This window comes from Lygodium microphyllum, chromosome 16, assembly GCF_053477565.2.
Source record: "Lygodium microphyllum isolate KBCC chromosome 16, Lygodium_microphyllum_v1.1.10, whole genome shotgun sequence".
NCBI classification, from domain to species: domain Eukaryota; kingdom Viridiplantae; phylum Streptophyta; class Polypodiopsida; order Schizaeales; family Lygodiaceae; genus Lygodium; species Lygodium microphyllum.
In genome coordinates this window covers 115995400-116067488 of record NC_141150.1, presented here as the reverse complement: position 1 = coordinate 116067488, position 72089 = coordinate 115995400, and positions in this window count along the sequence as shown.

Genomic DNA, 72089 nt, shown 5'->3' with positions numbered 1-72089 from the left:
CACACTTTTCCGCGATGCTACACAATTTGTCAGGCATTGTGACCAATGCCAACGGACAAAAGTCCCGATTCGTAAAGATCAGATGGAGTTAACCCCTATTATTGCTCACCAACCCTTCGAAAAATGGAGGATTGACTTCATAGGGCCCATTAGCCCTGCGGCGCAATACTCACAAGCCAAGTACATCGTGTGGCCACGGATTACCTCACCAAATGGGCGGAGGCGAGAGCCACGCGGAGAAACGATGCTAGGACGACTGCCAAGTTCTTATGGGAGCAAGTAATCTCGCGCTTTGGTTGCCCCATCGAACTGGTTAGCAACTAGGGAACACACTTCATCAACGAAGTGATAGCCCATCTCCTATCCGCCTTTCTCATCATCCATCGCAAATCCTCACCATACTACCCTCAGGCTAATGGCTAGGCGGAATCAACCAACAAAATTCTCATCAATGTCCTGACTAAAGTGGTCTTAGCCTCACGAAGCGATTGGGATAATAAGTTGATGGCAGCCTTGTGGGCCTACCGAACAGCTTATAAAACGAATGTCGATCAAATGCCTTTTAGGCTGACCTATGGGACGGAAGCCATTCTCCCATTAGAATTCTTCGTCCCTAGCCTGAGGATAGCGCTCCAAGAATGGTGGGAAGGGAAGGAAGCATGGACGCAACGCTTGGTTGAGCTGGAACGTGTCTTCTAGCCACCCACGCACTTATCTGCGAGAAAGCCTGACGCAAAAGCTGGTTTGACAAACATGTCAAAAGCAACGGGAGTTTGAGCAGGGTGACCTAGTGCTCCTCTACTCAGTTAAAGGACATAAGCAAAAGATGAAATTCAGAGGTCTCGGACCCTTCAAGGTCCGGGCAATTAGCCGAACTGGTAATGTCGAGCTGGAGACACTGGATGGTGAAGGAATGGGCTTCTTCAATGGGAGCCGGGTCAAGAAGTACTACCCGCCCACTCATCCTTTGCATGAGCCACCAATGGTAGAACCACCTGTCAAAATATGAGTAGCCACAATTACGGAAATCTACGAGAATGAGGAGGAGCCTGTAGAACCCGCCTACCTCCGTGTCACGGTCACTGCCAAGCAAACATGCTCCTTCGACGCCCTGATTGATGAGGGGGCGGATTTTAAGGTTTTAACACACAAGCATTGGATCCAGCTTGGCACGCCAATACTTCATCCCACAAAAGCCAAATTAAGCCCATACGGGGCTCAATCCTACCCGCTTCTCGGCACATGCCGAGTCGCCATTTCTATCGAGTCTGAAACTATCCCCATGCTGTTTTACGTGTTGCCAAATACCGTGGATGCAAGCACAGAGTCATTGCTCGGGCGAACCTTTAAAAAGCAGACCCACTGCAATGTTGATTATGAGTCGCAACGCATCCACTTAACGATCGGCAACGTGCGTATTGTCATGACTTTCAGCAAGGGCCTCATAACCCTATCACCGCTCACAGGGCCACCGATAGAAACAACCGTAGCTAGGACTAAGGAGGAGGGCTATGCATATCTACCGCACCCAGATCCCCATAAACCGCAGCCCGCAGCACCCAAAGCAAAACCCCAATAGCCTCACTTGCAATGGGTACCTAAGCAGCCTCGAGAACCGCCTAGAACTAGACGCGCACGTCTGCAGAAGACCTACAAATCTAAACTTAGGAAACCAAGACGCCATCACTGCAAGTGCTGCGTGACTAAACAAATATGGGTCCCTAAAATCCTCCTGCGGGCACAAGGCTACTATGAGGGGAATGCCTCGCTGTGGATCCCTAAAATCCCAACTGCCAAACGCACTAGTTCTACATTGACCTCAAGTCTAATCAGTCCTTGTCCCCCGCCGCCTCAAGACCATGAATCGCAGGGCTCACCCCACTCATCCGACCCCTCTACGTGTCAACCCAAGAGAGTCGCACACGCCTATCGGCCCAAACAACGGTCATCACCACAAGTGGCATCATCCAACCAACTCAACCCGTTGCTCCGCAACCTAGCTGGCTGCAACAGCATAGCTCCTGAGATCAAACCCGACCCATCCATCTTGCCAACACCTAGGTTGCCAACTCAAACGGACCCCCAGTTGCAACTCTGTACTGTCAGAACCTCCAGCTCCAGCAAACCTCAACCACCCGCCGGCCTTAAGCCCTCCTATGAACGGAAGTCATTTCGAACGCTAGCCGCTGACCTTGCAGAGGACACTGGAGATGATGTGGTGGACTGCATCAAACAGCTCGATGCCACCTTTGTTGCACTGGCCCTCAACTATGATCACCTAGACTTGGGACTATTAGCAGAACCCTTTGCAACAGACGTGCGCAATATGCCTTGCTCTTGGGAGACTTTTGAATTTGCCTTTGCACAGGCTTCTCGCTCTGCCCGCCGATGAGTTGCTTGCTAGCGAGGTCTCCAAAGAGCAAGCCATTAAGCAACGCCTCATCACATCATTTGACCCACGGACAACGTTGGCCATCACTGACCAAGAGAGTGCAAGGTTATCCCACCTGGCAGATACGGATCATCCTTCTTGAAGCAGTGGTACGCTCTTAGGTTGAAATGGGAAGTCGACGGATGCCGCATAATGACTAACGCCGAACAACACCGAGCCATCAAAACGGCCGAGTATGATCCCACCTACGTTGCGCCTACCTCGTATAGAGTGTTAACCACTCTTCGGGGTCGGCGGTCATATCTCAGGGCACCCCTATCTCGACCGCCTCTTAACAGAGGAAGAGCTCCACATCGCAAGTCAGGTCGACTCTAGTGATTTGCTCACAGGTGTCCTCACGTACATCACACATGTAGGCATTCGACCCTGTGACCTAGACTGCGTTGCACAACTGGAATATAACCCCAACTTCTATGTTTGGCTCCTACACAAATAAACATGAACTCCTTGGCCCCACAACCTCCAATCATGGGACGGATTCTTCTTTTCCAAAAGGGGGAAGGGGCAGTAAGGGGATGAACGAAGTAAAATCTAAAAAGTAAACCAAGTGTGAAATGCTCAAAATTGAAATGCCATATAAAAGGAGGTGATAGAAGTCTGAAAGGAAAAGTTAGGGCTATGGGCAATAAAATTTGCTATGCTTTTGGTCGTCCAGCAAATTAGTTGCCAAAAAATACTAAAAAGGGAAATGGCTAAATGTGCAGGTGGTGACCATGGCAAGCCAAGACAAAGTAGGCAAGCTCCCCTTCTTGGAGGAAGAACAAGCAAAGTACAGCCTCACGGTGGAAATAAGAGCATTCAACCAGCTAAAGTTCCGCCACATCTTCAACCTAGAAGACGTAGTCATCGAAGAACTGGCGGTATGTCAAATTATAGAGCAATGCCACCTACAAAAGTACCTGGACGCAGTGGGCCGGAGGATAAACTACACCCTGTGCGCTGAGTTCTTGTGTACCTTCAACAGAAACAGGGGCACCGTCACGGTGTGGGACAGGGAAGCTACCAGACAAGTGCAGATCGAGCTAACCCCCGAGCTGGTGGAAAGGGCACTAGGGCTGCCAAACAAGGTGAAAAGGAAGCCAAAAAGAGACGTCTATGCCATGTTGGGGATGGATAAAGTGAAGGTTCACACCAACGACAGAATCAGCCTGGCGGACATCCCCAACCAAGAAATTCAGCTGCAGGCAAAGATGATGCACGCCCTGTTCTCGAGCCAGCGGTACAACATCATTATGACGAGAATCAATGTACCTCTGCTCGACAGCATCGCAGCGCAATCATTGGATGAGGTGAACCTCAATGGGTTCGTAAGAAAGACAATTGAGGCTTCGGCAAAGGCCCTGGCGACAGGAGGAAGAGCTGTGGCAGGAGAATCCCCTTCATCCCGATCGACCCGCAAAGCCTCATCCTCCAAGGCCTCCACCATAGGGTTTGGAGGTGTTCTTACCGCAATCATTCAAGAATCGATAGGACAGGGACAAGCAGGAGAAGACAAACAGGGAGGTGACGAGAAAAGTGGCGAATCACCGTCACAGTCCCAGCCTCACACGGAAGAGCAGTCTGATGAAACGAAAACGGACACCGATGAGGAGGGAGAACCCCAGGCTACACCACAAAGGAAGGCGGAACAATGAACTAAGGCCCTATATGGAAAAAGAGAGGAGGAGCGAAAGAAGAAAGAGAAGGAAGATCTCGAATGGGCCCAAAGGGAGTCGGTGAGGGATGAGGAGGAAAGAAAAAAGAAGGCCGAGGAGGAGCTAAGAAGGAAGGAAGAGGAAGATTTGGAGCTGGAAACCCATCGCTCCATCGAGGAACAACAAAGAAGAGACGAGGAAGGAGCAGGGGGTCCGCACCAACCTGCGGCACCCGGTCCCAGTAGTGGTGTGTCGGAAATTGCGCCCCCGCCCCCTGGAGAAGGAAAAGGAAAGGACCTAATCAGGCCGGCTTCCCCACTCCTCATGCCACCCATGCAAGCCACCCCCATCATGATGACACCCCCGGCCACCGCCACTCGGGGGCACACCCCAAAAGTCAACGAGAGCAACGTGGTCACTTGGCTGCAGTTTCTGGTGGAAAGGGAGCTGGCAAGGGAAGCGGCCGTGGCCACCCCAGCTTCAGGAGCCAAAAGGGCAGCCACGGCCGAACTGGAGCCAAGGTCGGAATTGAAAAGACAAAAATTAGAAGAGGTTGCCACCACTACAACCATGCCCCACCCCCCACCTCCAGCAGGCCAATACGACGAGTACGTGAAGGAGCTGCTCGCACAGTTGCAAAGAGCCAGACAAGAAAGGAGGATAGCCGTGGAGGAGCTGGCAGCGGAACGAGAATCACAAGCCGCCCTCTAGCTGGACAGAGTAAAGCAGATAACAGAATATCAAAGGGAAATCGTTGTGCTCAGGGAGGAAGCCAACACTAAGGAGGCAGAGGAACTAAGAGCCCTGAAGGAACGCGACGCTGCCTGGGAGGGAAGAAGGAAAATCTTGATGGAGCGTCTCAACGGGGAGAGGGAAACGAATGCCCACCTTCGGCGCAAGAATGATTAGTTATCTGCAGCCAACCTGGAAGCGCAAAGCCAGCTTGACAAAATCAGATAGGAGGCTGCAGAGCTGGATCAATTAAGGGCAGAACAGGTGCAAAGGATGCAGGTGAAGCTGGACCAGCTCAATGCGCAAATCGCAGAGGAACGCCAGGAGCAGTCCCACCTGCAACGTGAGCTCGAGGCCCAGCAGCAACAACTCATGGCAATGACCCTCCATCAGGGGGAGAGCCTGGAAGATATGGAAAGAAGGGCAAAATAATGGTCCGATCATAACGAGCATAGAGTACGGGACTTAGCATGCCGGCTAGCCAAGGCCGAAGGAGACAGGGTGCTGGCTGAGAATCAGGCAGAAGCAGCCCAGCTCTCCATGATAGCCTAGCAGCACACCTTTCTCAATACGCTGCTCCACGCCACCAGACCAGAAGGAGATGAAGCCAATGATCAGCTGTAAAGGAAACTAACCATTGCGCGCAGAGCTCTCACAATAGGCCTGCACGTGCCGTTGCAGCTAGGAGGCCCACCGGAGAGCCGAGAAGAGCAGAGAAGATGTCTTGCACAGGTAGGCCTGACGGCGCAGGAGATAGATGACCTCGGTTTCATAGAGGAAAAAACACAAGAAGACGAGCAAGTAGAAGGGGGTGAACCGGAGCTCGATCTGGGACCTCAGGAGGAGGAATACATCCCACCACCCCCTCAACCACAACAAGCCGAAGTACAGTCCCCTGATACATCTGCCAAGAGAAGAGCGGCCCAAACCAACCGTAGGAAAGAGATGGTGGAGAAGGCAAGAAGAAAGCTGAATGCCAGACCTGTCCAGCCTGCCCCTCTCCTACTGCTCACCCAAGACTCCCCTGCCGAATTTCGTGCTGAATTAATTATTTGGGAACAGCAGGAGTATAACCGCGACCCCTTCGACTTGCGCTTTGAGTTTCCCACTGCCTTGAATAGGGTACTGCCCATTCAACTGGTGGAGGATGTCATTGCCATGGGGGCAAGGCTCAAAGCCAAATGGTTAGCGGAGCGTGAGGCTCACCCAACTGCTTGGGGAGCCGAGGACCGCGAGTTTTGGCAAGATAAAGTCCTCCAAGTGCCTAGATCAGTGGAAGGCTATAATTGCCAACCCATCTGGAGGAGACGCATTTTTGACGTCAACTTGGAAGCGTGGATGGAATTTTGCAACACCCTCCCTTCAGAGAGAAACGACCCCACTTTTATGCTGTATCCTCGAAGGGTAGGAGTGGACTTCAATCCGTCCATCCATGGCAGGTTCGATTTCCCCATCATCTATAATACCAATAGCACCTCCCATAGAAACGCCCTCCTTTTCACCCTCCCCGACTTATATAGCTCTATAGATAAATTTCTTAGCGAATTCACCTCTTGCCCCGACCCCGCATTCATCACCAGTTGTAATTATCTTAGGTTAATTAGGATCCTAGTCCACCAAGAGCCCGCACCCTAAGAACGCCACCTCCCACCCCTCTATTTTGACCCCAACGCCATAGACAGCAACACCATGACTCGCCTCATGATGCATGCTTCTCTTTTGCCATCTTTCTGTGGTGCACTACTCGAAGATATGAACGACAGCAAATTCACCCAGTGCAACCACCCCTTTCTTTCTACCACCACCCTCAAAACCCGCCTCCACATCAAAGGCTACTTGTTGAGTCGAAAATTCCTTAACAAGGGCCCCCGCCCTCCACCAACCCCTACCCACTATTCAAATGATGAGGAGTAAACTCCTATCATGCCCTTGTACCATTGCCTCCATGTATACGCCTCCTCATGCTATTATATTAAAAAAAAAACACACACACACGATCACAGCACCGCACCTAGAGGTCCTCAAATTAGGTATGTCTAGCGACCTTGGTCGGCTGGCTCCGTCCCTAATCCCCTAGCCCTTTCATACATCCCCCACAATTGTTGAGGGCACATTAAGGGCAGGACATACCTAGGGAGCTCGCCTCGCCCATGATATTCTTTTGCACTCATCTCAATGCCATTACAACCCACCGTGGTAAGCAAGGCTTGAAAGACAATGGAAAGACCATAATGACATCTCCAGCAATCTTCAAGTGTACTCCCCGTCTTCATTGACACATTTTTCCATCAACTTAGCCCCTTGCTTCATCGACCCCTTGCTATACAAGGAACCAGGCCGACAGTCTTCTAACTAAGTAATATCTAAGTATGCACAAGCACACACATAATGCCTGCACTGAAGTATATTCACAGTTTAGGTCCTCAAGTGCAGGACAATACTCTCAACTTGCTTAGAGTTCGACCTGGCTCCCAAACTAATCAAATATGTCTTGTGCACAATAGAGAAGACTAGCACTACCCTTAGGGAGAGACCACCTGAGAGGTTTTCAATTGCAGGTGTTGAAGACCACAACGGAAGTGTCATTCATTCTTCATCAACACCCAACTCTGACTGCTTACCCCTCACCATCCGACAAGCTCGGAAAGAATAGTCCTGTGCAAAATCCCCAACAAACCAACACGCATGCCGGCCACCAATGCAAACCCCACGAAAACCACAAGAGTCCTTGTCACTCACGTCTTCGGTGCATGCTACCACCTGCTACCTACGACAATGAGTGCCGTGGGACTGGCACTCGTCTAGGAGGGGGGTAATGTTAACCCCAACACGAAGAAAGCAAAAGGAAGTGGAAAAGACACAGGGCAAAGGCGGAAAAAAGGTAGCCCGACTGAAGAAAGAAAAGGAGAAAAGGCCAAATGCGCAAGGGCAACCTTAAAAGTCCAAGGCAAATACAAAAGGGGAAAGGCACATTTTTAAATAAAAAGGCGCACCCTGAAATCTTGTAAAAGAGCGCCGGGCTCTCACCCGTGCAATTTGTAAATGTAGATGGGCGGTGGAAAAGGAAGCTAGGAAGATAGAAGGACAATGGGAAAAAGGGCCTAGGCTATGGCCGGCCATGTAAAAAGGGGAAAAGGGTATGACCGCCCAAAAGTTATTTAGGGTTTTGTATATAAAGTTGAAAAGTGAATGAGAAGCTCATTCTTGTGTGTGGCAAAAAGTAGCTCTCCTCTTCTTCTTCTTCTTCTTGTTCTTGCTTGCTTGAGCTTGTGCTTGAGAGAGGGAGTGTGAGAGTGTGAGGGAGTGAGTGTGTGAGGGTGACGGACCGAGGAGGAGAAGCTCTCCATCTTCTCCTCTCTTCTTCTCTTCTCTTCTCTTCTCTTCTCTTGCTCACAGCAATGGAGCTTGGAGCTTGGAGCGGGAGGATGGAGCTTTCTTGAAGCTTGCACTTGGATCGTAGAGCTACCAGAGTGCGCGGGAGAGGAGGTAACTCGAGCGGCACGGAGGTAAGCTCACTACACCCGTAGGTATGGATGGCGCGTTGGTTATGTGAGAGGTAGCCATTAGTGCTTGGCTTGGAACGCTTGAAACAATAAGCGGTCTGAGGGTCTCGGCGGTTGAGCGAAAGCTCCCACACCTAAGCTACTTAACATAATCTAAAAATAAGTCATTAGGAAAACCATTCCAATCAAGACTTTTCCTAAGTGGCAAATGGGACAACACTTCTTGAACACTTGCCTATGTAATATCAACCTCCATAAAATGAGCCCATTTAGGCATCACCTAATCATGCACCATGTCTAAAATAAAATGATAGTTAGTATGAATTGCATTGATGATTAATTGTGGACCCAACAAATATTTATAATACTCTAAACACATCTAAATGATAGTTTGAGGTTCAATAGTTTTGAGCATAGTGCCCTGTGCATCCAACAAGTGCACAATATTCTCATATTCATATTTTTTATAATGCTGAGAAAAACAATGATGAGTCTAACGTTTGTCATCATGAAAATCATTCAAACAAGTCAAAGTTTTTATTTTCCATATTTCTCATCTTAAAAAGCTTGGACTCTACATTTCAACCACTTTAAATAAGTGGCCAATGCATAAGATGTATCGTTGGTCTATTACAAGGCCATAAAATGCTCCAACAAAGATTGCAAATGTATCAATTCAACCTTAAAAGTATATGCATGTTGAATCCCATATTCATGAGAGAAAGTAAGTGCATTTTCTTGAATAATTTACCAAGCATCCATACCCCTAGATAGGGCTTGTTTGCCAAACAAAGCAATCATTTTCTCCATAAACCCTAAAAATTGATCATGAAACAAAAAAGATTGATTGAATAATAAGGACAAACAAGTGAGCATGGCCTTAAAGACGTCCACTAGTTGATGAATCACTTCCATGACCAAAGGATAATGATTTAAAAGGACATTCTATCTTTCCAGCCACAAAAATCATCTACAACCAAAGGGTAATGATTCGAAAGGACATGCTATCTTTCACCCACATTTTAAGAACTATTGTTGGGAAAAAACCACTCCAACAAACATATAACTTGTCTAATTGAGCCCAATTATCAAAGTGCTAATGCCAAGGACAGGTAAATCTGGGCTTGGAGGGATGAAGCCAATACTACATATCTTGTTTAGTGACAAGGCTACCAAAGCATCATGTGCCTGGCACTTAAGTCTCCCATCATTGAATGAGGTGAAGTTGCCCACTTTGCATGCTCATGAGTCTCAAGTTCTCCCAAAGTTGATGTTAATCACGAGTTGTGTTGAGTGTGTATTCCCCCATCAACATAAAGCCTCAAGCTCATATATAATCTCCACAATCATCCATTTTCTTTCCACATTTTATACTATTTAGAACTAGATGAAACATCCCTTGACATTCCATAATAGTATTCTCATGATAAACATGCAAAAGAGAACTACTATTGCTGTGCTTTTCCCTTGGCATTTAGATTTACCTACTTGAAACCTCTCCATCTCACTATGAATTACATCCACAAAATCAACGCTCTACAAACCTGAGAAGGATACTTGTGTTGCCAATTACAAAAAGCATCCCTTGAAGGAAGAAATATTCCCCAAGCATTAAATCGCAAGGAAAAATCAAAATCACTTTTATCCACCACACTTGTTGATGCATATGAGATTATTAGAGCCTAGAATAAAAATCTTTGCCCCTTTGTTGAAAAGTTTGAGCAACATTAGTTGAGAGTGGATACACAAGAGCCAAATGAAATTCTTGCTAAGCATGATGCTTAGGCATAGTAACCCAAGGAGCTTCCTTTTAAGCTTGTTCCTAATAAGTAGGGATGAGCTCAAGCTTGCCATAGTGCAAATCTAAAAAAGGAAATGCATATTGTTGTTGAGACAAAGCTTGAGACTCATGCACTTGCATATGTATCTTAACCTCAAGATCCACACGATGTTGCAATACCTTTGGATGGTTATTACATTCAAAGGTAAAGTGATCTGGCTTGCCACATTTAAAGTATTGTTGCTTAACAAACATCCCCCATTTTAATTCATAAACCAAGGCATAAAAACTACAAGATTCAAAACATATCGTAGTGAGTTGAGGTTTGCTTGTATCCCACAACACATAGATCTATTTCTATTATAGGATGCTAAACAAGGCTCCACCAACACTTGACTAAGAAAATGCAAGATGAAAGGAAGGAGCTGCTAGAGATCTAAAGGGAAGTTTACAACTTCCACCTTGATGGGAAACATTTGCCTTGGGACATCTTGAAATTTCTTCATTGTTCCCACCATGGGACAATAGAGAGACTAACTATCTATATAAAAACAAAGGAGTTTTTGCATTATTTGAGCACAACATTTTGAGGTGCGAAAGAGAATCTTAAAGAACCCTTGTGGTCCATCATAAATCTCTTCAACTTGAGGAGTTTGTTCTTGTCTATTTTCAACTATCTTACTACACAAAGCATGATGTACTAACAATGCCTCAAGCCACACCCATATTTAGCTAATGAGGGGAGTTCATCCAATAAAGTAGATGGCAACTTGCTCATGAAAGGATGCTACTTGTTGCAATATAATATATGTTCCCAAAACTACCACTACATGCTCACCCATCTAGTAAAGAGGATGCCTTCCCTTCATTTGCAAGAATATACTCACTCATCATGGTGTTAGCTTGACTAGCATATATTGGAATCTGTCACCTTTCTCTTGTAGAGGATGATGTAAACTCATTGCCAAAGTGTGTGAGACAATGGATTAGTTTCCAACTTTTGGAACTTGCCTAACTCATCTCCTTTTGCATCCTTGTGAATGTGCTTAGCCCGAGATTCCACTTTGAACCCACATCTTTTTCGACCCCCCAAGGAAATCCATTTTGATGTCATAAGAAGTCAGATTTTTTTGCTTTTGTTGATCTACAACACTCCTTGTGCAAGTCACCATAGCATAGGATAGTGGAACTCCCTACACCTTCATAATTTCCCACACAGGTTTGCATGTCTTCTTGAGGCACACTATAGCTTACCAACTATATGGCACTTTCTCTCTTTTGTGCATCTGTTTGTAGGCGCTTTCTCTCTCTCCCTCTCTCTAACTAGGTACATGATAACATAATACATCATCTCACATGCTCTCATGCTCTCTCTATGACCTAATCTCTCAAACCATTCTCTTTGTGTGTGGGTATGGGTCTACATGCACATGCATGCATGAGCAATCAATATGACCTTGAAAGTGAAAGTGGGTTATACAATTTCTTCAAGTTGTTGGAGAAGGAGGCCACATGCATGTTAGCTACAAATCTTGCACACACAAGCAACAAAGGTAAGAGCAACGAACATGCACAATATATAAGGAGTCTCAACTCGAAGGGCAAACCTATTATCCATTCATGCATGTAATCGTGAAACATAGACCTTGATTTGAGATGTTGAATTGAGAATATGCTAGAATAGTTTTGAATTGATGAGATGGTTACAAATCAGAAAGTTGTTTGCATAATCATAAACCTTCTCAACAAATTGATCAAATAGTAATGGCACAGGAACAAGGGCGAGGTGGCTTCATATTGAACTCTTCCATAGCCTTCTATGTGTGTGTGCATGTGCACAAATCCACATGTATGCAAGTGAATGGCAACCAATGTGAAAGTGAAAATGGATTATATAATTTCCTCAAAATCTTTGACGAATGAGGCCACATGCCTATTGTCAACAAGTCTTGCATACATGCATAGATGTGGAAAGGATGTGTTGGTAAACAACAATAAAATAAAAAGAGCAAGAAACATGCGCAAGATGCACTTGTAGCATGCCTTTAAAGGAGGAGCAAGAGTAGAAGAAAATTTAATTATTATGATTTGCAAATAGGATCCTAGATCACAAGAGGATAAGCTAGCTTAAATGTCATTGAAAGGAGGCATAGAATGAAGAGGCCACTTTGCTGAGGATCTTGGATCACTTGTTAAATGGCATTTCAATGGTGGTCTTACTCTTGAGATTAACCATAATATCAACATTGTCCCTCATGCTCTCATGCTATCTCTATGGCCTAATATCATGGGAATATCACAAACCATTCTCTATGTGTGTGGGTGTGGGTCTATGTGTGTACATGCATGCCTGAGTAATTAATATGAAAGTGAAAGTGAAAGAGGGTAATACGATTTCTTCAAATTGTTGGGAAAGGAGGCCACATGCATGTTAGCTACAAATCTTGCACACTCAAAAATAGGAGGAAAGATGATGCAAGGAGATGTTGGTAAAGAATGGCAAAAGTAAGAGCAAGGAATATGCCAAGATGCATCGGTAGCATGCCTTTATAGGAGGAACAAAGGAGAAGAAGTAATGCTTAATGTAATTTGCAAATAACACTTTAGGTCAAAAGAGGAGGAGCTAGATTGAACATCGTTGAAAGGAGGCATATCAATGAAGAGGCCACTTTCCCAAAGATTTTGGACCACTTGTCAAAGATGTTTCTGCAACAACTATGACATTTCAATGATGACAGTGGTGCTATTGAGATTTGCTATAGTAAGTTGTCGTCCCCATGAATATGAGAGAGCGTGTGAGAGTTTTGACCAACACGTGGTGGAATGTACTATATAACTCTAGCAAGTCCACAAATTACCCAATTGTGTAGGTCTATGAAATTAGTTATAGTTGTGAAAAATAGGGGAGTTGTAATTCATTATGCAATCCATTTGTAAAACATGTTGATTGCGTGCAAGTCAACTTGACATGACATGTGTGAAAGGTTAATTAGTTTATATCTTCAAGTTCATTTTTACCTCCAAATTCAAGGATAAGTCCACATTTGAGTGGCACAAAAACCTTCAAAAGTCCTAGCCCATTGGTTAATTAAGCAGTCAAACTAATTGGGAAAGAGGACAAGAGACTTTGCTAATTGTTTACAATAGCAATGTATTGTGACCTTATCTTCATCATGTCATAATGTTAACGGTGTTTGCTAAATCTCAATATGCAACTCCACAACCACACCAGACCTTGAGAAATGAAGGGATTGCAACATATTAAGTGGCTCTAAGGCTTCTACTTTTGATGTATGTCTCTTGGCATTCCTTTAAGGGGAGGTACGGATTAAAACCTCTTTATTTCTAATATTCCTCTTCAAATCATATACCTTCTCACTAAAACTAGATGATCAATTCCTTTTTGGAACATATGTAGAGTAGGTAGTAGTGTTTGGAGAGTGTAATTGATAGTGATGACAAAACTTGTGAAACTTAGTGGTAGCACTTGAAAGATATGAATGGTAATGTAATGAACTTAAGGGCAACCTTTAGATTACATTTGTGTGAACACACACTACTAGTATACAATAAATTTTAACAAACAACAAAATCTAATGTGGCATAATGGTCTTATTCATCACATCTCCATTAGTAAGAGAAGCACATTCCCAGTGTAAACATCTCATGTGAACTAGAATAGGAAAGTGGAAGGAAACTCAACGGAACATATATTGATGCCCTTCCCAAACTTGGGCATTCTTGGAAACACTAGCTGCTTCTTTTCAAATAGCATATGGTCAATTGTAAAATTTCCCCATTGTCATCTATAAAAAATAGGAGAAGCTGTACAAGATGAAATTCCAAAGTCTTATTTTGAAATGGAGCCATGAGATTACATGGGCAACCTCATATGTTGAAGCTTCATAAAGTTACTACAAAATGATGATTTCTAGACTCAAATACTTCATAATGTGGGCCCCACTCTTATAAGCTATTGTTAAGATGCAAAAGCATTGGAATATTGCTTCCATGCATTACAATTAAACATGTTTTTGCCATATACTCTGAAAAATATGGTTGTGATTTATCATTATGTGTGATGTCAATACTACATGGTTTATTATTTTATAACTACTTTTACAAAAAAAATGGCATCCACAAGCATCTTTCTATGCAATAAATGTCTCCATCGATAAGTTTTAATATCCCTTAGGATGATTTGGATTTGGGTTGCATGAGAAGAGCCCCAACATCTCACAAATTACTAGTGAATCAAAAAGAGTAGAACCTAAAGATTCATTATTCATACTCCAAGTTGATGTAATAAAATGGGTGATCCAACCAAGTCAAGGGTTTTTAGAGTAGAAATGATTATTTCTCATCACTACTTTGTAAGTGGTAGTACCCAAAAGGGGAGAGAACTTATGAAGACAAAAGGTTGAGTTGTATGAGGTAAGAAACTCTCAAGTCATGTTCAAAAGGATGGTTGAAGCTACTAAGTAGTTGTTAATGTCATCAAGAGATTTAGAGATTTAGTCCCATTAGGACTCTTGCTACAATAGATGAAGTGAATACAAGGTTGCATCCCCTTAATTAGGGAGTAAGGTCATTTTTAGTTGCTCCTTGAGGGTATAAATAACATTATTCATTGCCTATTTAATGGTTCCCTCATTAATGCAAAGTTGTGTTGCTTTGATCACTTACTCTCTCATTTCATTATAGCACCCTTCCATGTGGCTTTTGATTAAAATTTTCACATCATATGAGAACTAATTCGTTTCTAGTATCTCTTTTAGCACAGCTGCTCCTAAGCCACACTTTACTATCCCAAATAGACTACTAGACATACCCTCTTGCATACATCTTGCATAATCTCTCTCACCTTGCATCCAATATCTAAGCTCCCTATATCAGCTTGAAGCCCACTTAAATTAGTAGACTACAACAATGCTAGGTTTTCCCAGTTAGAATGGCATCATCCACATCCACCAAAACTAGTCATATTCGTTGGTAGCCATATTCAAAAGTCACCAAAGTCAAGGTGCTTTTTGCCCCAAAGGTGGCCTATAGAGTCAATGAGTGGTTGTATGGTGCAAATGGGTGTTGCATCAACAATGTCTTGCCTCCATCACCTCTACCAAAGTACATGGAGAAAAACAACCAGAATCTTTGCAATCACAAAGATTCACTCTATGAGCTAGGAGAAAGCCTTCAATTAGGCCAAATTAATCTTTGAGCTTGTTTATGTTCAAACATATGTTTGTTTCCTTTTCTTTCCCTTTTGGGCTTTTGTTACCTTGCCTTTTATTTTCTTTGTTTATTACATCAAAGATTTCGGCAATATAAAGCTAAAAGGGTCATTTCTTGCACTATCCTATATCAAAAGATATATGTAAATGTTTTGTTACTATTAGATTATTACATAAAAAATAAAAAACAAATCAAGAATGCAAATAAGTCTACAAAAACATTTCAAAAATAGCTTTTTCTAATACGGTTAGTCCCCTTTTATTAGCTTTTTCTAGTATGGTTAGTCCTCTTATTAGTTTTTTTCTAGTTGGAAAACTCATAAATTTTTACCACATTCATGGCATTATTGTCTTTACTTTGAGATGATATGCATGTGCTGATCAGCTAGCTGACCTTAAAACGTGCCAAAAAACACTATTTTCCATTTTTTATTTCTAAATGAGTGATAGTTCTTCTATCCCTATTCAGGGACAAAGTCACATGCATCTTATTCTAGATGGGCAAGGTGGTGCCCATACATTTGAGGTGCTTTATGTGCCAGCCTTGGGGTACCATCTACTTTCAATGCATAAGATTTGTGCCCTCGGCCTCTTTATATTGATAGATGATAGTTTACGATGAGATGACAATCAAACGGTGGCTTTGATATAGTCTCTCAAGCTATAATGTTGAAGACATAAAAAAATTGTTAACAAGAGAGCAACATTGAATTCACAAGTATTATTGTTCATAGTTCCTAGTGATCAAACAAACTAATAGGCAATCGTTTGGAGTCATTGGAAAAATTGGTTGTAAAGCTCATGTTGACTTTGTCTCGTAGGCTCTACTCTTTGCACACAATTACATCTACCTCCCTTATGGAAACCGGAAATTTTATCAATTTAGTTTATCACTTGGATAAGTGTAGCTAAATATATAGATGAGTGATTAATTACACACACACACACACACACACACACACACACACACACACACACACACACACACACACACACACACACACACACACACACACACACACACACACACACACACACACACACACACACACACACACACACACACACACACACACACACACACACACACACACACACACACACACACACACACACACACACACACAATGTCTCCTTGAAAGTGTCTTGCACAATTATACTTTAAGATTTGAATATTTGGCTTAGTCTTCTAGTTGAATACAAACTTGCACCCTTGGATTGTCATGTCGATTGCACTTGCACGCAATTTTAAAATTGCATAAGATGAGCTAAGTGATCATGATAAAGAAACAATGCTTGCTAGTAAAGAATAGACTATGCTCTAGGGTTGTACGTATTTTTACTTTAGTCTAACAATCAACAAGCTTTTTATGTGCATACTTTTGTAGATCTAAGGAAAAGAACACATAGTTTGTTAGAACAAGTAAAAGTAGTATGTACTAATGTATAAATGTGGGGCCCTCATCCAATAGACTTTAGCGTTGGTAAGCTTGAACTTCTTTTAAGAAGTATAGTTAGAGACAAGTAACAAAAATCAATAAATACCAACATAGAGATGGGTCCCTAATCCCTAGCAATTATCATTGTTATGCCTTTGGGCTTCTAAGAAGTGTAGAACTATGGGGAGTTGTTCACATGAGGGTCTTTAGAAAAACCCCAAAACCCCCCAAGGTCACATGGGGGGGGGGGAGGGGGGTTGGTTTTCTAGTTTTTTAGAAAACCCCCCTTCGCATTGAGAAACCCCCCCACAAGGGTTTCTCCAAAGGAAACCTTTTCCCATTTTTAGGAGAAGGCTTCATGGCCCACCTTCACCATCCCAAATTTGGGAAAAAGCAGTCTATTTTAATATTATTTAATATTATCTTTGGAGTGGGGGGGGGGGGGGGGGGGGAGAGGGGGAGGGTTTCAAAAGCTCCATATGTGTCCTCAATTTGCTTTTGGAAATGTCAAACTCTCTAGGAAATAGTTTCTTATTGGAAACCCACATGTGAATAACTCCTAGAACTATCTAGAGTTTGTAATGCAAAAGTGAAACATACAAAAGGAAAATGTGCAATGGGGGTGTATATGACAGTTAGGGCATTTGAGAGAGAGAGAGAGAGAGAGAGAGAGAGAGAGAGAGAGAGAGTTGAGTGGTTGATCTAGAAGGATCTTGACTTTGAAAGCTAAAAGTTCATAATGGAAGTGCATCATAAGTACGACTTTAGTTTTGGAAGTACATCATAAGTACGATTTTAGTTTTATAATATAGACATAGTGACGCATTCAAACAAACATCATGGATGACGTACTTTGGGGTCTCTACCATTAAATTTATTGAAATCTACATATGACATATTTTGTATACTAACTTTGTAACGTGCTCTCAAGTAGCTTTTATATCATTCAAAGATTCCCATATTTTGAATGCGAGTGCATGTGCAATATGCCAAGGTACATTTGAGAGAGAGAGAGAGAGAGAGAGAGAGAGAGAGAGAGAGAGTGTGTGTGTGTGTGTGTGCAAGTTAATAATCTTAATTGAAAAATCAAAACATTGAGCATTATTAAATTATCTACATGCTTATCAATCTTCTATTCATATTTTTAGGAATGAGCTTGAGGTGGCTAAGATACGTAATATCTATGCAAATGTATAGATTTCTTAGTAACCCTTGCAAATAATAAAGTAAGCAAGAACAAAACATTGAAATACAAAAAAGAATTTGTCGCAATACAATAAGAAAGAGAGTTTGTAGGCTTCAAATATGTATGTGCATGGATGGCAAGTAATTGATACTAGTGTTTTGTGTGCAAAGTGCACGTGGAACACGAATGCTAGGCCATTTCGCAGCCCCAAATCAATAAGCGAAATAGCATGCTATCACGTGACAACTTCGCTCAACAATCTATTTCTCCTCTTTCTCTCTCCTCTTTTCCCTCTCCGTTTCTAAATTTTTTCTCCTCCTCCTCTCTCTCTCCCCCCAATTTCTTATGTTTAATTTTTTCTCTCTCTCTCTCTCTGCCTTCTATTTTAGTTTATTATTTCTCCTCTCTTGGTTCTCTCTCTTTCTCCCCCCTCCCCTCTCTTTTCCTTCTCTCTCCCTCTCCTCTTTTTTCCATTTTCTTCTTCTCTCTCTTTATTCTCTTTTTAAAAAAATTATTTCCTCTCTCTCACTCTCACTCTCTTTTAAATTTTATATTTCCTCTCTCTATTATTCTCTATCTGTTTATATCCTCTCTTCTTCTTCTTCTCTCTCTCCCCCTCTCTCTCCCCTCACTTTTCCTTCTCTCTCTTCTTCATTTTTTCTTCTCTCTCTCTCTCTCTTCTTCTTTTTCTTTATTTCTCCCCCTCACTCTCTCTTAAAGTATGTAAATTTTATCTTAAGTATGTAAATTTTATCTTTCTCCTATATATAATTCTCTCTCTTTATGTTCATATTTTCTCTCTCCACCCCCTTTTCTTCTCCTCCTCTTTCTTCTAAATTTTTTTCTCAACCTCTCTTCCTCCCCTCTCCTTCTTCTTCTTTCTCTCTTTCCCCTCTCTCAAAAAATGTTTAAATTTAAAAAAGACTTTTCTCTTTCCTCTTTCCTCTTTCCCCTATCTCTCTTCCTCTTTTCCTCTTTCTTCTTCTTCTTCTTCTCTCTCTCTCTCCTCTCTCCTCTCTCCTCTCTTTTACTTCTCTCTCCCTCTCCTCTTTTTCTCTTTTTAAATTATTCTCTCTCTCTTCATTGTCTCTTTAAATTTTGTTCTTTTCTCTCTATATACTTCTCTCTCTTTGTGTTCACATTCTCTCTTTTTCTTCTTTTTTTACCTCACTCTCTTTTTCTTCTCTTCCCACTTTACTTCTCTCTGTCTCTCTCCCCCCTTTTCTTCTCCCCCTTCTCCCCTCCCTTTTCCTTTTTTCTTTTCCTATCTCTCTCTCTCTCTTAAATTTTATAATTCTTTTATAATTTTCTTGTCTCTGTTCCCCTTCTCTATCCTCTTCATTCTTTTTTGCTCTCTTTGTATCTTTCTCTCCATTTCTCTCTCCCCCTTTATTTTCTTTTCCTCTCTCTTTCTCTTTCAAGTTTTTTTCTCACACTTTCTTTTCTCTCTATTTTTCTCTTTCCTCTCTTCCCCTATTTTTTCTCTTTCAAATTATATATTTACCCTCTATCTCTCTCTCTCTCTCTAAGTCAAAAACTATATAAAAAAGGTTTAATTTAAAAATCAATATTCCCTTTCCTCTTTTCCCCCTCTCTGTCTTTTTCTCTTTCTTCTTCTTCTTCTTCTTCTTCTTCTTCTTCTTCTTCTTCTTCTCTCTCTCTCTCATTAAACTTTTTAATTTAAACTTTCCTGCTTTTTTAAATTTAAAGTTGGAAATTTTAAATTAAAAAGTTTAATGAGAGAGAGAGAGAGAGAGAGTCTAGGCCCTACAATGAGAGAGAGAAGGGGGGTTTTAATTGGAAATGGGAGGGGGAAGAGAAAAGGAGAGATTACTCGTGAGAGAGAGGGGAAGGGAGAGGGTTTTAATTAAAAAAAGGGAGGTTTGGAAAAGGGGTAGGTTCGGGAAGCCCTCTACATGTTCGAGGCTTCCCGAACTTACAACTAAAAGACTATTCTCTTTCCTCTTTCATCTCTCTCTTCCTCTTTTTCTCTTTCTTCTTCTTCTTCTTCTTCTCCCTCCTTCCCTCTCTCCTTCTTCTTCTTCTATCTCCCTCTCAAAGTGTGTGAAAAACTATGTCAAAAAAACTTTAAATTTTATAAAATTTTAAAAAAATATTTAATTAAAAGAAAAGTTTAAATTTAAAAGTATAATCTAGCACACACACACACATACACACAAAAGAACTTTTGATTTAAAAAGAATTTTAATTGAATTAAAGGAGAGAGAGAGAGAGAGAGAGAGAGAGAGAGAGAGAGAGAGCCTAGGCCCTACACATGAGAGAGAGAGAGGGGGAGGGGGGAGGAATTTAATTAAAAAGGGGAGGGGTAAACGAAAGGGAGAGATTATATGTGTGAGAGAGGGAAGGGGGTTTAATTGATAAAACGAGAGAGAGAGAGAGAGAGAGAGAGAGAGAGAGAGAGAGAGAGAGAGAGAGAGAGAGAGAGAGCCTAGGCCCTACACATGAGAGAGAGAGGGGGAGGGGAGAGGAATTTAATTAAAAAGGGGAGGGTTAAGAGAAAGGGAGAGATTATATGTGTGAGAGAGGGAAGGGGGGTTTAATTGATAAAACGAGAGAGAGAGAGAGAGAGAGAGAGAGAGAGAGAGAGAGAGACTAAGCCCTAAAATGAGAGAGAGAGAAGGGAGGGAGGCTTTAATTAAAAATGAGAGGGGGAAGAGAAAAGAAGAGATTACTCGTGAGAGCGAGGGGAAGGGAGGGGGTTTTAATTTTAAAAAAAGGGAGGTTCAAAAAAGGGGATAGGTTCGGGAAGCCCTTTGGAGGTTTGAGGCTTCTTGAACCTACAACCAAAGTAATATATCTCACGAGGGGAAGGGAGGGGGTTTTAATTTTAAAAAAAGGGAGGTTCAAAAAAGGGGATAGGTTCGGGAAGCCCTTTGGAGGTTTGAGGCTTCTTGAACCTACAACCAAAGTAATATAGTAGTAATATGCCCATTGTTTACCTCTACATCTACCTCTTCCTCATGCCCTATTTCCTTATGTCCTTCCTCTTTTTGCTATCACGCAAGGAAATGTTTAAAGAAGTAACATTTGTGTAAGGTTCTCCTCTTTCACATGAAGCACAATGATTAATAGCAAGATTGCCATTAATCTAGAGTATATCTAGAGTTATGGTGGATAGAAGGTGATAAAGCAAGATAAATATTGGCAAGATATAAGATCTCTTTGGAGTTTGCTTTTGAGGTATGGACAAACCCTTCATTACATCCAAGCTAGGTATCACATTTTTAAAGGAGAAGCAACAAAAAACAACTTCTCGCTCCTCTTAGTTTTTTAGTTTTTATTCTTATTTGTTTCTTCCCAATTGTTACGAAGCGGATGAAGTGATTGAGAGAGACATGCCCTATTGTTGACATAAAAAAGTAATGGTGATAGTTTGTCTAGATACATAGAGAGATTTTGGCATAGCAAGATGATGAGAAGCCTATCCACGTACATAGATAGTGATAGTTTGTCCATATACATAGAAAGATTTTGGCATAGCAAGATGATGGGAAGCCTTCAATAGTTGCATGTAGTTATGAAGGCTAGATTTGAGTTAGTTTTTGAAGATTTTGATAAAAGCATTAGAGGATGCGACCAAATGTCAAGGGTGCAATAGGTAGGGGGTCTCTAGATTCTCGACATTATCATCTTATATCTCAGAAAAATTACCTTCTATGCTTTTATTGATCATAAGAAGCAAACCATGTGTAGTCATTGTTATCAATAATGTCTCTTCACCTTGTCGGTTGCTCTTCATATATATCCTTTTGCTTCAATGCATGTTTGGCTTTCTAAGCCTTAAGGTCCTCACAAGGCTAGGCAAAAGCTTCTTTGTCCACTTAATCTAATCATCTCTCAGTACTAAATCTACCTATATCATTGAGGTGGTTGATAGTGGTGATTGATAGCTCCCTTTTGAGTTTTTGAGAGATTACAAGGTCAAAATGTGATAGGAATGTTAGGTTTAACTCGTGTAGACTTGAATTCCTCAGTGGTCTGATCAAAATTTTTGTTCTACTTTGTCACCAACACATCAAATAGAATTTCTAGCACATTCTAGTAGAAGACCTGCACATTTTGATAAGTTTGTTGACTTGCTCAATGTTTGACTATGAAGTGATTTGTTATTCCTTTGGTAGATTGGGGTCTTTGTTAGTGGGTATTTTAGGGTCCACATGGGCTTAGTGGCAATGTGAACACTATCTTCCTAATCTCTTAGTTACTATAGCTCACACGCTTATGTGTTTGGATCAAGTCTTCCTTTTCACAATCATATGCAAGTCTTGGAAGTGTAATGCCAAAGTTGTAGTTGAGAGTAGCATGTGGAGTGGATAGCTTCCCTTGTAGGCTCTCAATCTCTTTCTTCCCACTATTTCAATGGAAATATTTATGGTGTTAAAATACATATGCTATTGATTGATTATGAGGTGGCTTGTCACCCCCTTTTGCTCCTTCAATAGGCCTCTTTCAAGCATGCTTGTGCAAGTGTCATTTGCTACACTTACTCCACCTCATCCTTCATTGCCTTGGTTCTCTAGAGTAAGGAATCCCTCTTCATTTATTGAAGTGCCTCAAAGGCCATTTTTAAATTAATCTCGTGATTGCAATGCAATTTGGAGTTTTGAATTCAATTGACCAATCTTTTCTTATTCCTGAGCTACAAGCACCTAGAACTTTGTAGATTCCTTACTAAGTATGCCTTGAGCTTCCAAGGTCTCTATTAGGCTTGCTACCTCTAAGATTTCTTTGGTTGTCTTCTTCTTGTTAGCTTGGTGTTGAGTCTTTTTGCCATCAAGCACTTAGTGGACCCCCTAACACTAGCTTATTGCCTTAAGTTCTTGTGGTACCTTGCAAAGGCCTTTTAGTATGGTAGTACTTTCTTGCATGTGGTCCACTTTGGAGGGGAAACTTTGTATCTCAAATTTAGGGGTAGCTATCTTTTTGCCTAAGGGTCAGTTGATGCTATAGTGGCTTCCTTAGTTGTTTACTTCTCTAGCTTTTCCACTTTCTTAGTCAATTTATTTATTCTAATGCTTTGCCTTGGATGAGTTCAAGGAGCATAGGCAGATAACTAAAGACAGAAGACATAGTTTCATAAGGTATCTTTTCTTTTCCTTTTTCTGAGCTTCACGCTCACTGTAAGCTTTTACCAAAGTCCTAATGCATGGTTGCTCTTCCTTTTTGCATTGTTGTTCATAGGATATCTTATTGTCCTTTTATAGTCTTCTTGCTCCTTAACTCTTTGCTTTAGTGTAGCCTCCTACTCTCTCCTTGACCATTCCAAGTTTGCCCAAAGTTTGCTCTCTTCCTAAGAATGAGATCTCTAAGCTTGCCTTTTATATCCCTTCAACTTTTAAGGACTTTTCCTCTTTTACTTCCCTCCTTTTTTAAAAACCTTGCTTCTTTGTTGTGTTGGGGGTAAATGCGCATGTGCCTAACTGCCCATGTATTCATTACACTGACAACACCTACACACTTGTACACTATAGGTGGTAGGTGTGGGAGCTTTCACTCAACTGCCAAGACCCACGGACCGCTTATTGTTTCAAGCGTTCCAAGCCGAGCACTAATGGCTACCTCTCACATAACCGACGCGCCATCCATATCTACGGGTGTAGTGAGCTTACCTCCGTGCCGTTTGAGTTACCTCCTCTCCCGTGCACTCCGGTAGCTCCATGATCCAAGTGCAAGCTTCAAGCAAGCTCCATCCTCAAGCTCCACGCTCCAAGCTCCATTGCCGCGAGCAAGACAAGAGAAGAGAAGAGAAGAAAAGAAGAGAGGAGAAGATGGAGAGCTTCTCCTCCTCGGTCCCTCACCCTCACACACTCACTCCCTCACACTCTCGCACTCCCTCTCTCAAGCACAAGCTCAAGCAAGCAAGAAGAAGAAGAGGAGAGCTACTTTTTGCCACACACAAGAATGAGCTTCTCATTCACTTTTCAACTTTATATACAAAACCCTAAATCCCTTTTGGGTGGTCATTCCCTTTTCCCCTTTTTACATGGCCGGCCATAGCCTAGGCCATTTTTCCCATTGTCCTTCTATCTTCCTAGCTTCCTATCCACCACTCGTCTACATTTACAAATTGCACGGGTGAGAGCCCGGCGCTCTTTTACAAGATTTCAGGGTGCGCCTTTTTATTTTAAAATGCGCCTTTCCCCTTTTGCCTTTGCCTTGGGCTTTTAAGGTTGCCCTTGCGCTTTTGGCCTTTTCTCCTTTTCTTTCTTCAGTAGGGCTACCTTTTTTCCGCCTTTGCCCTGCGTCTTTTCCACTTCCTTTTGCTTTCTTCGTGTTGGGGTTAACATTACCCCCTCCTAGACGAGTGCCAGTCCCATGGCACTCATCGTCGTAGGTAGCAGGCTGTAGCATGCACCGAAGACGTGTGTGACAAGGAAGCCTGTGGTTTTCGTGGAGGAGTGTTGGTGGTGGTGTGGCAGAAGGTCCCTGGGCCTGTTGGTGGCCAAGGTGGCTGGTGGAAGGTTGTTGGAGTTGGTGGTAGGGCTATGCTGTGTTGGGGATTGCATTGATGGCCAGCACAAGTGTTGGTTTGTTGGGGATTCTGCACATGACGATTCTTTGCGGGCTTGTTGGATGGTAAGGGACAAGCATTCAAAGTTGAGTGTTGAGGAAGAGCGAACAATACCTTATACCTGCAATTGGAAAACCTCACATGTGGTCTCTCCTTAAGGGGTAGTGCTAGGCTTCTCATCGTGCACAAGACATATTTTGATTAGTTTGGGAGACAGGTCGAACTCTAAGCAAGCCTAGAGTATTGTCCTGCACTTGAGGACCCAAACTGTGGATATACTTCGGTGCAAATATTATGTGAGTGCTTGTGCACACTTAGATATTACATAGTTAGAAGACCGTGGGCTAGTTTCTCATAACAATGCGTGGATGAAGCAAAGTTGTCCATGTGGAGAAGGAGTACACGTGAAGGTATATGAGACATCCTTTGCATTGTGACTGCACGATGTAGCATAATTGAATACAAGGACACCGCACTTTCAGTAGCTGGAAACTATTGGACTTGCTTGATGAGTACGGTGTACTTTTCATGGCCAATAGTACGGTGCTTATCACCACTGATTGTAATGGTACTAAGGCAGAGTGCAAAAGAAAATTGTGCAAGTGGGTCAGGATGACAGGTCTAACACTAGGCGAGACAAGCTCCCCAGGTATGTTCGGCCCTTGATGTGCCCTGAACAATTGTGGGTGATTGTAAGGGGCTAGGGGACTAGGGACGAAGCCGGTCGACCAAGGTCACCAGACGTACCTAATTTGAGGACCCCTAGGTGCTGTGCTGTGATCGTGGGTGCTTCTTATCTTTCCATTCATTTCTTTTTCTTTTCTTTTCTTTTTTCTTTTCTTTTCGTTTCTCTTCTTCTTCTTCTTCTTCTTCTTCTCTCTCTCTCTCTCTCTTTTTTTTTTTTGCTTGAGTACAACCATTACAATATGTTGAGGCTATCAGCCTTTCAATGGGTTGAAAAATGTCAAGCTTCGAAGGCTCAGAAAATGGATAGTACAATGATGATTGTGCCCTAGCCTCGTTGTTAGAGAAGTAGTTGGCGAGAGGGGGAGATACACTTGAGATATTGCAACCCTCCTTGCGGCACATGCGATGTGGGTACAATTGAGGTAACAACTGCCGTGAGCCAACTATAGAGCTTGTCCCAGAAAGGGGGCGTGGCCTAGGAATGTGTTTTGGGCCATGCAATGTGGGCGGTTGGCAAGGGTGATTCGTGATTTCGGTAGGGTGGCTTTGCCGCGGCTCCTTGGGGGGTCGATGGTCTTGCGGTGATCGAGCATTGAACACTTTCGCCCAAAGATCTGTCCCATACTGTATCCACTTGTCGCTTCATGAGAGTACAAGCATGGCATATGCTGCAACTATAATAAGCCAGTGCAATGCAAGGAGACATCACTGATCTGAATTCTATGGTGTTGACTTAGACATTTATCACCTGTGCTTGATTAGCTTTTTCTTTTGCTAAAGGCGTAAAATATATTAAATGCAGATATGAAAAGTTCATACAAGTCGGGAACATGTCAACACTTAACAAGTCGAAAACACTTAAACATTTAAAAACAAAAAGTTATGGCCAGTTATCATTTGATAAGCCCTTTATGCATCATGGGCTACTCGATCTGTATGAGGCGGGGCGAGTCTGGGTGGCTGGGTGATTGGGGCTCTGCTGGTGTGGGGCTCCCGTGGGGGTGAGCAGGGAACATGTCGGCCGGGACATGAATGGTGTAATCCCGCCCTGCTACCGTCTCCAGAATTTCTTTAAATAATTCATTAAATTCTTCTCTTTCCCGAGCTGCCCTTTCTGCCTTTGAGCATCTGGGGCCCGAGCGGGAGCTGGGAGTTCGTGCCACTAGTGCTGCCACCTGTTGCGCATTTCGAGTCTCGACTTTCTTGACTCGAGGATTCTTCGGCCTTCGCCCCGGGCAGTGTCGCTTAGGGCCTCGCTTCTTGGCATACCTCTTGATGGTGGGCACATAGCACTCCGGTGGAGGGGCACATGCCACATGCTCCCGCCTTCTGCGAAGAGCGTCTTTGCATGCTAGATCTCCATGATTCTCCATGCGTTCTGCCGCAAAAGGAAACCTGCAAAACGCAATCCAAGGGTTAGACCTGGATATAGGATACAACTGTTTGCATGGAAGGGATTTTAGTGTGGTTCATGAAGCGCATATGACAAGGAGGGAAGGGGTGAGGCATGTGGTGTTTGTTGTAGAGGAATGGCCCCCGTGCTGATGTTCGCGTTGCCCCTAGTCATTAGCGGATATTAGTTTATGCTAAGTCACGTGGACTGGTTGTCATGGAGTGGGATAGGGCACATCCTCGGAAGGGTAGACCAAAACGGGAAGAAGGTGTATAGAAAGGGACTGCACCCTGTCTACAACATCAGTGTTGTTGGTCAAGGCCTCCTATGGCGATAATGTGGGTTGCACGCCCTTCACTTAGGGGTGGGAATGGTCACACAGCTTTTAAATGTGTGATGGGAAGAGGACTTGAGGAGCTTAGCCTGTCAGACCCAACTCTTCTGCCTGCGCTTGACTATCATTGCTTGCGTGTGTTGATATTGTTTATACAAGGTGACACAAGAATCAATGTTTATTTATATACATATTCATGAATCCATGTCACTTCACGAGGATAAGAACCAAGTGTAGAACTCGGGGTTGTACCGGAGCGTGGCACACGCATCTAGTATTCATGGCAGCTGACTTAATACTGATAGATATTTTGCCACGTCGAGTAGCATGGAACCTTGACCGAGTCTACTGGCAATATGTAACTCCTCCTCAGTGAGAACCTTATCAATCAAAGGGCCCTGTAGCCTAGTCCCAGCTAAGCCCGTACCCCGAATGTCAGTGAGCACTCGAAGGGAAGTTGGTGCCACGTAGATTGGCTCTCTTTGAGACCGCCATTTGGCCAATCGCTCTTCTGAGACCGTCATGATCTGAGCCCATAGTTCGGCCATTACAACGCGGCTTTCGCACCAACGCTGCTCAAATTGACTCTGGCCTGCTGACAGTCGCTTTAGTAGCTCTATGTCTACGAGATTCGGTCGACAGAGCACTTCATTGAATGTGACGGTTAAGCGCAGTTCGTCAGTCTCCTCGTCAGGGATGTTTTGCATATGTTCATGCAGGAGCATATCGTAGTGCCCGTTAAGATGTTCTTATTCTTCCCATGATAGAGGAAAGGTCAAGTAATCTCCAAGCTGCTCCTTGGGGATTGTGCCCAGGTCCGCAAGGAGTAGACACACGCGACCACTTTGAGCTTAGCCTCCAACTCAGTTAAGCATTCTGCGACACTTCTATGTTCAACGAGGGCTTGCTCGGTTGCTATCTCATGCAAAGTTCTAAGAGTTTCCTTAGGCTTTAGCATGGCTGGGGGCTCAGGCCTAGATGAGCAAGATTGGTCAACGCTAGGTTTTCTTATGCTCTTGGGGTTCTCACGTTTCTCCTGAGGTTTTGCTATTATTTCGTCATGGTTCTTCTCGGATGTGACTGGTATAAATTTGTCACCCTGTTGTGACAGTGTTGTATCCACTCTTGATTGATCAATGTGAGTTCTATTGTCAGTGGATACAGTGTTCTTTTCGGAGAGTCTAGCTTTGGTTTGTCAAAGCACACAGATGTGTCTGAGGTTTCATTGCTATTAGGAGAGGCATCAGTGGGTTCATTGGTGGATGGACTCGATGCTTTATTTATCAGCTCTCCAGCGCCCTTCGTCTCAATGTTCTTTGGGTCCACAACCACCTGCATCTGTTGCTGTTTTCTCTGCTTTCTCCTCTTTTTCTTGGTCAATGAAGGTGCCTCTCTCAACGACTCAGGACCCTGGGCTATATCGACCGTTGATGTGCTTGGTCAGGCCTCAGCATTTCCCTTCTCTAGTGTGTCCTTATGGGACATAGCCGTGGTTTGCTGAATAGCCTTGCCCGGTTGTGAGGGCACAACTGCCGCTCTTTTCGGAGAGTCTAGCTTTTCAACCAACTCCCCTGCGTTTAACTCCCCCGTCCTAGACTTAGGCACTTTGAGAGTGCTGGAGTTGTTGAGGGATTTGGTTGCGACACCTCCTCCACAGGTAAACTATTAAGGACACGTTCCACAAGGGGCATTGTCACAGCCAAGGGCTGTGACTGCTGTGATCCCTGATTGGAAGTAGTAGCAACTAGTTCAGTGGGCTGGCTTCCCTTGGTGGGTTGCGGTGTCAAGTCCCTAGGGCGATCAGAAGTGGTTGTGTCTTTCGTTGGCCTTTGAGCACTCATTTGTGTAGATCGAACGTGAGCTGATCTAGTCGCATTAGGTGGCTTAGGCACATCCTTGGGTCGAGAGCTATAGATGGCATCATGTCCCACCTCTTTGACGGTTGGAAGCTTAGATGGAGATAGAGATTGGAATTGAGCAGTCGCCCTTGACAACTGCTGTAGTGCTTCCTGTGTCTGTTTGGGAGAAGAAGGCGTAGGAGATCTAGGATTTTTAGGTGGACTTGGCACTCGCTGAATGATTTGCTCGAGGTTACTAGATGATTGTGCCATTTTCTTTGTTGAGCGATCAGCCTTGCCTTGAGCAATATTGTGCCTATGATGCTTGTTCTCCTCTTGGGGAATCAAAGGCTCCTTGGGCGCTAACGATTTTTGTGCCTGCTCAATGGCTACGTATGACATCTATCTATTTAGCATGCTAGGCTGGGGCTCTTTCCTTCGAACAGTCCTGTCTGGTTTCTTGCCTTGAGACCTAGAGTTTCTCTTAGATTTCCTCCTGTGCCATGCTTTTGAGGCACTCTGGCCTTCAGCTGATAGAGGCGGTTTAGCAGGGGATTTTGGTACCCAAATCCATTGGTTACCTGCGTAGTATCCCTACGATATTTGTAAGTCCAAAGCCCGTCCTTGGCATTGTCTCTTGACCTTCTTGTTTCAGGCCTGGCCTCACTCACTGGTTCTCGTTGTTCGACCTGTGCTTGTATTAACTCTTCCAACAAGTCCTTGCTCTCGTTAGTAGGCTCGACCATTACGTCAGCAGCTTCCTTGCCTTTCCCTTGAGGTTTGATGAGGTCACCCTTGCTAAAGGTTGTGACTATCCTCACACCTGGTAGTGTCAGGTGTATCCTCTGTGCTACATAGTCGGCCTCACACTTGGTCTCCCTTTTAAAGGGTCTTCCTAGGAGGGTTTCTTTCCCACAGCTAGCACTATTTGAAGGAACATGAAATAGGATGGGCAAGCTTTCTGTTTCAATTCTCGCAAGGATTTTGCACTTTCCTATGAGTGCTTGTGGATGTTCCCCATAAGGGCTAAGGGTTGCACTAGTCGGTGTGAGCTCTGGTTGTCCTAGTAGGGTCCATGATTCATAGGTCAAGATATTAAAATCTGCTCCTTCATCAATTAGCGCATCGATAATATGCTCTCTTTTCGCGGTGAGTTTGACCCTAAGATAAGCAGGTGATACTATGTCTTCATCTTCCGACTCTTGGCTTGTAAATTTAAGCCTTCTGACAGATGCCTTTGAGTTCTCGACTGCACGACCAGGTGTGGATTCTCCACTGCTGTCTTGGATCGTCAGTGCAATGCTATTCAAGGTACATCTCTCGTCAAGAGTGTCATGTCTAGTCATCTTCGCATTTGTAGCTTGCTGAAGTTGCATTTTGCTCTGACTAGACACAGTTTGAACACAATGTCTTTGTGTTCTCGTGGTGTGGCCTTTTTGCCCTGGATGGCTAGATTGTCCCATTGAGGTTCTAGGGTCTCTGTTTCTCTCTGTCCGAGTATGGGCTTTTGGTTGCTCTTTTGCAAGTGAGAATCCATGCTCGTGTAGAGCCATTACTACACTAGGGCCCAATTTGGAGGACTTGTCACGGCGCGCGTTTTCTCTCCAACCTACTTGGGGGAGATGCGGAGGAGGCAGAGCCCCCTCTGCGGGGGTCCGGGGGGGCAGTCCCCCCCGACCCGCAGGGCCGTTACGGTAAAATCCATACACAATTTGGAGGACCGTTTATAGCCAAATTTTAAACTACGTGCTCTAAATTTTAGCCCCGTGATGGATCTGTGAAGTGCCTTTAGCACTACATGGTCTTGGGTCGACTTTGGGGTTTAGATGTGTCAGAATTTGTGTTCAAGATACCTGTCCGATTTTGACAGTTGTTGGTCCGATTCTAAGATGTCCGATTTTCAGGAGTTCGATTATCAGAATCGGACGTCTGATTTTGGGTTGGTCCGATCGGCCTAGTGGTCCGATTTTGGTCACGTCTGATTCTGGGAATCGGATCGGACAGGGTGGTCCGATTCTGAGTTGGTCCGATTCTAGGACTCGAATGGCCTGGTCTGATTCTGAGTGGTCCGATTGTGGATTGGTCCGAGTGTCTGAGTGTCCGAGTCGGACAGGTTGGTCCGAGCGTCCGATTCTCAAAATCGGACGGGTTGGTCCGAGTCTGAGTGGTCCGAGTGCCATGTGGCACATCCGATCGGACTAGACTGGTCCGACTCACTCTCAGTCAGGATGTCCAATTCTGGGACTCGGACGGGGTCCGACTCCTGAACTCGGGTGGTCCGATTTTGGGAATCGGACCACTGCGAGTTGGTCCGAGTGCATTGGCGACGGGCGCGATTCCCGCGTGTTTGACCCCTCCTTACTGTTTGCTGCACGCAATCACCACAGACTTTCTAGATCTGATTAGAGCACTTGTTGGAAAACACCAGTCTCACCTGGAGCAGCACGAATCGCCGGCGCCTAGAGATCGGGGTAGCGCTTCCTCGTCCTGTGAACCAGAAGTTCTCTCTCTCTCTCTCACACAAGGCAAACCAAGGAACTGAGGTCTGTCCTAGCCTCCCAGGCCTCTTAAGGTCCTTTTCCAGCACTGCAGGACCTCACAGCTAGTTCCCTGTCCCTGTCTCACCTAGAACTTGAATCTGGTCCCCTGTTTCCGTGTTTTAGCCTGTTATACAGCAACAGAAAACCCTACTGTTTGTTTCTTTTTCTTTGTTTTATCCTATCCTAAATGCATCCAAAACACAAAGTAAATACCTACACTACTCCATCTCAATCATAAATCTCAAGAAAGCAAAACACCTACTTGCCAAGGAGATCGAATACCCTCTTCAACCCCCTCGCTTCCTACCTATCTACCTCAAGCACTGGTTCGGGGAAAACCCTACTCCAATGCTCGATTCGAAGCGCGCAAGCGCTCAAGGCTTGAATCCGTTGGTCCTGGCAATGGAACCAAAATGTGGGAGCTTTCACTCAACCGCCAAGACCCACGAACCGCTTATTGTTTCAAGCGTTCCAAGCCGAGCACTAATGGCTACCTCTCACATAACCGATGCGCCATCCATATCTACGGGTGTAGTGAGCTTACCTCTGTGCCGTTCGAGTTACCTCCTCTCTTGCGCACTCCGGTAGCTCCACGATCCAAGTGCAAGCTTCAAGCAAGCTCCATCCTCAAGCTCCACGCTCCAAGCTCCATTGCTGCGAGCAAGACAAGAGAAGAGAAGAGAAGAGAAGAAGAGAGGAGAAGATGGAGAGCTTCTCCTCCTCGGTCCCTCACCCTCACACACTCACTCCCTCACACTCTCACACTCCCTCTCTCAAGTACAAGCTCAAGCAAGCAAGAACAAGAAGAAGAAGAAGAAGAAGAAGAGGAGAGCTACTTTTTGCCACACACAAGAATGAACTTCTCATTCACTTTTCAACTTTATATACAAAACCCTAAATCCCTTTTGGGTGGTCATCCCCTTTTCCCCTTTTTACATGGCCGGCCATAGCCTAAACCCTTTTTCCCATTGTCCTTCTATCTTCCTAGCTTCCTGTCCCCACCGCCCGTCTACATTTACAAATTGCACGGGTGAGAGCCCGGCGCTCTTTTACAAGATTTCAGGGTGCGCCTTTCCCCTTTTGCCTTTGCCTTGGACTTTTAAGGTTTCCCTTGCGCTTTTGGCCTTTTCTCATTTTCTTTCTTCAGTCGGGCTACCTTTTTTCTGCCTTTGCTCTGCATCTTTTCCACTTCCTTTTGCTTTCTTCGTGTTGGGGTTAATAGTAGGTGCCCATCATTGTCACTTCATTCTTTATTCTTTCAATGTCATTTGAATAAGGGAAGATCAGTGACACATTGTGACTATTGGAGGTCCCACATCTTATGACTCTTGGTCTTGTTCTCTTGGTTCTTCCACCATAGCTCTTGCTTCCGCTCATGGGCTTCATTCCACTTAGGGCTTCCTCCCTTCAACTAGTATCAGAGCATTGGTTCGAGGAGCTTCTTCTTTTTACTTCAACCCAAATTCAAAAGCTTTAGCTCTTCATCAAAGGTAGCCACAACTTCAACTAGAAGAGGTAAACATCGATGCTCCCTTTCTTCTCAGGCTACTTGGCCTTGTATTAGAGATTCATTGGGCTTGCTTGAGTATTTCAAAGTGCCTCTAGAGCTCCATTACTTTCAACATTTGTAGCATCCACAAGGGCAACAATCAACGTGTTTGTGCTTGCAACCCTATCCCTGTTTCTGATCCGTCCCACATCATCTCCCACTTGTGGCACTTACTTTCGGCTTGGGCGATCACTTAGCATAGTACCCAACACCTTTGGCATGAGTTTGGGTATCATTTGGAGCTCCTTGGATAAACCATTATCTCATTGCTTATGACAAGTTTGCTACATTACCTCTCGGATAGCCTATTTCTCAAAGTTTTGGCACTCTTATTGATGTCTCTTGGTGCTCATTTGATGTTGAACTTTTAGTACATCATTCAAACATGTCTTGAGATGCTTTATGGAATGTATTGACATTGCATTGGCTTAGTTTTAGTAGAGATTTCATATTGTAATATAGTGAATAGCAAGATTTTATCAGGGAAAACTAAATGCCTATTACTCTTGGATGTCATTTAGGTGCTTCATATCAATGTATTGATGCTTAGCATTGGTTTATGCACTTGAATATGCCTTTGAGCTTGGTGACATTTAGCTTGGCTGTGGCTATGTGTCTTTGTTACTTCAGTGGCTTATGCAAATACGGGCTTGAAGAATCGATTGGGCTTTATGCTCCCATGGCTTATGTTTCATATACCTTGGATGCTTGGATGTCATGTACTTGATGTTTTGAGCTTGCATTGCCCATTTGGCATTCAATTTTTAATTCAAGTGGGAGTTACTTGTGCTATTTGGGTACTTTGCATTCGAGTGGAACTTTGGGTTTATGCAGTTGAGCTTACTTTAGTGAAACCATGGGACTCAATTGAGTTATAGGCTCTTGGAATGCTATTTGGATGTAGTTGTTGCCTAGTGGGCTGATTTCATTCATACTTTGAGCTAGAACCTATATCTGTCAGATTGTTGTCATTGACATATCCATCCCACTTGGCTATGTATTGAGCTTCTCTACACTTGCTCAATCAGTTGTGTATTTGGCAGTTCTCTTCTACTATCTCTAAGAACTACTATATACATGACAGTTATGCCTATTCAATGTATCTCTCTTTGACACATTGAGTTTGACAGTTCTTAGTACTGGTTACATGCTTAATGATTGTTAGTGGTTTGTACATATCCCACTTCTTCCAATATATACTTGGTAGTTGTAGATTGGATTTTATCGATTGATTGCTCACACTTAGCTTTGGGTTTTATTGCTATCATTATTCTTAGCTTGCTATAATTGTAGGTTTATGCATCCTTTTTGAGGGCAAATGATTTGACTTGACTATCCTTTATTGGCAGTTAGTGAACAACCCTACTCTTTGCTATTTTTCCTTTGTTAGACATTGTATTGGCTTTGATTTTTGACAATTTTACTATCATTTACAGTAGCCTATGTGTCTTGGACTTTGCTTTCATTTCTCACATAATGGTTGGTGGGTCGAATGACAGTGCTATCTTTCAAATTGAGAAGTTGGATGTCACAAATTATAGCTATTGGAAGGCACAAATCTAGCAAGTTCTAGTGCAAAAATGATAGACTAAGCCATTGAGACATGAGGATGTAAAGCACTAATGCTTTGATATAGAGGTTTGGGATGAATCGACTGAGTTATGTAAATCTACAATCACTTTATTACTCTATAAACAAGTCTTTTATAATGTTGTCTTTAACGGGAAGACTGTTTGGTAGTTATGGGATAAGATTCATAATATCTATGATAAGTAGAGCCCTGTCTCTCAGATGTATTGGTTGAAGCAACTCATGGACCTTCGTATGAAGGAGGGGACTTCCATGCCTACTTATTTAAATGAGTTTCATTCTATTTTCAACCACTTGTCTTCACATGGAATTGAATTTAAGGACAATCTTCCTGCCCTATTCTTGAGGGTTACATTGCGTGGGTCATGGGACACATTTGGTATTGCTATGTATGCAAATATGCCTTCTAGTGGGCTGAAGTTGTAGGATGTAGAGGGCACATTCTTGAATGAAGAGGTTAACAAAAAGAATATAGATGCTTCTCGCACCTCTCATGTTTTGGCAGTCAAAGGCAGTAATGGTAGGAGCGGTAATGAAAACCATGGGAGAGACTCTTAGAAGTCTTTTTCACGTGGACAATCTTATAGTAAGTCTCGTGGTCGTAAGTCCCCATTGACTTGTCACAATTGTGGGAAGCAAGGTCATATTCGGTCATAATGCCATAAAATGTGTGATGAAAAGCACAAGGAAAAGGGAAAGGATAAAGTGCAAGAAAAAATTAATAATGATTGTAGCATTGTCCTTAGCAAGTCCATTGTTAAGATTGAAGAGATTAATGTCATGAAGATTGATGTTGATGATGACTACATACTTGTAGCTTCTTCTCTTGATGTTTCCCAGTTGATTGATGCCTCATCTACCTATACTTAGTGTTGGTTGCTTGATTCATGGGCTTCATTTCATGTCACCCCTCATCGAGAGTGGTTCCACTCCTATTACAGTATGACAAGGTTTGTCAGATTGGATAATGACCCAACATTGGATATTGTTGGTATTGGAGATGTCCAGTTGTAATTTCCTTCAGGCAGTATATTTACTTTGCATGATGTATGCCATGTTCAGCCTTTGGCCCATAAGAGAAAGAGAGAGAGGGGGGAGGAGAGGGGGAGGAAGAGATTGTGAGAGATAGAGAATGATTAAGGATAGCGAGGGAGAGAGATTGAGAAGGATAGAGATGTGTTGGGCACTATGCGCTCAACATATTTGGGATGTTTTGACACACTCCTATTATTTCACGAGTTTCAACCACTTAGTAGTTGGTGATTGCCTCTTACACTCTAATCCATCCCATGATCCAAGGTGCACTCTTTAAGCTCCCGCACCCTCTATAGCCTTCATCATGCGCAAGAGGAAAGCATGGATAAGGTACGAGAGAGTACACGAGAAGAGGAGGTTTTCCATTTGTCTCTCACTACACAATCTCACTCTCTTTCCCTCAATCTCAACTTCTCTCCCTCACTCTGTCTCCCAGAGGACAGAAGCAAGAAAGAAAGAGCCAAAAGTTAACACACACAAGAATGGCTTGTTCCATTCTTTTTCATCCTTTTTATACAAATTTTTAGGGTTAGGGTTTCCCCATCCCCCTTGAGCATTCCATCCCCCTTTTTGGCTAGTTGCTCTTCCTTGCATGCAACTAGAGCTATTGATTTACATGCTTTTGACTCAAGTGCTATACATATGTCCATATACTTTGCATGGGAGGGATCCCATGGCTCTCTTTACATCCTTTAAAATAATGATAAAACTCAAAAAATTCAAAAAAGGTTGTGGTCCTTCTAAGCTCTTTCTTTCTTCATGTCTTCACATTGTTAACATTTACCCCCTCCTACTCAAGGCCTAATCCTATGACACTCATGTCATTGGAACACAATATAGATAGCGGGGATTCCTAGGGCTATTGATGAAGAGATCTTGGTGGAAATGGGTTCTTTGATGATGCCAGAGAGAGGTGGGGTTGGTGGTGTTCTAGTAGTTGTGATAAAGAAGGGAATGGTTGGCACCAAAGGTGCAAGAGATTGTAGGAAGTAGCAGATGCTAGCCATCAATCCTGATGGAATTAGATGTGCTTAATGTACATACCATGTAGTTATGCTCTCCCTAAGGGATGCTACTACTTGTCTTTTGCGGTGTGGGGTGTATTTGTTGTGCAATTGGGAGCTAGATCGAGTTTCAAGTATACTTGGAATATTGTCCCACAGTTGAGGGTCCTATTGGGTGTGATGCTATGCCTAGGGTGACATGTCTATCAAGCATACTCAAGTTGTCCTTCCACTAATGTGCCTTGAGGTTGTCGTGTGGGGGCATGGGCTAGAGGATGGATCCTTAGGTGTAGTGAGTGTGTCATTATACTTTGCACTTTTTCTTTTCTTTTTCTTTTTCTCTTATCTTTTTTTTGAATAAATTTGAAAGGTAGTTCTACTACTCAAGGATTGACCTAAATGCATGTTGGAGGCATCCTTTAAGCATATGCCATTTTAATGACTTGCATAGCAATAGACATAACTTTAAAAAGAAGGGATGGGTGCAAAGTGCGAATCTACTATCCACCATATCTTGTAAAATCTCATGTAGTAAGGGGAAAGAAGGAGTACCTTGAGGTGTAATGATTTCCACTTCGTCTATACTTGCATTTACATAAAAGAATAGTGGTGGTAGCCTCTCCTCATATGGTGTGGTGGGTTGTTAAGGCAATGTGATGAGGAGGAAAAGGTAGTTACATGTGTTTATGAAGGAAGGATTTGGGCAGTTTGTAAATTGCCTCACAAAATGAATGAAGGATGGAATGAGGTCAAATTGCTAGAATAGGTAGAGACTTTTCTTCTCAATAGCTTTGACATTTGGAATTTATAAAAAGTTCTATCTACCATGTCCTTCTTCCTTGTATTTCTTGCTGTTAACCGGTAGATGAACAAGGTGGAAAATCTGGAAAAGCTAAAGCAGAAGACAAAGACCAAGGCAAAGTGAAACGGAAGACAAAGGTGCACAAGGAAAAGCGCAAGTCAATACTTTTGTAAAAGAGCGCAAGCGCATCATGATTAAATTTAAGGAGCGCCGGGCTATCACCCATGCAATTTGTAAATGTAGACGGGCGGTGGAAAGGAAGCTAGAAAGATAGAAGGACAATGGGAAAAAGGGCCTAGGCCGGCCATGTAAAAAAGGAGATAAGGGGATGTCCGCCCAAAAGGGATTTAGGGTTTTGTATATAAAGTTGAAAAGTGAATGAAAAGCTCATTCTTGTGTGTGGCCAAAAGTGGCTCTCCTCTTCTTCTTTTTCTTCTTGTTCTTGCTTGCTTGAGCTTGTGCTCGAGAGAGGGAGTGTGAGAGTGTGAGGGAGTGAGTGTGTGAGGGTGAGGAGTTGGGGAGGAGAAGCTCTCCATCTTCTCCTCTCTTCTTCTCTTCTCTTCTCTTCTCTTGTCTTGCTCGCGGCAATGGAGCTTGAAACGTGGAGCTTGCTTGAAGCTTGCACTTGGATCGTGGAGCTACCTAAGTGCATGAGAGAGGAGGTAACTCGATCGGCATGGAGGTAAGCTCACTACACTCGTAGATATGGATGGCGCGTCGGCTATGTGAGAGGTAGCCATTAGTGCTTGGCTTGGAATGCTTGAAACAATAAGCGGTTCTTGGGTCTTGGTGGTTGAGTGAAAGCTCCCACATTTTGGTTCCATTGCCCGGACCAACTGATTCAAGCCTTGAGCGCTTGTGCGCTTCGAATCGAGCATTGGATTAGGGTTTTCCCCGAACCAGTGCTTGAGGTAGATAGGTAGGAAGCGAGGGAGTTTGAAGAGGTATTTGATCTCCTTAGCAAGTAGGTTTTTGTTGTTTTGGACTTGGGAAAGTATGATGGAGTAGTGTAGGTATTTTTCTTATGATTTCTTCTTGCATTTAGGCAGGATAGGAGCAAAACATTGGAGCAAACAGTAGGGTTTTCTGTTGTTGTATAACAGGTTGAAACAGGGAAAAGAAGGGCTAAAAATGAAAATTTGGATTAAATATTAGTAAGGGTTTTAGGAGAGTAGGAGAGAGGGAGAAAGCTTCGCCACGTAGATCCGCTTTGATTTGGCCATCCCACTACAAGATATAGACCTTATACTGACGTTTAAAGCAATGAAAATACAAACAACAAAATTTGCCCCCATCGTCGCAAAAAGCGTCGTAATTGACGATGCCATAGAAACGCCGCTATTGGCGTCGCTATTGGCATCGCTATATGTGTCGCATTAACGACGCCAATAGCGACGCTATCAGTAAATTTGCAACGCACATAGCGACGCCAATAGCGACCCGAGCAGTAAATTTGCGATGCAAATAGCGACGGTAACAGGGAAATTTTTTTTAATGGCAGGGCAGCAAGCTGCCCTGCCACATATAGCACTGTGTGCTGTATGAGAGTCATACAAAATAGTTTCTGCACTACTGTATACAAAGCGCTTGCAAACAAAAAGAATGTATACTGAAATCATAAAACTGATACATGAAATAAATACATGATCGCATAAAAAGCGATTGGTACAATCATGACAGGATATCACTAATACATAGAAAATGTCTACATAGATTAGGCAACTAAAAAATAAAGGTGTGTGAGCTCCAAGGATCCAAGGGCGAGCTAGAAATCCTCGTCCCCCAAAAGCTCGTCCTGTTGCAAAGGAGCATCGAACGGATTTTGCAGAAAAAGAAACAATATAGGAATCCACCATACAATAATGCATTCAAATATCTCATGGTAACTATGGACAAGAAAGATGAGTGACTTACAAGGCCGCCGCGTCTATACAATCGGTCGATCAATGCATTGAGACCGTGCCTCTCTGCATATCGAGTCTCAAGGCCTTGCGGCTCGCGATTTGTAATGGAGTGCTGCAAAGAAAACAAAATGCTAATTGTTAGAAACATGATTGTCAGTACAAAGAATATTTCAAAAAAACAAACAAGCAAAACAAAAGAGAAACTTACAAAGTTCTCCAAATATGTCCTGTGGCCGCCACTCCCAAGATGATGGACCACTCCGGCCTCGAGTCGTGCCCTCGCCGCCTCGCGCTGCTGACTCCAACGTCCTGGCGAACCTGTAGCCTCCTCCCTTAGTCGGTGCCAGTCGTCTGCATCTAACCACTCGGGCTTTGCAGCCCCACTCTTAATTGCCTTGCGTGCATTGGATCGTCTATGTGACATGTATGCACGCATGCAATCCATTATCTAGCCCGTAGAGAATCTATCTATTGCGGCTGGCATCGAAAACTCCTCGTGCAAGGATGCTACTATGTAGTCCTTGCTCCCCTCCGGTATGTTCTTCCAATGATCCAGGACGTTGTGCCGAAAAACTTGTTGACACAACTCTCTCATGCGAGCCATCACCCTCCTCCCCTCATCATTCATGATGATGGCTCTTGACCTACTATCAACCAAATATCCATAATCCCTAGGAGTCTGCCTAAGATGGGTCCTCTCCCATCTCCGTCCATGCTCCTGGGCATATCCAGGAGATCCCTCGACATCCGATGTATCGACAGGGGTAACCTCTCTCGGAGTGGCCCCTAAAGGGGTGCCACCTCTGCTGACAGCTGTGCAAAAGCCGAAGTAACTGGAGTAGACATTCCCACAGGTGTGACAAATCCTGGAGGTGATGCAGCTCCAGCTGAACGACGAGATGGAGACACCACATCCCTGTTTCCACAACAGCATCCCCCTGATCCCGATGCAGTCCCTCCCTCTGGCCCAAGTCGTGAGCGTCAAGATCGTCTGCTCGAAGCTGAAGCATCTGATCGCACTGAAGCAGATCTAGCAGAGCGCCCTGACGAAGAACGAGACAGCTCCTGGTCTGCCATCTCTCTGAATCTCGCGAGCTGGTCTGGAGACATGCGTGCGAAGATGTCCCGAAACTCCTCATCGCTCATCTCTCGACTCATCCTAAAAATGTCACCTACACAGATAAAAAATGGTGTTAGAATAATCAATTTAAATTATACAAAGCACAGTAATATAAATCATTTTTAAAAAATCTCTCTTAAAATACATATCTTATGTACCTTTATAAGAGATCTAAACAACAAATTAAGTAAGTGGATGCTCCAAGAATGAAGTATCCTGTGGTCCCATGTTAATCTCCTGACACAACTTCACATACATTGGAAGGTCGATAGACATGTCACCACAAAAGAATGAGTCTGCCTCGTTCTCAAAAAATTCTTGGACTCATGTATTTCCATCATTGTTAGCCGATGTGGGCTCCAAGCTTGCGGTGGCCTCCACCCCTTGTAATATCGACCCCTCTATTTGCATATTATCTTCATCTATGCCCAGAACATCGCTTTGATCATATACTCTTGCACTTCGGGGAGTTGAAGGTATAACATACCACCATCGAGGTTGTCGGGGGTTTGGATAGAAGATTACCTGTTCACAAACACATACAAAGCGAGTTCAAACCATTGTGACATAAACCATGTCGTATTACAATTAGCAAGCAAATGACTCTATGCACCTGTTCACAATGGGCTAGCAACACAAAGGTGTCGCGCAAATCCGTCCATTTTTTTTCGGAATCTATTTTGAGAAATCCAGATGGACCTCGTCGAATTGTTGCTCCAGCTCCTCCAAGTACCACTTTGAACCACTGCACATTGAATAGTATCATGGAGAAGCTACGGTAATCCACCGTAATAATACTTTGCAAGTTCCCAAAATACTCCATCTCATCCACAACCGTGTTAGGATCCGTTGCTCGTCGCCGACTCTCTTGCTCAAACCTTGCCATGACACCACAGTCCATTGTGGAGTGCATTTTGTCAATACGCTCCACGCGAAAATGCCGTCCGCGTGACCACGTTGCACTATATATTTTGTACTGTACATTGAAACACTCAAATTAGATGTCGCATATAAAATTGTTGATATAAACGGCGGCATCTCCTCCATGCCTTCGGGATATCGAATCGGTCGATGACGCATACTACATCGGAATTCAGCTCGTGCTTCCTCTCGATCTTGCCTTGCAATCTGGTACTTGGTGAGCCACGTCTCCATGGAGACATGATGCAACATACAAAAGCGATTCACATTCTCTTCCATTGAGGCATCCATTCTTTTTTCTACCCCATTTCCAACCACCACATCTCCAGTCAGTCTATCATCGTCCTTTAGCGTCCATAGCATTTCATTGTCTGGTTCCACCATTGGTAGCCATTGTGAGATATGCACTAACGCCTCTGACACCGACCAACCTTCGGCCATGCTACCTTCTGGGGTGGCCGAGCTCGTTGTCGCACAAAGCCTTTCAGGGTTTTCATGAAGCGCTCGAGGAAGAACATCCATCGCGTATGGACAGGTCCAGCAATCTCCACTTCATCCACAAGATGCACAAGAAGGTGGACTTGTATTGTGAGCATGCTAGTGGGCAGGTATTTCTCAAAGAGACAGACCGTCTCCACTGCTCCCCGCCTCGCGGATTCAATAGAGGACGTCTTAATCTCTTTCTGTGAGATCCATTGCACCAAAGTCGATAACTTGTAAATGGCCCCGCGAATTTTTGGAGTAAGGCATCATGCGATCGCGATCGGTAGGACAAACTGCCACAAATGAGAAAGCATTATGAATAATGGCCACTTTTCAAATTGCAAAATGCCCATGCTAATTACAATCCATTCTGTTCACAAACCTGACATATCTTATGCCAATCATGGGATTTTAGCCCTGACAATTGGTCATCTTTAGAAAATGCAAACCTGAGAGAACGCATCATACCTGTCGGAGTGCGGATAGACTTGATTACTTGCTTCACAATGCACTTTTCTTTAGTGGACAAAACCCAAGGAGCGCGAGGAAGCTACACTCCACCACATCAGCACTCGATTACGGCCAAAGCGCCTCCATCTTACCTACCTCCTTCAAATCCATTCGTACCCCTATAGTGTCTCTCTTTCCTGTGATGTGGTCCCATAGCAAGCTGCCCACATTCTTGAAAATATGCATGGGATCCAACAAGTGGTTGACCTGTAAGTGGGTCCAATATGGAAACTCGTAGAAAACTGAGAACCGTCGCATTCCATTTGGATGTGATTTTGGGTTTACCATTTTTAGCTCGTACCAGCTTGCGGCATTCATACGTGTTGGAGGTCGTCCAAGGAAACCTTCCCTGAGTTCATGATCCTCCGGCAAGAAAGCGGCGTGCCCTTGATATACCATCTTCTTCATGGTTTGTGACCTTCGGGAGTCTAACTGTGGCCCACACAATGGATATGCATGATAACCTGAGGTAACTAGACATGTAAGGCGAGCCACGACCTAGTGAATACTTGATTGAATGAGATAAAATATAGATATTACCAGTGAGAATGGAGGTCTGCTCACTTGAGCACTCTCCCAATCCCGGAAAGTCATGCATTGTCCACATGAGAATGGCTCAATGTTGGCTGACCGTCGCCGACCATCGTGCCTCTCATAGTTGCCCATGTGTGGTTTTGCAGATTTTGTAGCTATGCTCGCGAGGACGCTTCACAATTAAGTGCGGGAGAGTATATTTTTTCTTGAAGTTGCGTAGCAGTGTTCGTGATGTTGAATGTTCGTGATGAAGATGTGCTCGTGAGGACACTTCGCAATTAAGTGGGGGAGAAATGACAACACCTAGAAATAATGCCTAGCATTACAAAACTTTTTAGCAATATTCTATACAATTGACACATTGTTACCAAATTTTCACATTAATTTAATGCAGATGCGATCGTAATTTCGTCTTTGGAGGACGTGTCTCTGTAGTCCGACAAGTGGAAAATCCTAGTTCAAAGGATTTTTGTGCTAGAGGGTGGACTTAGGAAAATACCAAATAGAATTCGATAGTTTTATCTAATCAGAAGGGATTATTTTTGATTAGTGGAACCATGAGTATTTGAGTTAATATGAGCAAGGAGGGGAAACATTTTGATAATGGCAACCTGATAGGCAAAAATGCAAGAGAGGTTAGTCGTATAATGAAGGTGGAAAAGGAGCTAACATTTTAACTTAACAAAAAAATATTATGTAAGAGAGGATGCTAGTTGAAAGAGAAGGGGGGGTGTTCTTCTATGTGCTATGGTTCTAAAGGTTAGGAAATGAGTTTAAAAAAAAACCATAACTAAAAGAAAAAATGTTGCATGTGGATTTGAAGAGGTTATGACCAAGGAGAGGGCACCCTCATCCTAGGGGGCACATCATAGTGGGAGATGAAGAGAGGGAGAATGGGAAAAGACTAACTGGAAGAGGAAGAGGAAAGGGAGAGGAAGTCCAAAAGCCAATTGGAGAAGAGGAAGGGGAGGAGTTAGTGGAAGTTGAAGAGTCATGAGAAAGAGAGGAGGGGGTACCATCCTATAAAGAGGGAGAGAGAGCAAACTAAAGAGAGAAGGGCGCCATCATCAAGAAGGGGACACTATCATCCTGAAGGAAGTGCCATCAATTCAAGCCATCCAAGCAAGAGGATTTGAAGAAACAATTGAAGTTGGAGAGAGCAAGAAGAGAGAATTGAAGCCCATGCCTATTCCATAGCCATTACCATGTCTTCTTCTTCTACCTCCATTTTGGAGCCTTTCTCTTCTCTTCTCTCTTAGTTATCAATATAAAACCATGGAAGCTAAGCTCGTATGTTTGGACTTAATCAAGATTAAGTCTTAAAAGAGTTACAAGTGGCTATTTCCATGGCAACAATGCAATTGACCAATTGATCTCTTGGGAGAGGGAAAATGATGAGCTCACCATTGGGAACGATTGGATAGACTCCCCTTTGCTGGACTACAAAGGACACGGCTCCCAAATGACGCAATTACGAATCTCGTACTTTACGTAAGTGCCTTAACTTGTTTAACATTAAAAAAATAATTTTACATAAATATTTCTTTAGTTTGGAATTTTTATAAAATACCTTTGAATTTCAATTTCAACTCTGGATACTTTTTAGAATTTATGTAGGTCTTATTTTATTTTAAAAATCAAAAACTTTTAAAAATATTTTAAATGGCTTAAAAATGATATAGATAAAATTTTATGAAATATTTGGTTAAAAAATTATGAGATGTGATATTTTTTGATAAATTATGTATTTTTGGAAGTATTTTTAATTTTTTCTAGAATTTTTGAAAACTGATTACTATATGTTAAAAATAAAAAATAGTTATTTTGGATGAACATTACATTATTTTTTGATAAAAATCATGTTTTTAATTCAACCAAAAATTAGGATCTTCTATAGAAAACCTAAGAATATAGTTTTGGTTGTTTTATGAAAAGTTCTTAGGGTTAGAGAAAAATAAAATTAATTTGATGTTATCTGTTTGTTTGAACATTATTAATATAAAAGATGATGTGTCTAACTTTATGCAAATTAAAAGTGTTGACGATGTATTAAGTTATATCAACATTAGAAAAAGAATTTTTTAAAAAATAAAATTAGAGTTTATGGGATTGAGGGATGTTAGTTGATTTGATAATAAAAGGAATGAGAAAGAACTATAGGGTTTATGCTTTGAAGTTAATTCGCGAAGGGATTAAAATCCTAGGGTTAGTATTTAAGCGTCTAGTATAGAAATAGAGATGAAGAGCAAGATTAAGCAAAATTTTTTGAGTTTTCGATATTAAATTAGTTGGACTACTACAAACGAGTGTCGTAACTATTGAGGAAGGCTAGTACAAATCATAGAAATTAGTTATCAATATTACCTATTTAGTGTAACAACTCTTAGGAGTTGGCTTGACATCCGGGTTAAAAGTGGCTTGGTCTTTGGCCAGTCATTTTTTGCAAAAATGACTGGCTCTCACCCAGCACTCAAACAAGCATAAAACCAAGGTACCGAGCAGCAAAGTATATGCTTGGAGCTTTGCTCCTCACCATGAAACTTGCAAACACGCCTCTCTTGCCATGAATACACACACACAAAAGACTCAAGACACACCCTCACCAATCAAGAAACAAGATTAGGAGGCTCCTCCTCTTCCTCTACACACTCAAGATCCATAGTTGCAGCACAAAGGAAGAGCAAGAAGAACGATGGACAAAGAGAGTTTGGAAAAGAGGGAAGAGGGAAGTTAAAGAGGCACCACAATCTGCCGTGCTCCAACCTCCTCAACCACTTTTTCCCAAGAACCCCAATTGCACCCTTTTGAACCTTTATTAAATCAAATATTTTGACCATACAAAAGCAAAGGTTGAAGCCCTTATGTGTTGCATACATTCTAGGCAAGATTCCTAAGGTTTTTAAAATAAAAGAACATATGCAATGACTTTTATAGCTCCAAGCCAAGCATTTACAATGGTAAAAATATATATCAATGAAGTACAACTTAGATACAATATCACAAACATTTTTGATAAAGTGAATAACTTGTCGATGTAGAGTCCATGCTTTTAGCCTTTTTGATGACAAAATTGGAGGCTATCAAAAACGCGCGTCGTGACAAGTCCTCCAAAATAGACCCTAGTGTAGTAATGGTTCTACACGAGGATGGATTCTCACTTGCAAAAGAGCAACCAAAAGCCCATACCCAAACAGAGACCCTAGAACCTCAATGGGCCCATCTAGCCAACAAGGGCAAAAACGCCACACTGCAAAAACACATACGGTTGCATTCGGACTGCATCTAGTCAAAGCGAAAAGCAACAACATCAAGCTACAATAGCGAGAATGACTAGATATGACAGTCCTGATGATAGATGCTCCTTGAATAGCACTGCACTGATGATCCAAGAAACCAATGGAGAATCCACATCTGGTCATGCAGTTGGGGATTCAAGGGCATTTGTCAGAAGGCTTAAATTTACAAGCCAAGACCCAGAAGATGAAGACATAGTACCACCTGCTTATCTTAGGGTCAAACTCACCGCGAAAAGAGAGCATACTATTGATGCTCTGATTGATGAAGGAGCAGATTTTAATATCTTGACCTATGAATCATGGACCCTACTAGGCCAACCAGAGCTCACACCGACTAATGCAACTCTTAGCCCTTACGGGGGACACCCACAAGCACTCATAGGGAAGTGTCAAAACCTTGTGACAATTGAAACTGAAAGCTTGCCTATCATATTTCATGTTCCTCCAAATAGTGCTATTTGCGAGAAGGGAACCCTCCTTGGAAGACCCTTCAAAAGGGAGACCAAGTGTGAGGCCGACTATGTAGCACAGAGGATACACCTGACACTACCAGGTGTAAGGATAGTCACGACCTTTAGCAAGGGTGACCTCATCGAACCTCAAGGGAAAGGCAAGGAAGGTGCTGACATAATAGTTAAGCCTACTAACGAGAGCAAGGACTTGTTGGAAGAGTTGATACAAGCACAGGTCAAACAACGAGAACCAGTGAGTGAGGCCATGCCTGAAACAAGAAGGTCAAGAGACAATGCCAAGGATGGGCTTTGGACTTACAAATATCGTAGAAGACCCCAAAAGAAGCCCAAGCCTTATAGACGAAGGCATCGATGGAGAGCCAATACAACGCTGAGATGGATATCCAAAGCATTGCTATGTGCTCAAGGGTATTATGCAGGTAACTGATGGATTTGGGTACCAAACCCCCTGCTAAACCACTCTATCAGCTGAAGGCTAGATTGCATCAAAAGCAACGAAGCACAGGAGGAAATCTAAGAGAAACTCCAGGTCTCGAGGCAAGAAACCAAACACGAGTGTTCGAAAGAAAGAGCCTCAGCTTAGCATGCTTAATAAGTAGATGCCATATGTAACCATTGAGCGTGCACAAAGACCACTAGTGCTCAAGGAGCTTTTGACTTCCCAAGAGGATAATGAGCACCAGAGGCACAACACTGCTCGTGAGAAGGCTGATTGCTCAACAAAGAAAATGCCACAATCGTCTAATAGCCTCGAGCAAATCATTCAGCTAGTGCCACATCCACCTAAGAGTCCTAGATCTCCTACATCCTCTTTTCCCAAACAGACATGGGAAGCACAACAACATTTATCAAGTGTAACTGCTCAATCCCAATCTCCATCTCTATCTAAGCTTCCAAATGTCCAAGAGGTGGGACATGACACCATCCGTAGCTCTCGGCCCAAGGATATGCCTCTGCAACCTAATGTGACTAGATCAACTCATGCTTGATCTACACAGGTGAATGCTCAAAGGGCAACAAAAGACACGACCACTTTCGATCGCCCTAGGGACTTGACACTGCAATCCACCAAGAATATCTAGTCCACTGGACTAGCCGCTACTATTTCCAATCAAGGATCACAATAGTCACAGCCCTTGGCCGTGACAACGCCCCTTGTGGAACGTGTCCTTAGCAATTCACCCGAGGAGGAGGTGTCGCAACCAGCATCCTTGACAACTCCAACACTTCCAAAGTGCTTAAAGCCTAGGTTGGAGGAGTTAAACAGAAGGAAATTGGCTGGAGAGCTAGACTCTCCAAAAAGAGACGCAGTTGTACCCTCACAACCTAGCGAGGCTATTCAGCAGGCCATGGCCATGCCCCATGAGCACACACTAGAGAAAGATAATGCTGAGGCCCAGTCAAGCACATCAACGAATGACCTAGTTCAAGGTCCCGAGTCTTCAAAGGATACACCTCGATTGCCTAAGAAAAAGAAGAGGAAAGAAAGAAAACAACAACGGCAATTGCAAGTGGCTGTAGACCCCAAGAAGATTGAAACCAAGAGTGCTGAAGAGCTGAGGAATAAAGCATCGAGACCATCCACCAATGAACCCATTGATGTCTCTCCTAATAGCGGTGAAACCTTAGACACATCCATGTGTTCTGAAAAATCGAAGCAGCCGTTACCATCAATGGTTGCTTTCAACACTCAATCCACCGACAACAGAACTCGCATTGACCAATCAAGAGTGGATACAACATTGTCAAAACAGGGTGACAAATTTATACCAGTCACATCCAGGGAGAACCATGACACAATAACAAAGCCTCAAGATAAACATGGAAACCCCAAGAGCATAAGCAATCCTAGCATTGACCAATCTTGCTCATCTAGGCCTGAGCCCCCAGTTATGCTAAAGCCTAGGCAAACTCCTAGAACCTTGCATGAGATAGCAACCGAGCAAGCCCTCGTCGAACATAGAAGTGTCGCAGAATGCTTAATCGAGTTGGATGCTAAGCTCAAAGTGTTCGCACGCATCTATGTCTTGGCAGACATGGGCGCATTCACTAAGGAGCAGCTTGAAGAATACTTGCCATTTCCCCTATCCTGGGAAGAGCAAGAACATCTTGACGAGCACTATGACAAGCTGCATGAACACATGTGACTCACCTCTAACGAGGAAGCCGACGAACTATGCTTAACTCTAACATTCAATGATGTGCTCTGCAAACCAAATCTCTTAGAGATAGAGCAACTAAAGTGACAATCAGAGGGTTGAAGTCAATTTGAAAAACGTTGGTTTGAAAGCCGCATTGCAATGGCCGAGAACTAGGAGCCTAGATTATGACAGTCTTAGAGGAGCGATTGGCCAAATGGCAGTCTCAAAGAGACCCAACCTATGTAGCGCCAACTTCCTTTCGAGTGCTAACTGCCATTCGGGGTATGAACTTAGCTGGAACTAGCCAAGAGAACTCTCTGGTTGATAAGGTACTCACTGAGGAGGAGCTACATGTTGCAAGTAGACTCGGACAAGGTACCATGATACTTGAAGTCGCAAAATACCTAATGTTATTAAGAAGGCTACCACGAGTACTGGATGCATGTGCCACACTCCAATACAATCCCGAGTTCTACAATTGGTTTTTATCCTCGTGAAGTGACATGGATTTGTAAATATTTATATAAATAAATAATGACTTTCGTGACCTTGTATAGATAAGATCAACACACACAAGCAATGATAGTCAAGCGTAGGGAGAAAAGTTGGGTTTGACACAGGCTAAGCTCCTCAGGTCCTCCTCTCACCACACATTTAGAAGTTGTGTGACCATTCCTGCCTCTAGGTGGAGGGCATGCAACCCTCATTATCGCCTTAGGAAGCCATGAACAACATCTCTGATGCTGTAGACAAAGTACCGTCCCTTTCTATACACCTTTCCCTTTTTTGGTCTATCCTTCCAGCGATGAGCCTTGCTCCACTCCATGACAACCAGTCCATGCAACTTAGCATAAGCCAAGACCTGCTAATGGTTGGAAGCAAAACAAACATCAACAGGGGGCTGTCCCTCTACAACAAACATTGCATGCCTCACCTCTCCCCTCCTCATCATATGCGCTTGATAACCCACTGTATAATCCCTTCCATGCGAATAGTTTTATCCTGTCTCAAGGCCTAATCCTTGGTTTGTATTTTGCAGGTCCCCCTACGGTAGCCGACATGGAGCACCCAGTGCAGCTGGCTTGCAAGGACGCTGTCTGCTGTCGAAGGGAGCATGCATCACAAGCTCCTCCGCTGGAATGCTACGTACCTAGCCTTAAAAGGTATGCAAAGAAACATGGCCCCAAGCAACACCGCCCCAGACGTAGGCCAAAAATTCCCCAGGCCAGGGGAATAGAAGCTCAAGGGAGCACACAAGATGTGGCAACACTAGTCGTGCGTGCCCCCAACAAACGCTTGGGCACCAGGTGCTCGAAAGAGGAGAGGGCAGCTCCAGACAAGTAGGAATTTGATGCATTGTTCAAAAGTATTCTGGAAACAGTTACGGCCAGGGACTACACCATTCAGGTCCCGAGCGACATCTTCCCTGCCCAACCTCACAGGAGCCCCTCACCAGTAAAGCCTCAATCGCCCAACCACCCGGACTCGCCCCGCCTCGTAGAGATAGAGTAGCCCCACGTTATGTAAAAGGCTTATCAAAAGCTACATGGCTATGACTTTTTGTCTCTAAAGGGTTACGTGCTGACATGTTCCCCAATTGTACAAACTTTTCATATCTGTGTTTAATACATTTCACGTCTTTAGCCAAAGAAAAAGCTAATCAAGCACAGGTAATAAGTATCTAAGTCAACACCATGGAATTCAGATAAGTGATGTCTCCTTGCGTTGCACTATTTTATTATAGTTGCTGCATATGCCGTGCATGTACTCTCATGAAGTGACAAGTGGATGTAGGATGATAAAGGTCTTTGTGCAAAAGTGTTCAATGCCCAAGTCACCACAAGACCACCGACCCCACAAAGAGCTGCAACAAAGCCACGCTGTCGAAAGCAAAAATCACCTGTGCGAGTGCCCACATCGCATGGCCCAAAGCATGATCTTAACCACTTCCTCTTTCTGGGTTACACTCTACGCCGGGCACTCACGATAGCTGTTACCCCAATTGTACCAACATCGCACGTTCCAAAGAAGGTTGCAATATCTCAAGTGTATCTCCCCATCTCAACGACTGCTTCTTTAACAACGAGGCTAGGGCACAATCATCACTGTAATATCAATTTCTTGAGCCTTTGAAGCTTGACATTTTCCAACCCATTGAAAGGCTGATAGCCTCAACATATTGCAATGGTTGTACACAGGCAAGGCCCAAAAAAGAAGAAGAAGAAGAGAGGAGACAAAGAGAAGAGAAAGAAAGAGAAAAATAAAGAAATAAAAAAAGCACAAGAAAAAGAAACAAAAAAGAAAACAGAAAAGGAAAAAAGAAAAGAAAAGAATGAAAAGATACAAAGCATCCACGATCACATCACAGCACCTAGGGGTCCTCAAATTAGGTACGTCCAGTGACCTTGGTCGGCTGGCTCCGTCCCTAGTCCCCTAGCCCTTTAGCATCACCCACAAGTGTTCAGGGCACATCAAGGGCAAGACATACCTAGGGAGCTTATCTCGCCTATGGTTAGACCTGTCCCCCTGACCCATTTGCACGATTCCCTCTTGTACTCTGCCTTAATACCATTGCAATCAATTGTGGTAATTAGCACTGCATGAATGGCCATGAAAAGTACACCGTCCTCATCAAGCAAGTCCAATAGCTTCCAGTGTCCTTGTGTTCAATTATGCTACGTCGTGCAGTCACAACGCAAAGGATGTCTCATACAACTTCACGTGTATTTCTTCTCAACATGGATAACTTTGCTTCATCCACACATTGTTACGAGAAACCAACCCGCGGTCTTCTAACTACATAATATGTAAGTATGCACGAGCACTCATATAATATCTGCACCAAAATATATACACAGTTTGGGTCCTCAAGTGTAGGACAATACTCTCAGCTTGCTTAGAGTTCGACCTGTCTCCCAAACTAATTGAACTATATCTTGTACACGATAGAGAAGACTAGCACTACCCCTAGGGAGAGACCACCTATGAGAGGTTTTTAATTGTAGGTATTGAAGACTTCAACGAAAGTATCATTCACTCTTCATCGACACCCAACTCTGAATTCTTATCCTTTATCATCTTGCAAGCCTGCCAAAAATCGTCATGTGCAGAATCCCCAACAAACCAACACTTATGCTGGCCATCAGTGCAATCCCCAACAAAGAACAGCCCTACCACCAACTCCAACACCCCTACCACGAGCCACCTAGGCCACCAACGTGCCCCCAATGACCTTCCTCCACACCATCACCAACACTCCTCCACGGCAACCACTGATGTCCCTTTCACCCACGTCTTCAGTGCATGCCAAAGCCTGCTACCTCCGACGGTGAGTGCCATGGGACCGGTAGACGAACAAGGTGGAAAATCTGGAAAAGATAAAGTAGAAGACAAAGACCAAGGCAAAGTGAAACGGAAGACAAAGGCGCACAAGGAAAAGCGCAAGTCAATACTTTTGTAAAAGAGCGCAAGCGCATCATGATTTAATTTAAGGAGCGCTCTCACCCATGCAATTTGTAAATGTAGACATGCGGTGGAAAGGAAGCTAGGAAGATAGAAGGACAATGGGAAAAAGGGCCTAGGCCATTGCCGGCCATGTAAAAAAGGGGATAAGGGGATGAGCGCCCAAAAGGGATTTAGGGTTTTGTATATAAAGTTGAAAAGTGAATGAGAAGCTCATTCTTGTGTGTGGCCAAAAGTGGCTCTCCTCTTCTTCTTTTTCTTCTTGTTCTTGCTTGCTTGAGCTTGTGCTTGAGAGAGGGAGTGTGAGAGTGTGAGGGAGTGAGTGTGTGAGGGTGAGGGATTGGGGAGGAGAAGCTCTCCATCTTCTCCTCTCTTCTTCTCTTCTCTTCTCTTGTCTTGTCTTGCTCGCGATGATGGAGCTTGGAGGGTGGAACTTGAGGATGGAGCTTGCTTGAAGTTTGCACTTGGATCGTGGAGCTACCAGAGTGCGTGAGAGAGGAGGTAACTGGATTGACATGGAGGTAAGATCACTACACCCGTAGATATGGATGGCGCATCAGCTATGTGAGAGGTAGCCATTAGTGCTTGGCTTGGAACGCTTGAAACAATAAGCGGTCCGTGGGTCTTGGCGGTTGAGTGAAAGCTCCCACACTTGCCATGTCAATGAGGATAGGGGCAATGGAGTAGGTATATCTTTGCATAATGCTGGAGTTAACAAAGGCCTACCATGCTACCTTGATGGAGTATCTCCATTCTAGCTATCTTGGCCAGGCTTCCCATGGTTTCATGATGAGGTATTTACTTCTGCCACCTATGGCTTGACAAGATCTCTCGAAGGCTCCAGCGTCTAGTACCCATGCCTATTTCTCTATTATGATTTTTGCCATTCAAATGAGTACTCACACTATTCTAGGAGGCAAGGGTTCTTTGAATCTATTTCTTTCATCCAAATTAAAGTCAAAGATCACTGCATTGGTGGATTCTTCTTGTGTCTAAAATATTTGTACCACCTCCTTGGGGTTTCCTTGTTCTTTTACTAGAATCTTTGGTAGAAGGGAGAAATCAATTACCTCCTATGTTTGTGCATTTAACTCCTCAATCATGGCATTATAGGCTTCCTTTTGCTTAGGAATTTCTTTAATTGTCTACTCCATTGACTCTCCAAAGTCAAAGTTCAACAGATCGGGTAGATCTGTAGGTAGTGTCATGATGGCAGGTGACAATCTAGGGCAAGAGAAGATCTTGATGGAGAAGGCTTGGCTTGTAGGAGTCTAAAGGCATGTAGCTCTTGGTCCTCGTACTGCTTTTTCTATAGGTGATATATGAGGTCTTGTCTAGTTGGTTATGTAATCATAATATTCACCTCCTTGACTTGTTTCATGCCTTAGAGTATGCTTGTGGTGGCTACTCCAAGCTAGGTTTGCAGAGTGCAACCTTTAAGTGCTACTTCCTTATAGATCTCTTGCTACTTAGTAAGGATGAACCTATCAGCATCCAGTTTGACCTTGGTTTGGAATTCCCCATATAAAGTAGCACCTAGGTCAGTGGATAACTTCATCAATTCTAATTCCTACAATCTTTGCACTTCCCCTTCTACTGAATATGTTGCTTGAGTCAGCCTGGTTTTGCAATTCCTCATAGAAAACCTTCCATTGTTCCTTCTCCTGTAAATAATGCTCATGCTCTTTGTTTCAAAGTTGTACTTTTGCCTTGTACTGAGAGAGCTTGACTTAAGTATTATTAATTACCCATTAATATTAGCCATTTAGTTGCTCATCTCCTTTATTTCTACCAAGTTTTCCTTCAATGCCATCCTACTTTCTTGGATTTCTGTGGCCTACATTTGTAGGATAACCTCTTTTTCTTGCAACTGCTTTTGTAGCTCCCCCTTTATGTGGCCATATCCTTTTTGTTGAGTTTGTCAACCCATTCTTCTAAGGAGTTCTCCTTCTCTTGTAGCTATTTTTGGAATTGTATCCTTATAATAATGCCTTTTTCTTAGTGATCTCTTCTATTTTCTCTTACAAGGTATTATCCTTCTCTTGTAGCTGCTTTTGAAATTCTAATTTTTGTTTCTTTGTTTGAATGATGAGAGTCTTATAGTTCTCTTAAGTCTCTTCTAGTTTTCCTTGGGCCTCATGCTTCTCTTTAAGTGCTATTCCCTGCTCTCCTTACCAGTATGCCTTGTTTCTTGGGTTGGTTTTGAGTACTCTCAGCTTAATGTTGCTTTTCTTGATGTGCTATAGTGACTCAACCATAGATGTGGCATTGACTAGCTTTACTATTTGTGTGCATATGTTACAACTACCTTTTCTCTTTAAGTTCTATTCTTTCCTCTTCTTAAGCTCTTCACACATGGTTTCTAGTGCCTCTAGACTGCCCACTATGATTGTTGCTTGGGTTGGTTTTGAGTATTTTTAGCTTAATGTTGTTTTTCTTGATGTGTTGCAATGATGATCTTGATCGTAGGTTTGGCTTTGACTAGCTTTGCTATTTGTGCCTGCAACTATTATACATGCCTTATCTAGTTTTCCATTTGGCTTTGTAGGTTGAGTAGAAGAGTTGAATCGATTGGTGGAAGCTCTTCTACTTTCTCCTTTCCTTTTCTAGAAATGACCTCTCCTTTTTCTATCAAGATATCATCCAATTGCTTGCATAGGGACTCTTCAAAGGAGAGCCTTATAACTTGATGATTTTTTTTCCACTCCCTTAATTTGCTTGTCATGTCTTTCTTGTTTCCTTCTATCATACTCATTGCTTAATAGTTTTTTCTCGTGGCATTTTTTCTTCTTCCTCCTCATTGTATTTCCTTTGTCTTTTTTGCGGCTCTAGCTATCCTCTTGATTCCTTTGCTATTGTTCCTTTTCTAGCTCTTGTAGGCTTGATGGTGGGAGATGGACAATGTTGGGTCCCGTGTATAAGTCCATGTGAGTGGCTTTGAGGTGGGATAGAGCACTGTTGTAATTAATGATAGTATTCTTAGCTTCCACGTGATTTAGCTTGCTAGTTGTCTCATATGAGTAGACCTTGTGAGCCTTGGTCAGGGATTCTATGACACACTCAATCCACAATGCATTCAAATCTTGCTTTATTAGGTTCCCTGTCAAGATATCCTCTATAAGCCACTTAGGTATCCTAGTTTTGTAGATCAAGGGATTATTGTTGGTGAATAGATGATGAAACACCTATGTGGTGACCCTTAGTTTCTCATCTTGTACACTAGGTAGCAGCACTCCCTTCTAGCCAAGAAGAGGATATTTCCATTGTTGAGGCACTTCCACTAGTTTTTGAGCTTTCACATACCTTCTTGACTTCACTTTTATCCTTAGGGTTTTCTCCATCACCTCTGGAGTGAGCTAAATTATGGATTCTTGGGTCACCCATTGCTATCCACTTTGGATATTGAACTTAATTTTAAAGGCCTTCCTTTTTAGATAGCAATAGAAAATAATAGCTTCGCCAAACTGAAAGTGGATGGGGCTGATTGTTGCTCTAAGCTAAGTTTCTAATTCACATTTTGATATTAGTTCTCAGAGTGAGTGGTAATGATTCACAATTTCTCAATGCTATTTCTAGTTTAGAATTGGATGTAGTCCATTTCCTACATGTTTATGGCTATTCCAAAATTGGAATGGTGGTAGGTAGTGAAGATGGTATTATCCTGATTAAGGGTGTCATTGACAAGGATAGGCTTGTTCCTTGTTTGTGGTCATTCCACATCCTGCAAGGTCAAAGAAGTTCTCGTGACTTTTTCAAAATGCTTGAAATATAATTTCCTATTCAAAGTTCTTCAAAAATTCAACTTCCCAATTACATTAATACTTGATCGCCATTATGAGATGAGTTCCAAAATTCTTACCCATTCTCTTATGATCATTGCAATATATTATTACTTATTGGGAGCCCTGGTTGTTAGGCTTGACAAATTGCTTTGTTTGGTCATGAACTTGATCTTTGGAGGTTGTAAATATTTTGAGATCTTAGAACTTTGGACTCCCTTCCCCTCTTGCAAAATAGGAGCAAGATTTTGCTTGAAGAGAAGGTCACAATGTATGTGGAATCTTTCTATTTTGCAAGATGTGTAGTTTTATTATTATGTACAATTGGAGGAGTGATTTGTTTGTGTATATTGGGAGAGGGGTCCAAAACCGCTAGTCATAAAAATTGGGATTGTACTCCAAGTCAACGAGAGTATCCATGTCAGCTAGGTTTACAAGTAACTCGTAAAGATATGATGTAAGGTCATCTAAGAGTGAAGGTTTATTGAATCGACTAGTGACATGGAGCTCTTTCTCGGCTAGCAACTTGTCAAGGAGTAGACGATGCATTAGCTCCTTATGGGATTTGATGATTTCCCATAGTGAAGAAGTCTCACTATGTTGAGTCATATTTGAGGAGGCTAGCAATATTTTTGTGTTCGACATGGTGACCACTTTGCTTTCTAATGTGGTAGCCTCGTAGTGAAGTGTGTATTATTTGTTCAAGAAGCGAGTGGTTGAGCTGTAGGGTCATTGCATTTGTAAGCTGTCGATGATGCATAAGAAGGAAGGATTCAACATGCTTTTAATTACATTTGAGATATTTCTTAAGTCAATTAGTCTAGGACTATGAGACTTTCGCAAAAGAGATGCTCATGTTCCTTCTATGTAGGGTGCCATTGAGAAGTGAGCATTAGCATGTTAGTGCTGGTCAACCCTAAATCTATCATTGCAATCAATTTGGCAAAGGTTCCAAACTAGAGTCTAATTTCACAAAGTAATTAGCAGTGGCTGGTTAGCATGTGTGGATAGATCTTCAACCATCTTGTAGATAGAGTGGCATTGTCTTGACACTCTGTGGGAAACTAGTGAAGGAGGCCTATACTTGTTTGTTTGATGGGGGGAGAGGGAGTTTATAGACATTGACAAGGATCTCTTCCTTTGACAGTAGATGGCCATTGCTTGAGTATCATGTGAGGTTCAAGGACTAGCTAGTGGATTTATCAAAAATGGGGCGAGAAGGTGAGATTGAGATGGTAGGGAGAAAAGAGTTCAAGGAAGAGCCTTGATTTGGATCAAGTTTGGTGCACTAGCTCGATGCACAATGGGGACTAGGCAGCCATGGTGATTTTAGCTATTATGGAAGTAGTTAGAGTTACTAGTTTGTGGGAGATCGTGGATAGTTTGGATAGACAACATTGACAAGAGCCTTCATAATACCCTTGTGCTCTTAGTAGTTTTTTGAAATCCAACATGTGAAGGGAGTGAGCCCTGAAGTGAAAGTAGCACAGAGGAGAAGCAAGAGCTACAGTGGAAGGAGAAAGAGAAAGAGAGAGAGAGACAGACACACACAATGTGGGAACTCCAACAATCACAATGTGTGACCGGCCTTCCCTTTATTCAAATGTCACTGAAAGAATAAATAATGAAGTGACCGTGATGGGCACTTGCCACCTGTAGTGTACTGTCAGTGCAACTAATATACATGGTCAACAGGCGCCTTTACCCCCAACAACCTTCTACTTAAAGGAAAATTTGCCCTAGGGAGGAAAAAACAAGAAAAAAGTGACAAAGTAAAATTGCACATAAGTGCAATAGGATGAGAAAAGATGTCATATCATCAACTATCCATAAATTTCCTAAGGAAGGCAACATGCTCCACTCATAGACTTTTATGAGTAGATTTGCAAGATTTCGGTAAATTGAGATCTTGACAAGGTGGTAACACACCTCAATCTTTACAACCTATCCTCAACGACCTCTCTGATGAAGTGGTAACACACCTCAATGTTTTCTTTGTATGGAAGAGCGGATTCTTAGCTAACTGAATAGCACTCATAGAATTCAAATGTAGTGTAGGGACCGCATCACTAATGCCAAGGGTCTGTCACCAAACAACCTAGGCAGAGATCCTCCTTGCAAGCCTCAGTGGCTACAAAATACTCAGCCTCTATAGATAGGAATGTGCATTTCTGCATCTTAGACATCCAAGAAACAACACCTCTAGCAAATGTGAATACAAAGATAGAGATGGACTTCCTACTATCTGCATGTCCTGCATAATTAGAGTTAGTGTACCTCATGACTCTTGTATCCTGGCCACCATAACATATGCACATAGCTACTGTGTCCTTTAGGTACCTCTTGATACCCTTGACAACATCCCAATGCCGTTTGCTAGGTGTTGCCATATAGTGTGCCACAATTCCCACTACAAATGCTATGTTAGGATGAGTGGCTATCATGGCATACATCAAATTGCCCATTGGTGATGCATAAGGGATCTTGGCCATCTCGGCCTTCTACTCATTAGACTGCAAAACTACAGACAATGGGTATGACTAACCTTCACATGTGAAGGTAAAGGACAACCAATAGGCTTAACATCCTGTAGATGAGACCACTCAAGGACTTTTTGAATGTACTCCTTTTGTGTAGGCGGAGAGGAGCCCCTTAGAGTAACCACACATAATGCACATGTGAGGCTTGTCCCATGTCCTTCATCTCAAAGCGCTGCTTGAGTTGACCTTTTAAGGCATCCAACTCATCATGAACACTCTCACCAATCAATATATCAACCATATAGAGAGGATTAAAATCATAAGGCTACCCTCACGAACCTTCTTCATATATAAATATGGATCCATAGCATTACGGGAATATCTTTGTGAATTCATAAAAGCATCAAACTTGTGGTACCATTCCCTAGGTGCTTGCTTAAGGCCATAAAGGCTTTTCCTCAATTTGCACACTAGGTGGTCTCTGCTAGGTTTTGCAAAGCCAGTAGGCTCCTCCATATAAATCTTATCATGTAAGTTCCCATGAAGAAAATTCGTATTTACATCCATCTAATAAAGATCCAAGTCAAGCCGAGCAACCAAAGCCAGGATCAAGTCATCTTCACAACAAGAGAAAATACTTAATCAAAGTCCACACCATGCTTCTACTTGAAACCCTTGGCAACTAATCTAACCTTATATGCTAGCTTGGCCCATCTAAGGATATTTTTCAACTTGTATACCCACTTGCATGGCAAAGCATGCTTGCCACTAGGCAAGGCACCAAATTCCATGTATGATTTTTTTGCAGCGAGTTATACTCTGACCACATGGTCCTCTCCCAAGAGTGACTATCACCTTTACACATGGTCTCATCATAAGTAAGAGGCTCACTAGCATCTGTCACTATCACATAATCTATAAAAGGCTCAAACTGTGCAAGCTATCATCTATCTCTAGTAGACCACCTCAAAGCTAGCTGTGGGACCTGTAGATCCTATGGAGCATTAGGAACTTGGGCCATGGGGCATCAGTTGCTACTGTTGTAGGCTATTTAGGTGGCTATACAATAGCGGGAGACTCCTCCTAAAATATCATCATGTATATCTCAATGTTAGGCTTAGGTTGCTTATGCATTTTCTCCTCATGGAAAACAACATCATGGCTGCGGATAACCTTTTGAGCTTGTGGATCCCATAGGTGATAGCCCATCTCACTTGCATCCCCAAAACCAAGAAAGATGCATCTCCTAGACTTAGGATCCAACTTATTGTGCTTGTCCTTGGATACATGGTAGAAAGCCTCACAACCAAAGACACACAAAATGAGCATATGAGGGAGGTTTTCTAGACCATACCTCCTCTGCAACTTGATAGTCAAGAGTAGTATATTGGGACCGATTTATCAAGTGTACGACAGTAGTAATTTCCTTAGTCCAAAAATGTTATGGCAAGCTTGCTTGGCTAAGCATACTATTGCAAACTTGCTCCTAGATTATCCTATTCATACACTTACCATACCATTCTGAGGTGAGGTGTAGAGGATGGTCAATTGACACTTAATACCCCTCTCATCACAAAACTACTTAAAGGCTTTAGAGACATACTCACCCCATTATTTGACCTTAGGCATTTCATCCTACACCCAGATTGGTTCTCAACCAAAGCAAGCCAACACTAAAATGTAGCCAAGACATATGATTTCTACTTTATGGGAAAATCCCAGACCCACATATAGTCACCAATGAAAGTAATAAAATACTTCTTGCCATCTGACGACTTGCAAGACATGGGACCATATACATAAAAATAAACAAGAGCCAATGGCTCACCCATGCATGTCACACCAGACTTTTTATGCGTATTACATATCCACTTGCCATATAAACAATGATCACAAGACTCAAAGCACTTATAGTCAAGGGGCAAAAGATATTGCAAACAAGTAAGCAGCTTTATTCCTTTCAAGGACATGTGCCCAAAGGTGATGATGCCAAAGAGATACATGTGGAACTACATCCACTACTAAAATATGGTTAGTTGACCCAAATACAAGCAAGGGATAGAGAATGTTGGAGTTAGCATAAGATGCAATGACAAGATTCCCATGAGTAATCTTTCATGAGGGATCACCAAAAGAAACCACATAACTTACATAATCTAAAGTGCTAGTAGAGATAAGGCTCTTTCGTTGAGGGCCGGTACATGACATATATCATGAAGAGTAAACATACAACCTAAACCAAGCTGGACATCACCAATACCAACTATCTCGAGTGCTAGGTCATTACCCAAATAGACAGATCTAGTCAAATTGTGATAGGAGTGAAACCACTCTCTATGAGGGGTCACATGAAAGGAAGTCCCTAAATCTATTAGCCAACATTGAGTATACCTTGACAAAGCATCAGTAAACTATGAGGTATCAAGAGAAGAAGTTACAAGTGTGAAATTATCATTAGAATCAATCTACACAACATTAATCTCTTCAATCTTAACACTCGACTTGCTAGGATAATGCTATGATCATCATTTTTGTCGTGTACTTTACCTTGCTCTTTTTCTTGTGCTTGTCCTTGCGCATTTTATGGCACTTGGCCTAATATGCCCTGATTTCTCACATTAATGATAAGTTAATGAGGACTTATGACCACAGGACTTACTACGAGATTGTCCAAGTGATTGAGAGCAAGACTGTTGAGAGTCTCTCCCATGGCAACCATTACCTCTCCTATCATTATTGCCTCTAACTATCAAAGCATGAGAGGTGAATGAAGCATCCACCTTGTTTTTGTTAACTTCTTCAATCAAGAGTGCACTCTCTATATCGTGCGATTGTAACCCATCAGCAGTAGGTATACTGGCACACATAGCAGTACGAAAGGTATCCCATGATTTGGGCAGAGCATGAGATGGACTCCTCCTAGAGGATTGAGTAGTGGCTCGTGCATCATTTTTGTGGGTTGTCCTAGCATCTATCGATTTAGTCATGTAGTCCATGGCGATAGTTATGTATTGAGCCTAGAGTATTGAGCAATTGGACTAATGAGTTCCATGAAGTCAATATCCCACTTTTCAAAGGGCTAGTGGGTGATTACTGGTGTGCATTTTGTTTTATATTTTTAAATGGCTAGTTTTGTCCTTTGACACTCATCATACTACTTAGGCAAAACAAGTTGTATCCTTGAAGAGTGTAGGCCACCATAAGTGGGATTGAAGTACCATGTGTGCTATGGTAGTTGCATCAAAGTGTCCACAGGCAATGTCACCATGCACTTCTTACAATAGATCTTCAATTTCATGCTCACAAATATCTCTTGAGTAGGCTATCCTACCCTAAAGGGCAAAATTGACCTAGGATCAATTGGTCATGTCTGGTCTTGATCCAAGTGATGCATGCATGAGATGAGATTTCTCAATTGGCCGTTCTAGTAGGCCTTGCTCTAGGACATGAACAATTCATCAACCCGATGAGGGGTGAGATGGGTTTGAGTTTCGTATGTAGTAAGAAATAGATAAATGTTGGGGACCTCGTCATTAATCACTATAGCCTTTTTACCACTGGTCACGCTAGACAGGTGATTAGTAATGAAGTGCCATTGTCCCTTGCATACTACAACTAAAAAGTCAAATTCAAGCAACAATAGAAGCCATCGAGCAATGCGTCTTACAAAAAAAGTGAAGGGAGTGGCAAGGAGATAGTATCTAAATTTTTAATAGCATAAACTACTACTAATCCTTCTCTTTCTGTAGTTGAGTAATTCATCTCAGCCTCAATGAGTTATCAAGTAGCAAAACTCATGGGAAAATCCATATTGTGTTTACTAGGCTAGCACAATATGGCTCAAATTGTAATCTTGAAAGAACTAGGATCATAAACTTATGGCAGCCCTTTGGGCCTATCACACAGCCTACAAAAATACCACAAGTCAAATCCCATTCCTATTCAAGAAGTATAGGAAGGCACTAAAGCATGTCAATATCACCTACTTGAGATGGAGTAATTGACTGAAACATGCCTATTAGGCACTCATGCATTGCTTGTTGAAAAGGCCAGACAAAAGGCCTAGTTTGATAAGCATGTCAAACAACCATCCTTCAACAAGAAGGATATGGTCCTTTATTAGATCAAAGGCCACAAGCAACAACTAAAAGTATGAGCACTTGAACCTTTTTGCATCCGTACAATCAACATGATGGGGAATGTTGAATTGGAAACTCTAGATGGTCAATCCATCAGTCATTTTACTGGAAGCATAATTAAAAGCTATTACCCACTTGGGCATCCCTTGCATGAACCACCTATGGTAAATGTAGAAAGCCCCATGCTCTATATTGAAAAAATATTCTATGAACAATTTGAGCAAAGCCAAAACTTGACCCCACCTGTGTCTACTCCTCAACCAACACTTGTGAATGTGCATAATGTAACCATCAATAGTATTGAATCTGATGATGAACCTCTGATCTCGATTGGGTATCTTTGTACCCACCTCATTGCAGCTAGCTCAATGTTTGCCAACACTAACTGATTACAACACTTTACCATACTACTATTGGATGCAATTAGGGCAACCTTCATTGCAGCTCAACCCTTACAGAGGATGATCATACATCCTGTTAGGTTGATGAAAACTCACAATCACAATTGAGATAGCGAGCATCCCACTCCTCTTTTACGTTCTTATGAACATTGAGGGCATAGAAACAAAAACCCTCTTGGGACATACCTTCAAATATCTCACCAATTGTAATGTCACAACTATGTTGACAAACCGATCCATCGTCAATTGACAGATACCCCATGATCACCACATTTTCCTCCAAATACGGGTAGCTCAAATCCACTTTTGTTGTTTGCCATGTTCCTCTCGATCAAAAAACTAAGGCCGCAACATTATTGGTCAAACTGTTAGATGATCAAACACACAAAAAAACCCCTATTAGCACAACAACATAGTGGCAATGGTAACAAAAAAAACCCTCACATGCCTCTATCTTTGAAAAGCCAAAACACTCTAGGTGTCAATCCTCATGCTACTATTGTAAACCATGCGACAACCCATGCATTTCATTGTGTTGGGTTCCTAAGAAATTGTTAGAGGCTCATGGCTATTATCAGGAATTCTACAAGCTTTGGTTGCCCAAATTGCCTAGCATTACGACTCACACACCAATTCCAACCTCCCCTACATCAACCTCTTTTATCACTTTGCCTAATCCAACCCTTGTAGAATCCCTACAAAACACTATTGTGATAGAGAAGGACTCTGCCTCCACACCTCTTTTCCCTTCCCCGCATTCTTCTCCACCATTCGAATCAATCCAACCAATTCCACGGGAAACCTTACAAAAGGATCCAGTATCTTCAAAAGAGGATATTCTAGTGGATATTCATACCTTAGTCCCTTACAGGATAAGACAATACTGATTTCTTCCCCTAGCCAACATTAAAAAGTCACCCCTATGTCATTCTATATATCAAATGGATGAGTTGGTCCATACCCAAAAACATGTTGTAAAGTGCTTCGCACTCTTGGTGGATGCCAATTTTGGCACCTTTGCCAAATTGTTTATTATGATGGACTTAGGACTTTGACATGGTTGTGCTAGCTTCTTAATGGTATCCTACATGGGAAGAATACGAACACCTCTTTTGTAAGACCATTCCTATTCTGTATAAGCTAGCATAGGAGATTCCAGAATACCAATTAAAGTAGTGCCAAATACTTTCCTCTTATCTAAAAACCATAATTCTTACATACCCTTGTGTTATTACCAATATTTAGTAGTTATGCAGTTCCCCCAATCACTTCCTACACAAATGGTTCACACTACACCATGATGCCACCCCGATTGGAAGTAAAGTGGTCACAACTATGGAGCACTACAAGATCATCAACTTCTTAAAGCATGACTCCACCTATTGTGAGACCACATCTCTTTGAGCCATTATTGAAGAATGAGCATTGACACCTCCTAGAGAGCTGCTTCACCACCCCCTCATTGATGAACTAGTGATAGAAGAGGAGCATCATGCTTGAGTGGAATTGTGTATGTAAGGACTTGTGGGGTACTCCTTTAAGGTCCCAGAGTTCCAAGAAAAGATGTCTTGGTATTCCGTTAGCAAGTCTAGAAGCTGTGCTTCATCCTCTTTAGTGAGGTCTTCAGTGATATACACATGCTTAGGGGATTCCCAATACTTTGCAGTATTCACCTCTTTGGTTTTTATGGGCCCCTCAATGGGTTCATTGGATGTGCTTTCATGCTTTGTCTTGAGCAATACAACTATCAAATTTCTCTTCTTGACTTTGTGAAGCATGGAGATAAGTCATGTGGTTTTTCTTGACTATTACCTTCGGCCTCAATATTATGTGCATTGCTTTTCAAGTGTTTTTTTTTGCAAATGGATACAAAGTTTGTTTTTAGTTTTTATAGATTGGGATAGTTGGGGAAATTCTAGGTTAGAATCGCAATCTCCATCTACATTAGAGTTAGAACTCATTTTGATATCCTCCTAAAGTTTGTCTTGGTTGTTCTTGGCTAGTAGTATCTCATGATCTAGGTATAGATAATTAGTCTAATGCCTTGTATGTTCATAGTCAAGAACCTTGGGATAATCAAGCCATCTTAATGTTGAGGTCACTCTAACAATTCCATATCAACAATGAGTGGTCTCTCAAGTGGAGAGGGTTTTGGGTCTACGTAGATTTGTTCAATGGTATGACCATTAATGTCATAGTCTATGGAATCTGACTCATAGTCCTTGTTGTCCTGAATTGAGAAGTAGTCCTCGAAGTCACTCATTTCCTTAGTATCTATTCACTCATTCTGCATTAATGAGGCAAAGAGGTCATTATGAAAATCAAACAAGACTTGGTGCAAGCTCATCCATTGCCATGTGGGATTGATTAAGAGTTCTTGTTGAAAGATGGTTATATTAGTATTTGATTAGTTGCAAAAACATGGTCTCCACTGGCTAAGGATCTTCCACAGCTCAAGCCCCTATCTTGGTGTTGGATAGCCCTAGAGCCTAGTGGTGGCTAAGTCAAGGACCATCATGAAGAGAGACACTGAAATGGATTCAATAGGAGGCTTGAGGATGTGGGCTATAGTATTCAATGCATTTGATTGACTCACACATTCATGGGCTAAATGCTACTCCAACTCCTCCATCAATGGTAATCCTAAGGTTTCAACAATGTGCATCCAATTTTTCTCATCCTTAGGGAAGGTAATATATCTAGTTAAAGGTTGGATGGTTGGAGGGTTGTTAGTGCCTCCTTTTAATAGTGTAGAGATAACGTCTAGGTAAACAAGGGATTTTTTTTAAGACTCCATCTCAATAATGGACTACTTCCTATAATGAAGACTAGACCATTGCCCCAATCTTCAATGAGACGTGTATTGTGATCTAGGGTTGATGGAGCAATAAATCATAGTCAACTCCTTTCACGATGATAAAGTTTACCTTGAATTGAACTCTCACAATCTTGACTAGCCAATCCCTTAAGACTCCTAGAGGTCTCACTTTGAATCCGTTGACTATGGTCAGACTAAAGTGTACTGGTTCAATTGGTGGATTTCCCTAGGCTGGAAGTACATTTTGGTTAATTATACTCACACCGACATACGTGTTATGTATGGTGATAGTTTCCTTTGTTATTGGAAGTGTTGTTGTAGCACTCTTTGCGCTAGAGATGGGAGTAGTTTGTTGGATTGAGGAGAGGCCATTGCTCTTAATTTTGAGTTCAACTCTCTTCCTCCATTTCCTAGTATTATTCTTACCACAATTACTTAACCGTTGATTGTCCTAGGGCCTTTGATACTTATTCCCTCCACCTTACTTTGCATGTGGGTGATAACGTGCACTAGAATGGGAATACTAACTTCGTCGTTGATCATTTCCACATGAATAGGATTAAGGATACTAAAGGCACAAGGGCCTTAGTACTACTTGCCTTACATTATGGGCAATTAGTATGCACGTGTGTGACTCCATATTTCACATAGCATTGGTCAAATTCATTCACTTTGCTTGCTTGTGTTTCTATAGACACCTCAAGAAGAAAAAATTTATTGGTTGTCCACAAGTCCAACAAGCAATGGGGTCTTTAGTTGAAGGTATACCTCACCCATGACCTCATCCCAACATCATAATTGATACAAATCTATAATCCATGAGGATCGGCTGTCCTTCATCATCGTAATAGACAAAAGGATTCATAGATTCCTCCATTTTTTCTTTGATGAAATGGATAGCGGCATTGCTAGGTGGATGGCAGATTATTAGCATGGGGGGTCTAGGTATTCCTAAAGGATTAATTTCTACCCTTTGTGCAGGCACTCAAGGTTCCAGAGGGGTTGACAATGCCAATGGTGGGGAAAGCGGGGGCTGCCTTGGGTAATTAGCAATTCAATTATACTACAGATAGGAAAAATTAGGGCTAGGGAGCCATCATGGGCTTTTGCAATATGGAGCTTCATGGCCAAAACATTTGCAAGGGACACATTCTTGTTGGTTAGCAACATTCCAAGGGAAGGTGGTCTCCACCACAATGTATATACCGCATGTTTTGGTGATGTGGTTGTGAGATTTTTAGTGACTTAGCCATGCAACTTCTTGACATCATCAGTCAATTCTAGCATCTCTTTACTCTCCAAGTGAGATTGTCCTACATGGTTCTCTTGGTGGGGTTCCATTGTGCATTTGTCCTTGCTTTGTTCTTTATGGAGGTCATCAATGTAGATAGCCTTATTGATGACATTGTTGATGATGAAGCGATTTAGCTTGGAGTTTCCAATTAAGGTTTCATATATCCTTTTCTTGTTGTGGATACCTTTGATGAAGGCTTTTATGATTTCTTTGGGTTCTTTTTGTGAGGTGGATGCATTTGAAGATGCTCTAGACCTTAGGGACGTAGTTCTCATACTTTCTCGATCTAGTTGTTCTTTGTTCATAAGTTGCACAATGAGGTTATCCCCATAGCCAGCTTTAGCAAATCATTTGATCAATAGATCTTGGGAAAGAGGCCTTCTCAGTGGTATACAACCAACCCTATAAACCATTTTTACCCTTTGTCACCTAAGAAAAATTTGAATGCTTGTGCTTGCTTGGCATCACTGAGAAGATTTTTTGCCTCGTAGACCTACTCACACTATTCTATGAAACTATAAGGATAATCACCAACTCAGTATTTGTCTAATTGTTTGGTTATTAGGGTAAATTTTGATTAGTCTCAGTTTCAAGATGTGTTGCCCATTCTTGTTAGAATAGACTATACAATATGGGTTCCTACTTGTAGCATGTCTATGTGGTCAAACAAATGCCTTTGCACAAGATCAGAGAGGGAGTCTTGTGATGAGCCTACAACTTTGGCATTGTGTGATGTTATCCATTTCTGCTTACACATTTGCAACTTGCTATTTGGTGTCATTATTGATATCAACCAGTCAGTTGATGGTGATAGTTCCTTGGACTTGTAGTTTGACTAGTTTACATTCTATGGTGTCTAGGGCCATATTTCTAATGTCAAAGCTTGTAGCCTATTGGAAGCTATCTTGTGTGATCTAGAAATCATTTGTATCACCACTTGGATTTTTGGGTCTATCCATATTGCTAGCTGAGGTTCCCATGGTCTCTTGGTTGACTAGGTGATTACTTGATCGATAAGGTCCTAAGAGGTGTATTCTCAAGGTCAAGTGTTCAGTCATGACTAATGTCTCTGCTAATGGTTGGAGGTCGAAGATCATGTCCATTCCATAAACACATGTAGTTTCTTGGTAGGATGAGCTTTGGGTTTTTGTCCTTGGTCAATAGTTCTTAAGATCCTTTCACATCTCATCCCTAGGATAAGTTTTTGTTTGTAGTTTAAGCAATGAGGTAAGCAAGTGAAATAGCACCCTTATGTCAGTGATATGCTGTGTGGAAATGTGTACAACATGCAAGGCTACTAGACTAAGTCTATGTGCCCTAAGGTGCAATGTGAGTGTGCATGTGTGCAATAGTGGTTTCCTCGCTTTACTTTGCAAGATGATGAGTGTGTATGGATGATGCACAATGTCTAAAGCAGGGATTATGAGTTTATGTGAATACACAATGTGTGTATGCAAATATACTATGCATGGTTCATGGACACATATTGTGTGTGTAGGTGAGACAGGTGTGCAAAGGGGTGCTTATGCACATGTATAAGATGGGTTTGTGTGCAGTTAAGACTATGTGCACAAGTATGAGTGTGGTGCCCTAGGGTTTAACCCCAAGGACCATAGTAGTTGCTAGTGAGCAAGGATGGTGCCTTGGGAATTGAGATTGTACGATAGAGACAATGGTGACATTATGCACTCACGTATATTATACTAATGTAATCTACATGCGCAGGTGTGTAAAACCTATAATGCATGGTAAGTGAAAATTATATATGATAACTAAGATGGTGTAGGGTGGGTAGATGGTAGTGCTTGCTCTAGATATGAGTGAGTGGATAGTGCATGAGTGCACTATGCACACTAGAAGTGTAGTAGTGCTCTTAGTTACATGAATGCATGTGCACTTGCATGCACAACACTCTAGGGGCAATGTGTTCTAAGGTGAGATAGGTGTGCAAAGGGGTGATTATATGCATGTATAATGTAGTTATGTGTGTGATCAAGACTATGTGCATAAGTGTGAGGGTGGTGCCCTAAGGTTTAACCCTAAGGACCATATAGTAGTGAGCAAGGATGGTGCCTTGAGAATTGAGATTGTATGTTAAAGGCAATTGTGATATTATGCACCTACGTCTATCATAGTAATGTAATGTGCATGTGTAGGTGTGTAACCTATGATGCATGGTAAGTACAAACTATATATAATAACTATGTTGTATGGGTGGTAGATGGTAGTACTTGCTCTAGGTGTGAGTGCATGGATAGTGCACAAGTACACTGTGTGCATTGGAGGTGCACTAGTGCTCTTAGGTACATGAATGCACAATACTCTAGTTGCAATGTGTTCTAAGGAATGTGTGTACTAATTAAGGTGCAAGTATGCTCAATTGAGAAACTCTTAGTGGGTCCATCAAGAGATATTTCTAAGAAATGTTGTCAAAAACTCCATGGAATACCATGGAATTTGTTGCATAGACTCACTTGAATCCACCTTGTAGGGGAAGGTTTTCACTATTCCCACAAGGATCGACCCTGGTCCTTAAAATAGCTAAGGTCATCTAACAATCTTTGAGCATGATGACTTGCATATAAACACTCAATCAAAGTGGACCCATGTTGCACGGTTTAAAAGAGAGTGAGAAATGAGGGGGAGTGCAACATGTCAACCCCTTTGTCCATAACACATAGTCTCACTCCGATCCCCTAAAATGACACGAAGCCGAATGTCCTAATTGAGTCGTCGTGTAATTTCCTAATGAGCATAACTTTGAAGAAAGCTCTCAACCAATCAAGACTTCCGAGCCTTGTCAGGGATTTCATCCTCTCACTTTCCTTTTGAGATGGGTGTCCTTTAGTTTTTTAGTCACCTACCACATTTACGTGAACACATAAACGTAGCTTCTTTAATTATCCTTTAGGCACTAGGTTTGTTCACCTAAATCAAATCACAACACTCAAATAACTAAAGAAATCCTTGTCAAGCAGTCCATTCATCTTAAAGTTTGATCTTATTACAATATCTTTTCCAGGATGAATTTGAAGTACAATCCACTAAGTTCTCGCCCCTAACTAGTAATAGGGCCTTTGAGGGAGACCATCCTAGGCTTGTAAGGGTCAAGTAGGTCTTAGGTGCATAAGGAATTTATGGTCAAAGCCCCTTGGTACCCTTATTGCCTCTCTCAACCTAACATCCTCCCTATGGAGAGACCTCTCACACATGGGGTCAGTCGGCCTAGCTCTCGATATGACTAAACAAAACCCCTTGGTGTAGGGTTTTTGCTAGTATTCTTGGGGGAGGTCTAGTGCAATTTATATCCACCTATTATTGTTAAGATTCAATTAGAATCCTAAATCTTAAAAACACAAACATTTCATTTCATGGTGCATTAATCAGTCCTTAAATGCACAAAAATTGAAATAGACAATCCCTAAATAATCCTTGGGTTCACTATTTCTCTTGGAGTTTTTCCTAGGGTTTCCAAGTCTTGAAATTTCCCATCCTTCTTGGAGAACTAAGGTCCTCTCTTATGTTCATCTTATTTTAGCTTAGGATGTTATTAATTATTTTTATCAATTGATCAACCTACTTATCAGAAGGCTTCTTGTGTCACCAATAAGAAAAAAACTTGGTTTAGTCAAGCGCATTGATAAGCTTTCAACTTATCAAGATAGAGAATACCTTACTAGCTAATCTATTTTTTAACAAAGATCTTTGAAGATGAGCAAAGGGCTTATTCTAGGGTTTTGGCCGAGATCCAAGTTTTGAAGAATCCTCTCTAGGCCTTAGTATTTCTAAAGACATATCTAGATTTCACTTATTCTAGGGTTTTGGTAGAGATCCTTTTTGAAGAATCCTCTCTAGGCCTTAATATTTCTAAAGATAGATCTAATAGATCTTTTCCATAAATCCTTTAGTAATGATCATATAATCATGTCATCCCTAAGTATAATCTATCTTGATTTGATCATTTAAGCTAAGCAAAATATCATGCTTAAGCACCTAGATCCCTTTTGTGAAGAAGTATAATTGGCTAGGTTTATTTCAAGTTTAACATGACATTACGATTTGCAGTTTACTTTAATGAAAGAAGGTTTACATGGCTAAGCTAGAAGATCTATCTATCAATTCAATGATGCTTTGACAAAAAGATGAAATCTTGAACCAATCTTTTCTTTCTGATCAACCTAGCATAATAGAACCTAAGTTTTCCTTTTTTAAAACCCTTCTCTCTTTAACTAATGAACATATTTTCCAAACATAGGAAACCTAAAAACAAAGGAACTTGGGATTGAATCGGAGTTGGTGTATTGTTGACACTTGCATATGAAAATTTGTTGTTGTGATGCACATATCGGGCTTCAATGTAAAGACCACTCTTTCATCTATGCATGGATTTTCCATATGCCCAGATACAGTCAGGTTGCCCCTTTTGTCATGCATAGGTAAATCTATGTATTATGTAAACCTATGCACCGATTTTCCTAATGCATTTTTTTTGCAATTAATGAGACTAAACTTATGGTGCATCTAAATAATGTCAATGTCAATTGCTTTTATTGTGTTTAGTAGTTAACAACAATATATAAACTCTATCTCTTTCCCCCCAAGGTTAGATAGCTCTACCTCTTCCATTCTCTCTAACTCCTAGTTTGTTTTTGAACCATCACTAGAGTGTATCCCTCCTTTAGGCATAGTCTAATATGTTTGTTGAAATAGCCTAATCTAGAGCGTGGAATGCTTTGGCTATCAATCTAACTGCATACATAATGAAGAGTCATATAAGCATCAACCCAGTTATTCTATACATAAAATATAGGCTTTTTGCACTAGACATATGACCTTATAGAACCGATAGAGTTGGAGTGATGACTTGGTGATATGCATGTTTGAGATGGGCATTCTTTAGTTTTTAATTACCTACCGCATTTATGTGAATGCATAAAAGAAACTTCTTTAAATATCCTTTAGGCATTGGGTTTGTTCATGTAAATCAAATCACAATACTCAAATAAGTAAAGAAATCATTGTCAAATAGTCCTTTATTCATCCTAAAGGTCTATTTATTACACTATCTTTTTC